Source organism: Copidosoma floridanum, unplaced genomic scaffold (genome assembly GCF_036245765.1).
Source record: "Copidosoma floridanum isolate Cflo_tuat_1 unplaced genomic scaffold, Cflo_Japanese_pri ptg000040l, whole genome shotgun sequence".
Taxonomy (NCBI): domain Eukaryota; kingdom Metazoa; phylum Arthropoda; class Insecta; order Hymenoptera; family Encyrtidae; genus Copidosoma; species Copidosoma floridanum.
The window spans coordinates 4,859,864-4,917,938 of NW_028321917.1; the positions used below are offsets into that span (position 1 = coordinate 4,859,864).

The following is a 58,075-nucleotide window of genomic DNA, read 5'->3' on the forward strand; positions in this document are numbered from 1 at the left end:
GATTGTGTTTCTAAGCCTACTCTAATATTTCAAAGGAAACACTAACAGCTGTACCATTGGGTCTAAAAATCATGATAACTTATCCAAGTATGTGTGCTTTGGAATATTAATTGGCTTATTTTTTCAAGAGCTACAAATGTCACAATTATTAGTCATTTCAGGTTTTGATACTATTATTGTGCTTCCTTTACTTGCCATTAATTTTTGCTTTAATTTTTTTTTCACCCAGGAAGGAAAGTTTTCATTTTTTTAATGATTATTTTTTTGTAATTGATTATAATTGTTTATATTTTTTACTATTAAATATTTTATTTTATTTTTTCAAATCTTCACGTGATTTTTAACCATTTTTTAATTCGAAGTTGACATTTTTTTTTAAATGGCAATAATGGTAGTATAAATGTATAACTGAATTGTTACTTTGAAATACTAAAGTAGAAGCAATAATATGACAATCTTGACCTTATAATTTTACACTATAAAAGGTATTTTTTCTGGCAATACCTTCACATTGAATGTTACAAAACCTAACAATCTACAATATGACTCAATGAACTTTTTAAATTTTCCATCCGAAAATATTAGCTGCGAATTTCGTTTTTTGTATTAATCTAAAAGTGGTAGCATCATTTTACTTTTGCTACAAAAATTACTCTTTATCTTTTCTTGATCATAATTAACTGCTGAACACTCAGAATTTTTGTACGTGATAATGTAGAGATAAAAGAATATTCAAAATTTACGTTACTGAAATAATTAAATACATATTAATTAGAAAGATTCTTTTATTGATTTTATAGTTTCTATATTATATTTATATATTATATTATTTGCATTGAAAAACCTTCTATATTATTCCAAGCGACTTATACTGATATTAATTCATACTTTTGTAAGCAAACCTGTGAGAAAAGCGATGGGGCTATATGATAATGACAATAGCAATAGTGAAGATCTTTGTAATAATAATAATAATAATAATAGTAATAATAATAAACGATAATACGTGGGCGACTATTTAAATTTCAATTTTTATGTCGCAATGAGAGTAAGACCTTAGGGGTAAGCGTCGCTCTCAATATTATTATTGTTTATTGGTTATTTTATGAGTTATTAGTAGTGATGTAAATAAAAGATATTCATTACAGGAAAAAACCTTTCGGTAAAAAACCTGTTTTATTGTTCGTGTTAATATACAAGAATGTGATACAGTCATTAATAATAACCGATACAGCTATCGTTCTTGTGAGTATGTATGTGAATATGTGTATGTTGCATGAGGTGAAAATGTACCTTAAAGTCGTGAGCTTCGAAAGCTTCCCAAGGGGGAGAGTCTGGTTATGCGAGCTGGCGCTCGGCTTTCTCGGGTCTGCTGGCCAGGCAGGACCGCATTTTCGTCGCCACGAAATAATTTGAGTCTCGCGGGGAGACGATGTTGAAGTGTAGTGAACACCCTCGTTTGATCTCGTTGGGAAACGGTAGAAACTTTTTCGTCGATGACGATGAGACGTCGAAGGAAAAAATATAACGATCCAAAGCTCTAGGTTAGATTGCTAATATCGTGACACGTCCGTTCTGTTCCAAAGCCCCAAGGAAAGTGAAGTTTAACGCGCAAAAAACAAAAAGTCTCGCAAGCCACCGATAGTTACTTTTTAATTAGCAATATATGATGATGAAGAAAATAAGACGCGCGTTTTGTTAAACATTTGCCGATCTTCAAAATTCGAACATTTATACTGACCTATGAAACAAAAAATAAAAATAATGTGTAACGATGATCTACATGTTCGATTATCACTGAGATAGAGGGCTCTTCGGTGTTTATCGTGCCGTCGCAGTCAGTAATAGAAAAAACGGTACCAAAAATTAAATACTCAAAAACAAGTATGAAATGTGGCATAACGGAGTCCAATTAGGTACCCAAAAGCCAAATAAATAATAAGACTAAATAAGAAGAGAGGGGTACGGAAGTGACATTTCGAACTTTGGAGTACTATTGCAGCTCGTAAACTTAACTTAAATGGTTTTCCGCTTACAAAATATCTGTCGTCAATAAATAGTACAAGAAAATTTTTTTTCTTGCTTGTATGAGTAACAAAGTAGTGGGTTTGGGGAAGGCGGAAGTGACTAACATTTTTGTACACACGAAAATTGAAAATTAAAATATGTGTCGATCAAAGAGATTGGAATTGTTGACAGCTTTGGCTTGTGCGTTTATCTTGTTGACAGACTAGAAAAGTAACCGTTAAAACGAAATGCAACAGTGTGGTTTTCAAAGTGATTTCTGCTACGTGGAACATTTGGTATTTAGTTAAAACTCTTGCTTATAGATTAAAAATTAATGTTATTTTGGCATAAATGTAATATACGACATCCATACTTGACAATGTATGTGCAATGATTTGGCAGAAAAGCTTCTTTTTTTCTAGTAGGAGCTTTTAGGTGCCAAATTGAGATAAGGACAGGGTACGGAAGTGACATATCAGCTATATTTTGTGAATTATATCATTGAGAAGTCAACATAATATATCAGCTTGAAAGTTTTTTTCATGAAAATTGAACGCTTTTAACATAACTTTATGAGATGAGAATATTCAGTTTGTTTCATGTAGTAGTACGAGTCCTGGACACGAATTTGACCACTTACAGCAGAATCACTCATTATTATATTCCTTGTTTTAATCAATTAAAGAATATGATTTTAAAAATTCTGCTGAGTTTTCAATAAATCTAAAGTATTATCTTCGGAGATGATAGAGATGGATTTAGGGAAAGATTAATCAAATAAGGGGTGGTGGAGGGGGATCTGGGGAGAACGGGGGCATCTTACTGAAATATTGCTAAATTATAAATTACATGAAAATATAAAGTAAATAACAGTCATTTGAAAGAGACCTGTGGGGGGGTGATGGGAGCTGAGACTCACTTGTGTCTACTATATATATATATATGCGCGCGCGCGTGTGTGTGTGTGTGTAAGTATACGTATAATAGTTGTATAGATATGTATAGATATGTGTATATATATATATATATATATATATATATATATATATATATATATATATATATATATATATATATATATATATATATATATATATATATTAATAATAGTGCTTTACGTCCGGCTCCTATATAAAGGGCACTACTGAGGGAACTTAGCACTTTGGAAACGGAAGGGAAGAGGGATGTGGGAGGCCTCCCGCTACTGGGAGGGGGTAGGGGAAATTAGGCAATTATGCTGCGAGAAGGTCGCCTAAACCCTCCTCGAGGAGCATTGCGTGGTGAAAAAGCACATGTGAAAAATCACAGAGGTACTTGCCCGAAAAGTCGCACTGGCCGGGAATCGAACCACGGTATCCCGCGTGCCAATCCATGACATAGTCGACTAAGTCACCGTGCGTTCGTATGTATCAATAAACCTCAAAATTAATAATTATTTTACAAATTGCATTGCAGCACGAGTATCCCGCCGCGCTGGACGGTTCGTTCGATACCGGAAGCGAGTAGCAGCAAAAAAAATGGAACAATATGTCGCTTTTCTGGCATGGACGTGTAGCAATGGTATGTCATAATTATAACTATTAAAATGTAAGACTTAAGGTGGGTTATTTACTAAATTAATGAGTACAACATCTTTAATAATTTATCAATTAAAGATTGTTCAAATTTAAGTACATAGAAGTTCATCCTATACAAAAAATTGAAAAAAAATTTTTGTGATCTTTTTTTTTATTAAAATTAATAATCTACCTTATCAATTGCTTAAAATGTAGTACTTATCAGTGAAGAGTTTCCTTAATTCTAGCACAACTAGTTAAAAATTTAAAGCTACAGTATGACAACATTTTTTGTACATAAATGAAACTGATGCCAATCGGTATTTGTACAAAAAATTTCTCGCATTGTATTCTTAAAAAAGTTATTCCTAATCGCAGATTTTTTTAAAATCGTGGCAGTTTAGTTGTACTTTTTTCGTTTTTGTAACTAGCCAGAAATAACATATTCCGAAAGATAAAATAAAAATTTAATTAATTACATCGTAAACTGATCATCAGTAATCATAAAGTAAATCATGATTAGATGATCTGTGAAGCATGTAATAATAATAAAGCATAAAATTAACTGTAAATAAATGGAAAAAGTTGAGGCAAAACTTAATTCAACTCGGTACTCGGTAATAAAATCTAATAATTTACAAAAAAAATCTGGTGCGTCAACACGTTATGTTGGTTGTCATTTTTAAAGTAATAAAAATGTAAGAAATAACATGAAACAATTTTTCAGATCAACCAAGCACTAGAGAATCGGCGTTCCATCGAGGATTTCTGTATGCACCAAGAGGTGGAGGTAAAAACAATCTTATAAATAATAATCATAACTTAATTTTTTTTAAATATAACAATACAATATAATGTATACTGATTAAGGAGACTCACACTGTACTCTCTAGTCTATTGAGCATCTTACTTATGAATTCGTGTTCAAACTGCTATTACTGTACCAAACATTGCTGGTAGAATGATCTTAATAAACTAAAAAATACTCCTCACCACGTTTTGCTTCTCGAACATTATATTAAAAGTCAGGGATTTTACTGTTTATTCAGTAAATATTGTAACCTTTTCTGAGATACTTGAAATGATGTAATCAATTATAAAATTGTTTATTCATTACCCTTGATTTTTGTAATATTAAAATATTACATTCCAATCTATGGATACTTCAACAAATTTTTAGATGGATGCGTTAAGTAAAAATTCATTTTAATTAATCTTGCGACAATTTGTCGTTCCGTACATGCTTGACGTGCTGAAAACAGATGATGATTTTAGCAGTACATAAGTGCATTGCCTTACTTATTTTATCACGTTTTGATTAATATTTTTTAATACAGTTCATTGCTAAACAGATTATCTTTTTTAAATAGCTAATCTTTTAAAAAGTACATCAACTTTCTTACATGCGATTTTTGTATTTGTGGTAGCACATGTTTACACGTATTTTTGTTTGAAAATAAACAAATCAATAACTCTTCCTGATAGTGTTATTAATAATGTACCTGAATTTCTTGTAGTTGGTAGATAGTTTGTGAGATGTGTGAGTCCCCTTACAAAGGGATTTAATGGTTTTAAGTGAACTACAAATGCCTAGCAATGTAAAAAAAAAAAAAAAAAAAAAAAAAAAAGATACACATATGTATAAATTATAAATTCCTATTGAGGGCAATAAAACCCAAAAAATGAAAAGTGACAGGTTTTATCAGCATTGATAATTTCAGGTTTTCCAAATCAAAGAGGAAGAGGTCTACTGATTGCAGGGCAAAGAGGTAGAGGAGATCTTCAAAGATGGCGTGGAGGAGGACGCAGAGGAGGACGGGGTCAGATAAGTAACCAAGGTCAGAGAGGTGCTCAAGGAGGAAGGCCGGGAGGTTACAAAAGAGGACAAAGAAGGGGGCATGGAGGGCAAAGAGATGGCCAAGGATATATTCTACAAAACTAACGAAACAGTATAAACTTTGCGAGACTAACTGTAATAAAGCGAGAAACCATATTAATATATATGTATGTAAAACACAGAATTAACAGTTAACATAGTGCACTGCAACTGATCAAAACTTTCAATTATTTGTTAAGTGAAATTTTACTATTCTAGACCTCCCAAACCCAGAGTACTTTTCCGCTCTAGGATGCAAAGTGAGCCCACGAGCACAAAGTACGATTTTGCGCCCTCAGGTAGAAAAACATTATTTGCTGCACCTTGGGCACAAACATGGTAACATACAAAGACCCCGCCCTTCGGGTGACATTTTTTTATTTTCCACCCTAACGAGAACTGTCATACTTAATTTAGTGATACCAATTTTAAATTACAGCGGTTGAAAGAAGAGCAGTGAAAATTTCTAGAAATGAGATATTGTAGGTATTCACTAAAAATATGTTGTTACTCTTCAAAACGCTATAACTTTCGGTTGGTGAAACTAAATGGTGCAAAACTGTTTTTTAATCAATAAAGAGCTTATTGATACAAGCTTTGATTTAAGACAAATTAAAACCTTCTAAAATAATACACCTCCTCACTAACACTAATGTTGAAAGTAGTATTATTGTTCAAAAGATCTATGTCGCGAAATAGTAGTTTTCGTACCTGGTGGCGTATGTTGCCAGGGCAAGCACCAGGCCCGAGGGACTCCTTGTACTTGCCCTGGTTAATTGGATGCGTATCAGGTGCGAACCCTATTTTTTCTACCGAGGGCACACCCAACCCTCAAAGTAGCCCAAGGTAGGAAATTTTTTTTTTTTTATAAAGACCGAGGAACGTGTTGAGTATCTTACATAGCCCAAAAGTACTGGAAAAACGCTTGGCAATCATATAATGTATAATATATTGCCCTAAAGTGTGAAAAAGACAGTTTTGTTATTGAGGTGATGGACGGAAAGGACATTTTAAGCTTCAGCAGGCCAAGCTCGTATCTAGGCACGATATAGAGAGAGGGCTGTTTTTCTACGCATTTGACTTTCTTCAAGAAAATGCACGAGTGATATACTTGAAAATAATATAAGTCGCGGAATAAAGGTGGAAGAAATAGACGGGAACTTATCCAACCATCAAATTTAACTCCCCATTTTTACTTTAAGCTCAAGAACTTATCAACACTTTCTTCTTTCACGTAAAAGTAGTAGTAGTTTAAGTAGTTCATAATTTGTAATGTGATTTTATTCCTTTCTGCTCTCATTTTGTTATCTCAGTACTAAGCCTGATCACTATTATACATAGCACTGAACGCACTTGACAAATGCTTCACAAATTAAGCTTAGAAATATAAATATCTACCTTTTAACAGGGACATTAAACAAAACTCACATCATGTTTAGGACCTAAAATTTTCTAGTTTGAATGGGTCATGCATATTAATTATAGCTAACTTAAAAGTGTGAAAAAATTCTACACTAAATTTTCAGGAGTCTTCAATATCGAAGTTGTCATTTTTTGTAACCCCAAGCAATCTCAAGTTGGTATATGAATAAACAGTAGATTGGTATCTTTAAACAAGAACTGGTATGAAGCAAGTGATCTTGAGGTAATATTAAATTTTTTAGTTATATTCAACTGTTAAATACTTGCTAATTGCTAGTCAATTAAACTCATTTTCTTTATGAGTTAGGTAAAAAAAAAAAAAAAAAAAATAAAAAAAATAAAAACTTGTGATTAGAAGTAGCCTTTGAATGTTTGCATTTCCATCGCTGTACAAAATAAAATCAAATGAAGTTTTCAACAAATTTTTTATTAAATTTTACGCACATTATAATATAAACACTCAATGCATCAAACAAATCATTACACATTATAAATATATAAAAAGTTATTGATTTTTTCTTCTAAAAAATTTATTAATTCAACATTTATGTTTTAAAAGCTATAAACTAAATAGCATCGGTTTCAAACTTATCTAATAAATTCTTTTTTTTACTTATGACACGACATGTATCTAAATATTTCCTTAAGATTTCGTCGTACTCCGTGCCATTTAATGCATCATAGGCTTTTTTCAGTTCAGTCTTCTCAGCTATTTCATCACTGACATTAGCAATCCTTTCATCCAAAGTGCTGCTAAGAGCTCGAAAAGCATCAATCGTTACTGGCGTTTCTTTGTACATGCGTATGGTACAGGATAATTTTGTAATCATGGCTTTTAGTTCTGCTATCTTAGACTGAAGAAGTAAGCTCTCTGTATCTTTTAGACTTTTTTCTTGGATTTCGCATTTTAACTCATGCCATCTTTTTAACGATTTTAAACAATAAACCAAGTCTCTTTTATGTTCCAGACAAACTTCGTTGATTTTGTCTCCCCAACTTAAGTTATCTAACTCACCATTTTGTTGGAATCTTGACCGAATCAGCGACTCATTACTCTTTATTGCTTCCTTTGTTGATCCTGCCGCATTTTCATACCTAAACCAAACAAAGATTTCATGAAAAGATATTTATTGAGCAAATCAATGGTATTTTCATGACAACAAATTACGTAGCCAAAAAGCTGTGTATCCTTTCCCTCAACTCAGCTTCCAAGCTGCTTTTTATCGACAACTGTTCCTCATAATTAAATTCATGTTGTGGGAGGTCGATGATTCCTAGGAGAGTCAGTTCATCCTTTACATCTTTTGAATGATTAGGTAAGTAGAGGCACTTTTTCACTTTGTTAATTATTATAAAATCCATCAACTTTTTCATGGTATCAGCTTCAAGGATGTTACTCTTGTTATCAACAATATTCACAAGACAATCATAAATGAGCTTCTGTTTGGCATATTCACAGGTACTCTCTTCACAGGCAGCAAGCACTTTGCTGACTTTAGCTGATTCTGACAGTCTTTTTAATTCTCCCTTTTGGCTGTCTGTGGTGAAACTTCGGGTAATATCACGACAACTTCGCCATTCCGAGACATTACTCGTCACATCCCATTTGTACAGAGTTGAATTGTTTGCCTTGGATATCCGAGATATATTTGAAATACCTAAAAAAAAAGTTTACATGAAATTTTATAGTTTTAATTAAAGTGCAAATATTTGATAAACCTTAAATCACAAACTTAACCCTTGATTCAAGTACAACGGGATATAAGTAGATACTTTTAAATAGGGGACAAGTCAAAATTTAATTATAATTTGTGTGGATTTTTAATTGTTCTCTAAGCGGAGGTATATTTCAAAGATAAAATATTAGAAGGTAGGTAACGTAAAAAAAAAGTGCCAAAATACCTATTTGACATAAAAATAATTACCAGATATCCTGCTCAGGTCGTCCATGCTCGTACTCCGTATCCCGTGTTCAGTCATAATTTAGAAGTCGAGAAAACACGATACCATTTGTTTTTTAATGTAGGATTTAACACATCAAATAGGTAAACATTTGTACGTAACGGTAAGTGACGGTTCTGCTTTTCATTCTGCTGGTTGCCGCAATTGCTATATATAGGGGCCTCATCGAGGCATTCGATATCTCGCAAAAGTAAGCATTTTTATTTTTGTCGATATCCCTAAACTGAGCATGCGCATTATAGTTATTTTTGATACTTAAAAGGTTTGTTCATTTTCATTTATCCACCTTGGAGCACTCGGAGGCCTCCGCATTGTCCGAAATATCTTTATACTATATAGGTATACTCACCGCTTATAACTGATGTTTGTAAACACTGAGCAGTTAAAGTGAGTATACCTATATAGTATAAAGATGTTTTGGAGGCCCGACAAAGAACTTCATTTATAGATTGCTCGGAGGCCTCGGAGCAGCGCTCGGAGACAAAATATTTTTTCCGAGGATGCAAGGTTTAAGTTGGTAGCACCTTGCATCTCCGATTCCAGTTCCCAAGTCCAAACCGCTCCCATTCTAAAGCGCGAGAATTTGAATTACAATTTATAGACACTTGAAAAAAAAAAAAATGTATAATCATAGGGAAGCCAGTGCAAATTGCATTAGAGAGCAGTAATGTATAATTTATAAATATATTTGTATTATTACTAATACATAACCTAATATTTGATTTCAATGAGGCTCTTTTACCGTCAAGCTTGAATCAGATGAAATCAGATATATTTATATTGTTACCTACGAGGTTGTATCAAAGTTATTGTTGATTCTGTTAATTTCAAGTAATATTTTTATACTTTGGTGTAAAATATTTTGCCTTTACTCAAAAAAACCCAACTTGTAGCGATTAATTTAAAACTTATGTGTGTTTTATAACCACACTTGTTTTCTTGGATGACAAATGGATTGATTGTACGTTTGTATATTAAAGCATATATATTTTTGTTATCAGTACAACAGTCACTGTACCAAATTATACAAAAAATTAAATAGCACAGCATGAAATTTTTATCAGATGTGAAACAAAAACCAAAATCATAAGTAAAGTGGTGTAAAATTTATTTTAAAAAAATATATACATATATAAATATTAGACTGTTACAGGATACGTATTCATGACAAACTGTATCGATTGTAGAACTTAATTGGTTTTAAAATTTTGCAAAGACTACTTGTGTTACTAAAGATGTACATCATTTTGGAGCAAAAAAACAAATTGCACCAAATCTTACATGTAACGACATACTTTTCAAAGAGTCTAAGAATACAATTCAATTATATGACATAGAAAATCACATATTCTGTGTTACAAAAAAAAATATATACATATATTAAGTACATCGATCTGTACCGATTTAGTTCTCTTATATTTACATACTATACAAGTCACGCACAACGGGTAAAACATAAAATGTCCATTTTTGGCAACGTGGTCAACAACATTGGGAGACCACTGCCTTGAAAATATCAAAAAAAATCGGATGCTGGGTCGACATTAAATCTACAAAATCCGGCTTATTGATGATATTCTTCGCATTAGTCGCGATAAACCGAATAGCCCTGTGCCTCAACCTGTCGACGTTGTGTCTATCCGCGAGGATCATGTACTCGACAACGTTGTCGGCGCTCACTTTTTTCACGAGTTTGTCCACACACATCTTTTTCAGCTGCTCGATCTGGTACTTGTCCGCCGCGTACAAAAGGTCAACGGCCACGTCACCCAAACCCTTGACCTCCCCGGTGTACATGAACCGCAGCATTTCCCGCAGAGTTTTGTACTCAATGTCATCGACGTGGATGGTGCTCGTCTTCTGCTCCACCATCAAAGTGCGGAACATGCTGGCGAACACCGGACTCTTCACCGCCAGAACGCACCGGTGGGCGTACATCATTTTACCACCAGCCACGACAACCACGTCGCTGAACTGCTCGTTGTCCAGGAGCATCTTGTAGTCGTCGAACGCCTTGGCTTTTTGCCGCAACAGAGCGTACTTCTTCGGGTGTTCGTCCAACTCCTCCCAGTCGCTTCCCGAATCGTCGTCCTCCTCGACATCCGTCGTCAGATAAACGTCGACCTTGTGGAACCAAAACTCCACCATGAACACCTGTGGCCCGGCCCTCGTGTCGAAGCAATCGCACTCCAGCATCGTGGACTCGCTCGACCATTCGGTCCGTGAGAATTGGAAGCTCCGCGTGCCCGTGTTGTTGAGGAACCGCACTTCCACGTCGCCCTCGATTTTTTCCTCGTTTTTCAAATTACAATGCAATATCTGTTCGTATTCCGTTTTTTCGGAAGACTGTGCAAACGGGAACGATTGGGTGGTCAGTTGAAGCTGCCACTTGTAGCCCAGACAAGGGTCCTTGAACACTGGCGACACTACTCTCCCGTTTTGGCTGATGTCGCTCAGGAATACCGTCCACCGGTAGTGCTTCAGTTTCTGACCGATCACGCCGGACGTGCAATCGGTGTCCAAGTTGAATGATGCCATTTTTTTTCTTGTATTGAAGTCGCACTGCACAACCAGTCCTTGGTCAACTGTTTGTTTTGGTATTCTTTGACTGATGCCTTTGCGATGATTTTCAAAAAGTGAATATTCGAGGTGATACTCGTGGAACAGAAAACTATTCTTTGACACTAACTTATTGTGGAGAACGTAAGCTACGACTGATGCCTTTGCAATGATTTTCAACGTACAAATGTAACGAAGTGAAAATGGATATTTATCATCGTTCATTTAGTTGGTCGTTAATAGCCAAGTCGGTCTTGGGATTGGTCAGCTACCTGATAAGCGCTTAATGAATTTGGCCCCGGGGCCTTTCTTTTAGACCTCCGCGTGCGCTTTCGCTATGAGGTGGCGTACAAACTTCATGCCATAAATTACGTCAACTGTTAGTCCGAATTCGCTTCTCGACTTTCTAAGCGTTCATCGACAACTTTCTTCATGGCTATACTGATAAATGCACATACTATGCAAACAGCCCAATGCGCCTATCTTCGAATATCTTGTATTTACCAATATTTGAAACTTTTCGCAAGAATATTGAATCTGACGGCCTTTATTTGTCAATTGTTTTAGCAAAACTTGGTACAACTGATGGAGTAGTCGACAAAAGATTGGTCTGGTTACTTGTAGGAAACACTACAAAGTTTTTATGGAAAAAGATATTAATATAAACTAGAGTTTTACCAATGTGCAAGCTTATAAGGACCATAAAGGCTTTAGGCAGTTTAGCCCTAGAGCCATTTACTGAATGAAGTTTATAGAGCGGCTAGTATATGTTTTACATCGTGTTATTGAATTGCAATTTAAAAACTACTTCTTAAAGATAAAATATTAATTAATAATTCTTAATTACTCTGTTTATGTGCTTTCTTGACTGGTTAGGATGCATTTTTCGTTCTTCCAAATAAAATGAAGGAAAAAGTAATTGTTTTACTTTTCTGTCGTAAATTTTATAAATTTAGTTTTTTTTTTTTTTTTCTTTTTTTATGTCATGGGGGAACTATTCAGAAAAAAATTAATAAATCAAAAAAAAAAAAAAAAAATTGTCAATTTATTGTTTGCAATGGTTAAATGAAATTTAAATACTTTTCTTATGAAATGCAAGTGCCATCCTGTTAAATGTTTAGTGATGATTGTTGTTTTATCTTGCAGAGTATGAATTTTCAAGGTTCCATATGTAATACAGAGTGGATAAATCTAAGCACTTCTTCACGTAAAAGTGTTGTATTAGTTATGATGCGTGCTGCCAAACCCATTGTAATAAAATGCGGTCCCCTAATACATTTGACACTCGTTTCTTATATTTCCGTAATTAAATCATCCGTAGTATTTACCAATATTGTTCGATTTATAAAATTCATGATTACATTTTTGTTTGCAGATTTTGAAAGTATCATATTCCATTTATAACTTACTGAGAAAATCAAATCAGTGAGTCGATAATTTTCATTGAATTTTTAACAAGCCACAACATCACAAACCAAATTGTGCGTGTGTTTAAAAAAATAGGTTGTACTTATTTAAAATAAATGTATTACAATTATAAAATTGATGCTGTCAACAATTAATAAAAACCCCTCTAACGGCTTGTCATAAATATTTTTAAGAAATTTTTTTTTCTTGAAATACGTTTTACATGTAACCACAGTTAAACACAATTAAAATTAAAAATCGATTTCTTCTCCTACGTGTTAACAACGTCAGTGGTCTATAACAAGCCATGAGTCATTTCATTTTACGTCACTACGTTGCTGCCTAATATTAAATACTAAGTAATCTCGGATCGAAAGTAGCGATGAGTAACGACTTGTACTGCTCCTCTTTATTTAGACATTTAAACACCGAAAAATATGTTTATGTAATTTATTAAAATTGTGTCGTTAATTTATTACCAATATTTATTTTAAATATTAACTTAAAAACTTCTTTTCACTATTTTAAGTATTAATGGATGCCTTTTATACCTGCCAGCAACTGCATTAAGTAGTGACAAATATTGGGCTATATTTGGGTTATATTTATATAACGATTGGGCTGATTGCATAGTATGTGCATTTATCAGTATAGCCATGAAGAAAGTTGTCGATGAACGCTTAGAAAGTCGAGAAGCGAATTCGGACTAACAGTTGACGTAATTTATGGCATGAAGTTTGTACGCCACCTCATAGCGAAAGCGCACGCGGAGGTCTAAAAGAAAGGCCCCGGGGCCAAATTCATTAAGCGCTTATCAGGTAGCTGACCAATCCCAAGACCGACTTGGCTATTAACGACCAACTAAATGAACGATGATAAATATCCATTTTCACTTCGTTACATTTGTACGTTGAAAATCATTGCAAAGGCATCAGTCGTAGCTTACGTTCTCCACAATAAGTTGGTGTCAAAGAATAGTTTTCTGTTCCACGAGTATCACCTCGAATATTCACTTTTTGAAAATCATCGCAAAGGCATCAGTCAAAGAACACCAAAACAAACAGTTGACCAAGGACTGGTTGTGCAGTGCGATTTCAATACAAGAAAGAAAATGGCATCATTCAACTTGGACACCGATTGCACGTCCGGCGTGATCGGTCAGAAACTGAAGCACTACCGGTGGACGGTATTCCTGAGCGACATCAGCCAAAACGGGAGAGTAGTGTCGCCAGTGTTCAAGGACCCTTGTCTGGGCTACAAGTGGCAGCTTCAACTGACCACCCAATCGTTCCCGTTTGCACAGTCTTCCGAAAAAACGGAATACGAACAGATATTGCATTGTAATTTGAAAAACGAGGAAAAAATCGAGGGCGACGTGGAAGTGCGGTTCCTCAACAACACGGGCACGCGGAGCTTCCAATTCTCACGGACCGAATGGTCGAGCGAGTCCACGATGCTGGAGTGCGATTGCTTCGACACGAGGGCCGGGCCACAGGTGTTCATGGTGGAGTTTTGGTTCCACAAGGTCGACGTTTATCTGACGACGGATGTCGAGGAGGACGACGATTCGGGAAGCGACTGGGAGGAGTTGGACGAACACCCGAAGAAGTACGCTCTGTTGCGGCAAAAAGCCAAGGCGTTCGACGACTACAAGATGCTCCTGGACAACGAGCAGTTCAGCGACGTGGTTGTCGTGGCTGGTGGTAAAATGATGTACGCCCACCGGTGCGTTCTGGCGGTGAAGAGTCCGGTGTTCGCCAGCATGTTCCGCACTTTGATGGTGGAGCAGAAGACGAGCACCATCCACGTCGATGACATTGAGTACAAAACTCTGCGGGAAATGCTGCGGTTCATGTACACCGGGGAGGTCAAGGGTTTGGGTGACGTGGCCGTTGACCTTTTGTACGCGGCGGACAAGTACCAGATCGAGCAGCTGAAAAAGATGTGTGTGGACAAACTCGTGAAAAAAGTGAGCGCCGACAACGTTGTCGAGTACATGATCCTCGCGGATAGACACAACGTCGACAGGTTGAGGCACAGGGCTATTCGGTTTATCGCGACTAATGCGAAGAATATCATCAATAAGCCGGATTTTGTAGATTTAATGTCGACCCAGCATCCGATTTTTTTTGATATTTTCAAGGCAGTGGTCTCCCAATGTTGTTGACCACGTTGCCAAAAATGGACATTTTATGTTTTACCCGTTGTGCGTGACTTGTATAGTATGTAAATATAAGAGAACTAAATCGGTACAGATCGATGTACTTAATATATGTATATATTTTTTTTTGTAAAACAGAATATGTGATTTTCTATGTCATATAATTGAATTGTATTGTAAGACTCTTTGAAAAGTATATCGTTACATGTAAGATTTGGTGCAATTTGTTTTTTGCTCCAAAATGATGTACATCTTTAGTAACACAAGTAGTCTTTGCAAAATTTTAAAACCATCTAAGTTCTACAATCGATACAGTTTGTCATGAATACGTATCCTGTAACAGTCTAATATTTATATATGTATATATTTTTTTAAAATAAATTTTACACCACTTTACTTATGATTTTGGTTTTTGTTTCACATCTGATAAAAATTTCATGCTGTGCTATTTAATTTTTCGTATAATTTGGTACAGTGACTGTTGTACTGATAACAAAAATATATATGCTTTAATATACAAACGTACAATCAATCCATTTGTCATCCAAGAAAACAAGTGTGGTTATAAAACACACATAAGTTTTAAATTAATCGCTACAAGTTGGGTTTTTTTGAGTAAAGGCAAAATATTTTACACCAAAGTATAAAAATATTACTTGAAATTAACAGAATCAACAATAACTTTGATACAACCTCGTAGGTAACAATATAAATATATCTGATTTCATCTGATTCAAGCTTGACGGTAAAAGAGCCTCATTGAAATCAAATATTAGGTTATGTATTAGTAATAATACAAATATATTTATAAATTATACATTACTGCTCTCTAATGCAATTTGCACTGGCTTCCCTATGATTATACATTTTTTTTTTTTTTCAAGTGTCTATAAATTGTAATTCAAATTCTCGCGCTTTAGAATGGGAGCGGTTTGGACTTGGGAACTGGAATCGGAGATGCAAGGTGCTACCAACTTAAACCTTGCATCCTCGGAAAAAATATTTTGTCTCCGAGCGCTGCCTCGGAGTAGTCGGAGCGCTCCAAGGTGGATAAATGAACAAACCTAAGATTAACTGCTGGAGCTTACTAGACCAAGAGCTGAAGCCCGAGGGTGGTCAAAATTTTAACCAGCCGCCAGCCGCTCCAGAATTAAGATAGGAACCTTATGATTCGTGGAGATCCGAAATATTTCGGTCATATGGTGGTGAAGAATCATGTGTAATTATCATAGACATTTAAAAAATATAGACTGCTCGTTCTTATGAACGTCGCTGAAGCACAAGTAGAAAAAGACATAACATCGAGCGTGGGTATCTGTGTCTCTCGCACATTGCCAACGGCACGGGTTGACATTCAGAATTATTCTGGTTTATTATGCTGAAAAAGTTGTGCCCTAGTGTTATGAAAATCTGAAACTATAAATATAGTTGAAGGTTAAGTTCACTCATTTTGCGAAAGTTTGTTCGTTCTTTTTCCGTAAGTATAGTGTTTAAATAACGTTATTTGAAACTAACCATCGTACGATGAAACGTAATTGTAAATAGTACGGGATTATTGTGTTTTTCAGTACAAAATTACGAATATACATTAACGTCTGATTTTTTTCCGTCACACAGTAATAATGCACTTGAAAAAGGTTTGTTTACAAGCAGATGTGTACATGGTTTGCTTACAGCATGCACTGTCCACTGAAAATTTTGAAGTGATGGGCCTTCTTATTGGTGATGTACGTTGGTAATATTATGTTGTTTTTTTCTCTTCAACATTAGTTTAAACTGCTGTTACGTTGTCCAACTTTTGCAGAATGCAGAGGGTGTTACTACCATATCTGCTGCGATAATTTTAAGACGATCAGACAAAAAAAAAGACAGAGTAGAAATATCTCCAGATCAGCTGCTGAAAGCTACAAATGAAGCTGAACGATTGACAGAGGAGCTCCACAAAAGAGTGAGGGTTGTTGGATGGTACCACTCGCATCCACACATCACAGTTTGTCCATCCCACGTTGGTAATGCATAGCTTTTCTTATTTAATATCTGTATGCAAGTGTACATCCATCCATCTGCATCAAATATTGAATTGTAACTTTAGATGTCGGGACGCAAGCAATTTATCAGATTATGGACTCGAGTTTTGTTGGCCTGATATTTTCAGTATTCTCAGAAGACAAAGGCTCAAAGGTGAATTGAGATAAATTACATATTTTAATTCATTTACACGTGAATTTTTCGTAATGTTTTTTTTACATTGCAGGAACAAGAAGTATCGTTAACTTGTTTTCAATCAGACGATGGGAAATCTAAAGAAATACCTTTAGTTATTAAACCTACAAAAGATATATCGGCCAATTGTTTAAAGGTTGTTGATTTTTTTTTTGTCTTGAAAAAAATAATGTAATTTTATCCTGAGATAGTACAAAAAACTGACATCAGAACAGTTACTACAGCATTCAGAAGTAAAAGCGCATTGAATGAAATTGAGTTTTCTTGAAACTGATTTTTGTGCAACACATGTGTGCGCTTTTCTTCAGGTCTTATTAGTAGGCTATCTTAAAAGTAAACTAGACCATCAGTAGACGCGTAATCACACACGTGCACACTTTGATAACATTTTGACTAGACCTTCACCTCACACTACTTCCAACAAAGAAACGTTTGTCACCCTAATTAGTTAATACTCAGCAAATAATGAGTACCTGCAAACCACTGGAATATTAAATTTTGAAACTTACGTGGTTGGGTTACTCATAATCTGATAGAAATATAGTTTTTTAATTGTTTGTCCCATTTTTCTAAGAGCAATGCAACAATATAACATCCATACTTCTTTAAGCTCAACTAACCGAAATTTCGTTACAGTTCAAATGTTTATTTTTCAGACTATGACTGAGTTACCTAAAATTTTGGCACAAGAGGAAGAAGAGATGGCTGAAGGCACTAGAAACCATCCCGACCTTCTTGTTTCTATACACAATAATGCAGGTAATCGTTAGTTGATACTATTTACTAATTTGTTATTGAAAAAAAATCAATAAATTATGTGTTTTAGTGCAAACTCGAGCACTCGGCCATGTTACCGATATTATCACCAGGCCATTAGTACAAACGTTTTACGGAAGGTATGAGTCTAATTTAACAAAAATAGATTATCTTCGTGAGCAAATTCAGCATTTGGAAAGAGAATTGCAAAATCAGTAAAAGTTAAAATTAAACGCGAGTTCGAAGTTAATTACTTAATGCTGCACATGTTTGTAAGCAGTATCTGTAAATTTGGGAATACAAACATAAATTTATAATTTTAGACGTAAGAAATAAATACTTATTATTTTTTAAAGGAACAAAAAGTATTTTATAATAAAAGTTATGACAAACGTTGATGAATGATAAACGAAGTGTTGAATTATTTAATTTCATGTTTTCAACTTTTTTTATGAACAAAGATCAGGTGGCGATAACTCACAATTGCTACATATATACACTACGAGAACAGCATCGTATTTAAATATTAAAGTGTATTTAAAACATTGACTCCGCAGAACGAGAAATATGAATCGGATGTGAAGGACTACGTGCTAGCCTTTTACGAGGTAGCTTTTCGAGTGACGCCTGGAGGCTTATAAATTCTGGTCGATTATCAGCGCGATACGACCAACAATGCATTAAAATGTCCTAAAAAAATGTTGTTAAAATGAGTGTAATTTGAGTTATTATGTTGTAATGTACATATGTTTTCATTGCCATTACCTTGACATCGCGAGAGGCCTGTAAATTTGCCAAACTTTGTTTCATTCCTTTGCCCACTTGCCAAATTATCGCTTCTGGCGGTTGTCCTTTCAAAGGCCATTCGCCACATAACAGTTCATACCAAACAGTGCTATAAAAAGTAGATGAGGATTGCTTTTATTTTCTCTCAATCTTGTTATTAATAATTAATCATACAATTAATCATAAAATGTAAAAACCCACCCAAACGAGTAGACGTCGGACATAGTGGTAAATGGTAATTCCTCCTGATCCCTATTTTGCTGGGGCCGCAATCGTCTAACGATTTCAGGAGCCAAGTAACATAGCCAACCAGGTGGTATGCTCAGTCCATCACCCATCCTAAAAAAATGTATGTTTCAAGTATTTTCAAGTCTATAATTCCTAGATAAATAATTAATTTTTCGTTGGCGCACCTGTTTCCATAACAAAGTTTAGTAACGCTAAATAAACCAAAATCAGTTATCACAATTTTTCCATTTTCTAGGAATAAGTTCTTGCTTTTGAGATCTTTGTGAACTATTCCACGACGATGAAGATACCCCATTCCCTGAAAACATATGACAGAAATTATAATAATTATATGTATAATAATAAAAATTCCTATCGCACTATCTGATAAATATACCTGACAAATTTGTTGGGCTATATTTGCAGTTTTGTTCATACTAAATTTATCCTTACGCAAATGAATATGTGTATAAAGAGTCATGCCCTTGCTCATACTAGTTACTATTGCCAAGCGCGGAGGCTTCATACAAGCTCCCATAAATAATACTAAATTATCGTGTCTTGTTTTTCGGAATGTTGCTACCTGAAAAAAAAAGATGTACATCTTTCTAATAACTAGATGCTGAGTATATCTGTGAGACAATTTTATAATCTTAAGAATACGTGAGTGAGACACAAGGACTTGTTTTTTTTTTCTTTTGTTCTGTCGTAATTTCAAACGTTTTGATAAGATTATGAACTTGCCGTCCGAGCGCACTATCATTACATAAAATTACGCACCTCAAGCTTGAACGCTTCAAGTGTTTTATCATCATCAAGATAATAGTCCATGTTTAAAACCTTAATAGCTACATCACCGTGCCAGTTGCCTCTGTACACAGTACCGAACCTTCCTTTACCGATAGGTTCCCCGATTTTCAGTTCGTCATATGGAATGTCCCATTCGCGTATCGATAACTGAAATAAGAAACAGAACATGAATCAAAAATCGCAATGGTCTGACATTATCATTATCTAACAATGACGTGTCAATGCTTACGCTATTTTGCCTCGGCCATCGGCTATCTCCGGATTCTCCGTCCGACACTTGCGAATCCTGAGAATCAACCCGAACAGGAGTCCTTTCTGAATCTGCACTGACGCTCCCAGACCCTGAATTGCTCACCGTTCTGTCACTATCGCTGGACATCGTGTTCTCCAGTCTATGTGTTTCCAAAGTAACGCCTTTACCGTTAGGCGCGACTTCTGTATATGTATACCAATATTAAATAAGATAATAATTTATTTGACATACAGTAACAGAATTTACTGTGACCTAATACAATTAAAACTTTACCTGGAAAATGGAACTGCGCTTTGATGCTTGCCTGGGGAGTTTGGCTAGGATTCGTAGGTAACAACAAGGCAGGACTAGACGGTGTTGAGCTGTTGCAGCTCGAAGTATTTGAACTAGAATCTGCACCCTGAAACGCGTATGGTGTCATAATAATATGAAAAATACCGTATGCTAATTCGAGCAAATAAAAACCATTTTTGACTTTCATTTGACAAGCTACTTATGCATAACAAAAAAAAATTAACGTTTCGATTCACCATGCGTTGAAACAAATGACTGCACGATAAAGTTAATATTGAGTGTAAAATACTAAAGTCTACCTGAAATAATGGTACCAATGGAAATGGATGCGATGATTTTCGATCTTTTCTATGAGTAGGATGATAATTTAAGCTGTGATGATTCGGCGACATGGTTTCTGTTTTAGACATTACTGGAGAGACACTGGATGCATCTAATAACAAAAAAATTTACATTAAGAGTCAAAAACATATTAATACATTTTTATTTCTAAAGTTAATTAAAATATATAGAAAAATAAAGCAACTCATTACACGCACTGTCCGAGAGGTAACGAATTTTGAACGCTTCTACCAATTCCGCAGGTAAGCAGCACGAAGCAGGTACGTGAGACTCGCACTCTTTGTGACACTTGAATTTACACTCTTTGCACTTCAAACTTCTACCCCAATACATTGGCTTATTACAAAAGTCACATGTAGTAGAAAGCACTGTGTAATTTTTTGTAAAACGATGCTTGATTGTGTGTGTCATTTGTCCCATCGTCGGCGTTCTTGGAGACTTTGGCACTTGAAGGCTCGTCCCTGGCGGCATAATTACAGTTTGTCATCAGTTGATTTGTTTGGTTTAAAAATGAAACCCAACTAGAAAAATATTCAACGATTATTTGTAATTACCGATTGGCCTAAAAGCATTGTCGTCGCCTTCCACGTTTGAATAAGGTGGAGACTTGATGGGACTGCTACTGTTGAGTAACGAGCCATCGATATCACTGCCTATACCATATGAACCGGGTGCTGTAGGTAAACGCGTTCTCCGCCCCGTAGTGGCCGATTGTTGATCGCTAACGAAACTGGGAATTAATTCAATGTAAAATCGAATTTTAAGTTTATAAATTGTATGAGTTAAATAAACTACCTTGAAGCTATTTCTCCGTTTTCAAGACGATTTGCTAATTGCGATTCATGAGACTTTGACTTTGTTAACGAAAACACATCTGATTGAGAGAGATTATCTGGTCCATTCTGATTTCGTTTAGATATGGGTGGTGTCGTAGAAAATTTAAACGTATCTATAGCTGGAATAATTCAATGCCAGATAATTTTTTAGTTTTCAAAGCTTGAAAAATCAACCATTTGAACTGAGCCAACCAACCTTGATCCTTATGCGAGAGAGGAGTAACGGGTGGACTGGTGGACGATAACGAGACAACAGAGGAGGACTGACCTAGCGCATGAGTGTAAAAATTATTATTCTTATTATTAGAGTATGGAATGCTGTCTTCCGAGGGCACGGAACTTCTTGGGACGCGAGTTCGGATGGGCCGAGGAGATGGACCACTTTTTACGTTAGGTATATTCCAGGAATCCCAGTATAAATTCATATCACTATCTATATCACCGCGAACGAGGGCATCTAAAGAAAATAAAACAAACGTTACATTCATGCAAGTTATATATTTCCAATATGCATAAGAATACTTACCCATATAGCACCGAAGATTACAAAGTGCCCTGCATAATCTGCGCAGCTCTTCTTTGTGTTGGGTACTGTTTTTACCCAGCAGTGACCCCAACTCATGTTCCGATTTTTCTTTCAAAGCTTCCAAAGTACTGGTTTTGGAACACACCAACTAAAAATATGAAATAAACATTTAAAAGATTTACACAAATGATACATTTATCATTCAAGAATTGTGTTATATACCTGTATGGATTCTGGAGTTAAACCTACAACTTGCAGCCATTGCTTGAGAGACGGAAACTGTTCCATCTCCGTGGATAAAGACTCATTGACAAGTTTTTCTTTGGTAACAAGTTGTTTTGAATATAATTTTATTAGTTTTCCCTGTAACATTAAAACGGTAATTCAGTTCCATTAGTCTTACAACGTAATTCTAAAATTAATTGTAATGAGTTCTAAATTTATAATTGAGAAATACTTGATTGTCATCTCATGTTATCGTTTTTTTAATTCACGTTTATAATTTTGCTAAAAATGCGTTTAACACAACACAAAAAACCTTTCTGATTAAAAAAGTTTCCAACTCCAATTATTTGTCTTGTTACTTAAATGATGAAAACGTAATTTTTTTGATAGTTAAACGTAGGTGTAGAAAAACATCGTTATACATTTATGAATAAAACGATTTTTTTTTCAGAAGATAGTGACAAAATCATTTTAGATTTTAGCTGATAACAACGTTTGGTGATAGTAATTAAGAAGTCATAAATATTCTTTGGAATTCAATTTAAAAAAAAAACTGTGTTAATAACAGAAGAAAAAAATTTTTACATAAATATCCGAATTATATTTCATGGGAAAATGGATAATGATTCATTTGTAAAAAAAAAAACAGATTTTTGGGAATCCAAAATTTGAGTTAAAACAACAGTAAAATTGATTCCTTTCGTAATTTACACTCATCACGCAAATAATTCAAGGGATAATATAAATATTGCAAGCTCTATTGCACTCGATGAGATCTTAGATGGTAATGATAAAAACATTTAAATTTTAAGGGCCGATCCATAAATCGATATCAAAATACCAATGAATGACAGTAGATGAAATCAGGTAATACTTTTAAAGTAATGTTAGATCAAAGTAGTGGCTATTATTTGAGAATCCTATGTAATGAATTTTAAGCATTGTGCTCATAGCATGAAAGGTAAAAAATCTGTATCGCTTACCATCTAATTAAAATGTAATTTTAGTTTTTATCTTTCTATACGGATTTAAATTCTTATCACAGGAATTGTAACGCTTACAGGTACGTAAGACCAGGCTTTGTTATATATACATATAAACAATCGTTATGAAGTATATTTTATCAATCTCTAACACACCATCAAACACTGATACTGTTTTTTGACACACATGAGCATGCAAAGATCAGCAGAGCACTAATTTTGGTGAAACAACAACAGAGTGATGACAATTGTAGATAAATAAATTATTAATGTACAATGATGAGTGTGGTTACACTTGTAATGGTATTGAGTGGTGGTGTTATCATTAACCTCAAGAGAACGGATCTCCTGCTGGGTGAGCTCGGTACTGGTGAAGCACCGCGTCCTGAGACCCTCAAGCCGGTCTGCCGAAATGTCTATCACCTTCTGCACGTCCTCAAGGGCCTTGCGCATCTCATGCTCCGATTCCGGTGCAGCTTTGCTGCTGCTGCCGCCGCTATCACTTCCACCACCGCCACCTCCTCCGGTGCTGCTGCCTCCTCCACCACCACCACCACCCCCGCCAGCGCCACCGCCGTCCGCTGCCATCCCTCGAGGCCGCGGAGACAGCCTGACCAGCGCCTCCTCCGCCTGCGCCTCCTCGTCCGCGTCGTGATCGTCGTCGTCGTCGTTGTTGTTGTTATTTCCCGAGCCCGTCCGAGGACAAACACGAATTAGCGTCACCGCCACGCTCTCAGCTGCTGCTCCTGTATTGTGATTACCAAATGGAGCCGAAGAAACCCTCTTCCGCGAATGATGGCACTGTCACTGGATCAACGCCAACGCCGCTGGGTCTGGGTCTCTGTGTAACAGCAATCTGTTTACACCAGCACCAGGACCACCTCCTCGTGAACATAACTGGTTTCTTCCTCCTGTACCTACTTATTTTTGTTTCTCTTTGGCACACGCGTGAAGGCTACACAGCACGTATATACAGTATAGTATATCTCTCACAACATACCACATACGATGTAGATGTATAGGTATACCTTTGATTATGCCTTATGCCTTATGATGAGAGATTGGAGATTGGAGGGTTGATGGAAATTAATGATAGGTTCACATTTATGTACAGACGAGAGTGTAGAGAAAACACACGCGTGTTAAATTCTTCTGATTAAGTATCTGGTGCTTATGTCGCGGACGCGGAGTCGCAGAGTGCGTGTTTATACGTTATGTACCTACTATATGACAATTGTTTGCAACTTTGCCAAACTTTGCACGCACGACGGTATGGTAAATGGTACTTAAGTAGTATGGTACGCGACAGTGTCGCGGCGACACTGCAGTACTTTTACTGCATGACGAGTCACACCGTCACACGACGCACCCCCGCGCCCCACAACCCACAATCTGACACAAGTGTCCAAGTCACAGTCACTGTATCATGGTCACATCATGGTCACTGTTACAACACTACACGACTACACTACGCACTACGCTACAATCTACAATCTACAATTGCAGTACTACACTTACACAGTAAAGTAAACAGTGTTTACTTTAAACAGTTATTACATTACGCTACTTGGCATCTTGCATATATATAAGTACATAACTTACCTACTTCTACGCAGCGCGGCAGTCGATAGAATCGCGACGCTTGCTATAATGCTATTCAACAAACCGCGCAGCTCTACTTACTTACCAGTAGTTTTACTTTTTACTTCAATCTTTACACTCAACTGACAATTTTTTCTAGGTATTTTGACCTCCTGAACACAATTTTTTTTTGTTTTTTGTGAATTGCTGTCAAATTTGCACATCAACAGTTATTAACAAATTTAAAAATCGGTAAATTTCAACTTTAGACTTGTCTTTTAATTATAAACTTTGAATTGTGAGCTTCCTGCAATTGAACAAATTTTATGTGCATCTTTGACTTGAATTAGCCCACCCACTTCTTCTCAACTATTTTCAAAAGTTGTACTAATAATATTACTGACTGCGCATTGCTGTACGACTTTTAAATCAATATTTATAAACGAATTTTTCAGCAAATGAAATAAAATAAATTCTTTTTTTTTTTTTTAGCAAAAAAATTGCGAGATAATTTTTACTTTAAACTTATCAAAGAATATGGAAAAAATTTTAATTTACTGAAAAAATTTTTTATTGTTTAAGTTGAAAAATTTACTTATAACTATATTAATTTGCAAGTCGTGCGAGAATATCTACTATTAATAATTTAGTACAACTTTTGAAAATAATTGCAAAGAATTGGGTTGGCTAATTCAAGTCAAAAGGTGCACATCAAATTTTTTCACGTATGCAGACAATGGGTGGCAGGTTGTTTTACCAGCCTACTTACGTCGACGTATTCTTAATTAAAGTGCAACGTTTGACAGTAAGATCGATATATGATATATTAACGGTTAAAAATCGCGGAATTCCAATTTTTCAACAGTTTGTAAATTTTTTACAAATTATTGCAAGAGACCTTTTTTGTGATTAAAATGTACCAAATAAAACGAATAGATTTTTTTACCGAAATTTTACAATTTTTAAATTCATACAAAATTTGATCATACTTAAAAAATTGTGTTCAGCAGGTCAAAGAATACATGAAAAAATCCCAGATAGGACCATTTTAATGGCTACAAGAACCCACCTAGCTCCCGCACATATACAATGAGGGTGCGCCCATCAGAATATGAGACAAACTTTGTGGTATCTGTAAAATTATTAGGTTGACATGTGCTTGCTCGCTTATTTATATTTCAACAATCAACATTGACAATTATCTTTTCTGTACCTACATAAAATACTTATGCTTGTACCCATGTGATATTTCCAATAGGTATCTCAAATCTCAATAGTAGTATAGGTACAGATGCCGGAACTTTAAATCTATCGCACCATCATCTTCTTCACTTATTTTGTTTATTTATTATGTTACGATGAGAAATCGAAAGCTCTGCTGCATCTTGCCAGTTTGCTCAGTCTAAGAGCCTGTAGGTACAACTTACATATACGTATGCATACAACATACAACTTTTGGATCAGTTGTGACTTTGCATGGTCTCTCCCATGCCTATTCGGATACATATTCCCACACCCATCTTATGCATACTTTACAGAATACTGCATAAGCTCTCTCTTGCTACTTCTCAATCGGTAGCTCTCCTGACACATGTACAGATATGGCACTCTGTTATCTCTGGCCCTCCAAACTGACGACAAATCATGCTTATAATATTATATTGACGTGTTGGAGATTTATTTATATAGGTACACCAGTACACCACGAATACATGACGATGAGCTTTGCCACTGCTGCTTGACCAGGGACAATGGGCTGAGCTCTGATCTTCACGCATCCCCGCAACAGACTAACATTACTTACATTAAATACATTACCGATTATATCTACGTACTGTATTTTGACTGACTGAAAATAATTAATTGCAGTGTTAAGTTGTAGTCCAAAGTCTGTTTGGGATTCGAAAATTCTTCTTTTTCATATTGAAAAAAATATGATTTGTTACCAAAGAAATTACAGTTTATAATTAAATAAAATTGCTCAAAAAGTGTAATTATTATTGTTGAGGGTACATATGGTATTCGTTGCGTTAAAAATTATGTTGAGCATTTTGTGCTTACTTTTTAAAAAACACTTATTCGGCTGCAAAAATTAGATTGTTCGAGAGCAACATTTACATTGCACTTGAATAATTTCCAATTCTGTTTGTTTATTATAAACAAGTACATTTTCATTTTCATGCATAAAAAAATTACTCCATTAGAAATTTAAATAAAAGACTAAAAAATATGTGTTTATAAAATTGTTATAAAATATTTTCGTTTTATTTACTGTACGTCAACTTTTTAATGAATTTCATTAATGTGAATATTTTAAGGACAATCCTGTATGCACTTAACTATCGTAAATTTGATCAATGAACTTTTGAAGCGATAAAATTACCAAGCACCTCAATCACACCTATTAACGAGACACTCATGAATTTACAACGAAAGTTCCAATCTTAATTTATCCATCAAACTGATGCATGGGACAGTATGATTACATTTATATAAAAAATTATCATTAATATACAATTAACTATGAGTCTGGTACTCTGTACAACTTCAGCGTACGATCCATACTTGTGGACGCGAGATAATGAGCATTTTTACCGAATCTCACACCAGTTGCAAGTGCTGTGTGCTCATTCATCACTTTCAGTTCGTTCCACATTTTACACAGGTAAATCCTAAAACAATTTGAAAATCGTAAAAAAATTGTTTTGTTAATAAATTTAAGCTAATCAGTCTCGAATTAATTAAATTTATGTTAATCTCACCTAACATCAGTTCCCGCTACTGCAAGATAGGTACCACTTTGATCAAAGCAGATATCTTTTACTTCATAGTTCTCGTCCAACTGTAAGGTCTTGAAGTTTCTCAGTTTACGTAAATCCCAAAGCTTGACGCACGAATCTTCAGCAGCTGTTGCCAAGTAGTAACCGTTTTCTGAGAAACTAATAGTAGTGATGTGCCCTGAGTGGCCAGGGAAATTCGCTACATTGGATTGTTCTTTTAGATCCCAAATTTTAACTTGAGAATCTGCTGTTCCTGTTCCAAAGATAAGTCCATCGGGATGAAACTGCGCCGTAGTTAGAGGCTGGCTGTTAGGCCCAGCAATCTAGTAAAATTTTATAAATTAAAAAAAATAACAATAACGTATGATAAATGACAATCTTTTTAATTTAAATTTTACTTTTGTCAATAATCTTCCGGTACGTATGTCTGAGAATGCCCAATAATGATCGAGAGATGAACTCAACAAATAATCCCCTGTAGGATGTAATGATAATCCAGTAACATTTGCGTCGTGAGCTCTCAAGTAAAGAGTTGTTTGACCTTTTTGAACATTCCAAATGCGTATCGATGTGTCGGGTGATGCAGTCATTACTACATCTTCATTTGGATGATACACAACTTTAGTAACCTGTATAATTAAAATGTTATAAAAGAGTTGTTAATAATTAAGTTAATATTAATGACATGTTTTTCAATTTACGTGTACCTTCTTTGTGTGACCTTTCAGCACAGCAATCACTTGCTCAGTATCTTTATTGAATACCGTTGCATTTTTGTCTGCTCCTCCGGTTAATAATTTACTAGTATCGGATGCTTGAATATCAAGTGCCAAAATGCCAGGCACACTAGCAGAATGAAGACCCTATAAATTTTAAAGAGCAAAGAATAAAAATATCTCAGTAATCTTCAAGAAATTACTTTCTAGTATAAGTTCAATTTTCATACTGAATGCGATGCACATGTATGGAATTGCCTTATGTTATCCTGGGTCTGTAAATCTTCTGGAACAGATCTTCCACGGCGCTTTCTTTCTTGTGTAAGAACCGTTGCTTTTTCCTGCAGCTGCTGAATGATATCATCTGTCATTCCAGCCTGTTCGTTAGGTTGCATAGCAACACCTGCTGCTTCTGCAGCTATTGCCTGTAAACAATTAACACCACATGAAATCTGAAGCATTTTGCATCGTAAATAATTTTATCCATTGTTTACATTTGTTATGCTGTTCAAATGTATTGTGGTACAATTTTAAATATGACTGCAAATCATTTGTACTCACAGGTTGAGGAACAGCAGGCTGAGCAATACCAGCCTGTGGTTTCAATGTAGCTAAAGCCTCTCGTGCAGCCGTCACTTCCTTTGTTAATCTGGCAATAACTCTGCATGCAGCATCATACTGGTACAGAGCATGTGAAAGTTCTTGCCTGGCAGTTTGTAGTTGCTGCCTCAAAGTAAACGAATGCAACATCACGGCATCCCACTCGTCTTGAAGGATTTTTAAAATAGCTGGTATAGAGGTGGCACTTGGTGGTTTTGGCCTTGTAACCGGCTGTACTTTGAGCTCAATGAGCTTGTCAATGCTCAACTCTTTTCCATTGACTGGATCAGTGCCAAACTCTTCGACGTATTTCTCGATCAGCCGTTTCTCGAAAACAGCCCCCGACACTGGCGATATCACTGGATTTTCCGGCGTTTCATTGGAAACTGCAAAAAAACATAAAATGTATTGTTATTTATCCCATGACAGTACTGTATGGGATACTTTGTATCTGTCAGCGATTTGTCACGCAGCGGAAAATGACATCGTGAAACTGGAGTTAACCACGTTAGAGTACAAAATTGCTGTCAGGGAACTCATCACATTTGAAACCGGTCTGACAAATACAAACTTCTTTCGGCAAAAGTGTTTTTAAGGTTATGCAAAGCTGGAAGAAAATGTTCGTTGCAGCGACAATGTCTTTGAAAGTGGAATGCATTTGTTACTGAAGCACGAGTTTGGTTACTGTTAAAAACGGCTATCTCATTAGCGTAGAAATAATAACTGAGAAATCGACTTACTTGCACAGGTGAGCGACATTTTTGCCCACGCGTATAAGCCTAGCGCTCATCAAATCAAAGTGATCAGAGTGTGCCTCTATACTGCGAGCATATACAATAATATACAACATAGGCAAATATAATCCAGAATCCAGAATCCAGAATCCAGACCAGGGGATAGCTCTGCGAACTCCGCGAGCAACTTGCTAATTTCGACTTAAAAAAAATACCCAAAACTGTGGAATCGTTAGCAACGTTTGCAACCGCTTTGTAAAAAACTGTCGGATCAAGCAGTTTTGCAAAAAAAAATAAATTTGATACCGTCGTGCGAGAGACATAAAAAGTATCTCATCCACCCTTTGTAGTGTGTCTATACTATCAAAATTGATATCGATCGTTTGCAATTTAATTGTCGTTTATGTTGAACAGTTGCAAATTGTCATATTTTTATGTATAGCAGGTAAAATAATTATTTTTGTCGAATGTGGAATGTGCGATTTTTTCTCAATACAATAATACATAATACGTATTGCTGCGCATGCGCCGTGTATACAGTTCCACACAGCAGCTGGGATTTGGGATATAGTTCCGGCCAGATTTGGGAATTCTCTAGGACCCAACCTCTCTGACGTGGGAAATCACTAGATCAAAAAAAAAATAGTACCGAAGGTGACGCGCAAGATTCAAATAAGGTCCAATAACACAAGCATCCATCACCTGATGACCCGGGGCGCTTACTGGCCACTCTTTTAAATAAATAATTATTAACAAATAACACAAGCGCCTATCACCTATTGACCCGGGGCGCCTACTGGCCACTCTTTTAAATAAATAATTATTAATAAATAACACAAGCGCCTATCACCTATTGACCCGGGGCGCCTACTGGCCACTCTTTTAAATAAATAATTATTAATAACACAAGCGCCTATCACCCAATGACCCGGGGCGCTTACTGGCCACTCTGTTAAATAAATAATTAATAATAACACAAGCGCCTATCACCTATTGACCCGGGGCGCTTACTGGCAACTCTGTTAAATAAATTATTATTAATAACACAAGCGCCTATCACCTAATGACCCAGGGTACTTACTGGCTACTATTGAATAATAAATTATTAAGTAATTACAAGAGCGCCAATTAAAAAGATCTTTGTCGTACTAGATAGGCAATCAAAATTGTGATATGTTTAATATGTTATCGATCAACTTTTTATCATTTAATAGTGTTGCAAACAAGTGTCCTGGATCCTCAGGAAGAAGGTGCTTGACATACTTATGAATAATTATTTATTTACTAGATTTGCAATTAGCGCCCCAGGTAATACGGTGATAGGCGCTCGTGTTATTTATTAATAATTATTTATTTAACAGTGTTGCCAGTAAGCGCCGTGGGTCATCAGGTGATAGGCGCTTGTGTTATTATTAATTATTTATTTAACAGAGTTGCCAGTAAGCGCCCTGGGTCATCAGGTGATGGATGCTTGTGTTATTAATAATTATTTATTTAAAAGAGTGGCCAGTAGGCGCCCCGGGTCAATAGGTGATAGGCGCTTGTGTTATTTATTAATAATTATTTATTTAAAAGAGTGGCCAGTAGGCGCCCCGGGTCAATAGGTGATAGGCGCTTGTGTTATTTGTTAATAATTATTTATTTAAAAGAGTGGCCAGTAAGCGCCCCGGGTCATCAGGTGATGGATGCTTGTGTTATTGGACCTTATTTGAATCTTGCGCGTCACCTTCGGTACTATTTTTTTTTTGATCTAGTGATTTCCCACGTCAGAGAGGTTGGGTCCTAGAGAATTCCCAAATCTGGCCGGAACTATATCCCATATTGAGAAAAAATCGCACATTCCACATTCGACAAAAATAATTATTTTACCTGCTATACATAAAAATATGACAATTTGCAACTGTTCAACATAAACGACAATTAAATTGCAAACGATCGATATCAATTTTGATAGTATAGACACACTACAAAGGGTGGATGAGATACTTTTTATGTCTCTCGCACGACGGTATCAAATTTATTTTTTTTTGCAAAACTGCTTGATCCGACAGTTTTTTACAAAGCGGTTGCAAACGTTGCTAACGATTCCACAGTTTTGGGTATTTTTTTTAAGTCGAAATTAGCAAGTTGCTCGTGGAGTTCGCAGAGCTCCAGGGGATGGATGGGTTTACGACAGTAGTAAGAAATTTTCTACTGTATGATTGTATGAGACTGTATAAAACGTATGAAACGTAATATTTACTGTAGAAAATGATGACGTAACGATACCCTAAAACCAGCGCAAAATTTTAAAATAAAAATATCAAACACATTAAACTTGAACAATTAAGATCTAATAATCTAATGAGCTAAAAGTTTAGGAACGTAAATTTGTTCTTGATAAAATGTTTCTTAGCCGAGCAAGTAAGTATCGGCGATTAACAATCCAACGATTTTTTAGTAGTCAAGAAAATATGTCCTTGGGTGATCAAGCAATGGTGATAAGCAACCCAATAGTTAATTTTTATAGAGAACCAATACTGAGCAAAAGTTTAGTTACTTGTCGTCGATACTTGCCTTCCTAACAGTCAGTTTATACATGACTGAACACATATAACTTATGTTGCTATTTGCTAAAGTTTGCTTGCCTGAGGTAACATTTTGTTACCTAACTGAACTAAAAAACAGTTGCTTTGCTAATCACCGATGCTTTTTGCCTAATGGTACATTTTATTAATAAAGAATACTAAAAACAATTGGGCTGCTAATCACCGATGCTTGCTAGCTCAAGGATATATTTTGCTGACTAACTATATACTACAAAACAGTTGGATTCCTGGTTGCCGATACTCGCTTGCTCGAAGATGTATTTTGTCGATTTACAATACTAAAAACAGTAGGGTTGCTGATCGCCAGATGCTTGCACGTCCGAGGATACATTGTTTCAATTATTTACACGAAATATAAAATTTAGTATCATTATTATTATTATTATTATTAATATTATTATTATTATTATTATTATTATTGTTATTATTATTTTTACTATTATTATTTATAAGTTTAAGAAGAGATGTCAATGAGTTACAATTTAACAGTAAACGTTTCGTATGTTTAACAAAAATTAAGATTTATGTATTAATGTTTATCTTAAAAATATTAATTTCATTTTTATGTAAACTAACGGTTAACAATCTTTACTAATAAATTATAAATTTATACATCATTACGAGATGAGACGTTTCGTAGTGTTACTAGCGCCCCAAACACGGCTTCGCCCGACACAGACCCGAGATTTACTGAATGAAACACCGCAGTGTGTTGCCACGTAATATAAAACGTTATCAGTTAAAAATATTACATCTTTTTCTGACACTTCTCGAAACAAGAAAACTTCTTATTAAAAAAAAATTCTGCTCGGAATCCATGCAGTTTATTTGGTCAAATACTTAATAAGCTGTAAAAAAAAAAAAAAAAAATTAACTATGATTAAAAGTACTGCACGTTCCTTACGCCATACAATGGTTTTTGGCCCTAAAAGATCGTTGATTTGCACTTTCTCACGTTATAATAAATGAAAAGGGCTATTTGTTAAAACTTTGAAGATTTAAAACAAACATATATAATTTTTTTTTTTTTATATTATAGTGCTCTACGTCCGGCTCCTTTAATAAGGGCACTACTATGGGCACTTAGCACTTTGGAGAAGGAAGGGAAGAGGGATGGGAGGCCTGCCATTACTGGGAGGGGGTAGGGGGAAATTAGGCAATGATGCTGCGAGGAGGTCGCCTAAACCCTCCTCGAGGAGCATCGCGTGGTGAAAAAGCACATGTGAAAAATCACAGAGGTACTTGCCCGAAAAAGATGCACTAGCTGTGAATCGATTCACGACCTAGCCGACTGAATGAGCCACCGCGCGCTCTCAAATATGTATAATTGAAAAATTGTTTTTTCCAATCTTAAATCTTTTTTACTAAAGCTAGAAAGTTCTGGAGCTTAATCTCTCTACTCTATTTTTTATCGACACAATGAATACAAACACACATTATTCTACCTATTTTTAAATCGGGAAGATTTAAATGATTACTGTCAGGGTTGTTGTCAATTTTAACGCTGCTGCTTTGATCTCGATAAATGTTCTGCGTCAGTTTCTTGACATCTAAAATTGATAAAAACTATACTCAAACCATCTAGGAAGTGTCAAGAATCAGTATGCAAAATTTTAGCAAGATAGGTTGAACAGTTTTTGCGACTTTGCTTTATATATTAACTAGCGACTCCCCCCCCCCCCGACTAGGCTTCGCCTGAGACTCACTAAATGGAACACCGTAATGTGTTAACATGTAATGTGAAATGTTTTCAGTTAAAAATTTTACATATATTTCTGACACTTATCAGAACAAAAATCTTCTTATTAAAAACATATTTGTTCGCAACCCATAGAGTTTATTTGGTCAAATAATAAGCTGTGAAAATTAGAAAAATTAGAATTATGCTGAAAAGTACCGTGCGTTCTTTATGCCATTAATTATTCGTTGGCCATAAGGAGCCGTTGATTTGCAGTTTCTCTCGTATGATTTACGAAAAGGGCTATTTTTTGAAGCTGTAAAAATTCAAAGCTCACAAAAAATAAATAATTGAAAATTTTTTTTCTCTTATCTCACAACTTTAAACCAGAGCAACAAAGTCCTGGAGCTTAATCTCTACGTTTTTTATCGCAACAAAAATACAAATTTAATCCATTTAAAAATATGGAAGATTCATGAGATTATAATGAGGGTTATAGTGAAAAAATGATCTCTCGCTTAATAAATTCTTTAGTCATTTTCTTGACGCCTAAAATTTTATTCATACGATGCATTTGAAGTTTTCCTTCCAATTCGACTTCTTGTGACTTTTGGCATAGTTGAGACTCTTGTGAGTCCTAAAAGCTATTTTTTCTAATTTTATAAGGTTATAATATATTTGTTGGCAAGGTAGTTCGACGTCCGATGACCCTGAAAAGGACCGGTGAGCTTCTTAAGTAAACTCTTTCTTGACTTCAGTTAACAGCAATTGTGACTGCCTGGATACCTCAGAGTGATCTTCTCTGACCTGCTATTGAAGCCTTAGACTGATCAGGAAGAAAACTACAATGTTTGGAGCTTTGGAGGTAGTTTTAGAGCTCTTTCCCAACGTCTCCTAGTATAACGTCGAAGACGTTGGTATCTAAAGCACCTTCTTTTTTTGCAGAATCAGTTGTTTTGGTGATCTAAGGTGGAGAGGTTGGTTCGTGACGCTTGCCCATTGGAGACTGTCCCGTTTGCTCACGTTTATTATTTTCGAGTCGAGAGGATAATATAGGGTCATCGGTCACCGGGGTTCCCAGCATTGCGACGAACAACTCCGCTCGTCTCCGAATATCGTAGTAAAAATATATTTGTTGGCAAAGTAATTTAAATTTAGGTGGCCCTTAAAAGAACTGATGACATTAATGGTTAAGTAGGGAACGTAAATACTTATAACGACCCTGAAAAGGGCCAGTGGTGAAACTTGCAGCTATTCTTTATAATTATTTTTGATGATGGAGAGCCAGCTGCGGGTAGCTTGATTCTTATCCTTTGAGTCTCTGTGTACGGAGACCGTACATGAAGGAGGTACGTCGCTGACCAAAGAATATCTCTTCTTTAAGTCGTACCCCGGTTAACCAACCGTTCATCGTTAGTCAGGAAAGTGGGCCTAGAGAATACCTTCTCTGTAGGTATGCCGTTGGGACGACCCCTAAGAAGGACGTCGTTGTGGCTGCCGGTACTCTGCAGGGCTGTCTTCCCTGGCTTGTATTTGAAGTATAGAAAATTCTCTGACAGCACCAGGTCAAATGGTTGAACAGCCACATAACGGCCAAAGTGTTGGAGCAGGTTGTGCTCTGGCTATACAGGTTACTCTACATCTGGCTACTCTGGTTATTTAGGCGATCCGGGGTTCAACCCGATTTATTTTGCTTGCCCATGAAAGAAGAGTGTCATCGGTAGCCGGAATGCTCAGCTGTACGACGGAACATTCTGTTCTAGGTGTAGTGCCAATGATCGACTCTTGATGGGGCATGTTATAACTACTCTTTACTATCTTTGGTTGCGGGTGGCTTCAATTTTATCTCGACGCCACCTACTGAACAGCGGATCCTACTGAACTAAAGCGTAAAGCTAGCTTATTTTAGCAAAACTTTGAGCTTATTTATTACTATTGTTATTAACTTTTTTAAGAAAAAAACTATGCGAAAACCATCTCGCAATCATCAAGAATCAGTATGCAAAATTTCAGCAAAATCGGTTCAGTAGTTTTCGCGGTTAGCGATTACAACGATTTTAGCGACTTTGCTTTATAAAATAGTAACCCAGATAATTAAGATAAGATAAGATAACTGAGGAAGATTAAAGGTTCATTCCACACCATACATCCTTAGGAATTCATGTAATCACTCAACAAAGACGATATGCTACTGTGCGTGTCATGCGTCCCTGAAGCCTTTTTTTTATTTGTCTTTTTTTTTATAGTGGTGTAAGAAACCTTCTATAGGCACCTTCCTGATAGAAAGGTAGTGCCAGATTCTTACTGGTTAAAAACTACCACCACATGGAGGACCAGCCTGATTGGCTATACACTCCTATAAAGAGAAGGAATTTAGAGAAGCGGAGAAAAAGATTAGAAGAAAACAAAATTGGACTGCGGAGAGTTGAGGCCAAAACAGCTTAGTAGCTTCATAAAGGTGCCTTGAAGGCGCCTGAGACCGCTTGACTCGCCCCAAATTAGTATTGCGTAGGTGCTGATGCTGCGGATAATTGCCGAGAAGGCACGTAGTTTTGTCTGGCGTGAAATCTTTTGGTTGCTGAAGAAAGATCGTAGCGACAAAAAGTAGCCCTTGCCTTGTGCTGGGTAGATTGAATGTGATTGTTCCAGGTGAGCCTTCTGTCGAAGGTGACACCGAGATATTTAAAGGAATTGCTCCACTTTATTGGACAAGAGTTTGATTATGTTTGGAAACAAATACAGCTTCGGTTTTTCCCCTCGTTGATGGGAAAACGCCAGGACTTGTACCATCCAGTTAAACGAATTATGTGCTCGTTGAGCTGGTTGGTGCAGTTTATAATCGCCTTAGTTGAGCGGATTACGGCGATGTCGTCTGAGTATAGGGCTGTTAAAATGCGACCATCATCTGGGATGTCGTGGCAGAAGATGTTGAAGAGAAGTGGAGATAGCTTGGCCTCTTGGGGAATTCCTGCTGTCACAACTCGTGATGTAGAGAGTAAACTGCCGATCCTGGCTTGAAACGACCTTTTAGATAGGTAGGAGCGTATTATACCGATGAGGTAGTGTGGGTACCCTAGCTGGATAAGCTTGTAGATGAGACCGTCGTGCCAGACTCGGTCAAAGGCCTGGTGGATGTCCAGAAAGGTCATGGAAATGTGATGACGTTTGTTGAGTTTGTCGGCGACAAACTCGGCCACACGTAGTAGCTGGTGACCTGTTTCGTGTTTCTTTCGGAAACCGAACTGTGTGTCAAGAATGACGTTGTTTGGATAGGTGAAGTTATCGAATCTGGTTAACAGAACTGCCTCAGTGACTTTGCCAAGTGCTGGGAGAAGGCTGATTGGCCTGTAGCTTTCGGTTGCTATTAGCAACTTGCCTTGCTTCGGTATGAAGACGACCACAACTTCTTTCCAAGCTCCAGGGAAGTAATTGATCTGCATGACGTCGCTTATGATGTTGGTGAGCGCGACAAGGTGCTTCCTGGGAAGGATTTTTATCATCTTGTTCTGTATGCCGTCTTTGCTAGGGGCTTTTTGATTCTTGAGGTTGCAGATGACCGAGGTGACTGCAGTAATGAAATTCGGCCGACATAGGGTGAAGCTGTGCGCTTCGTTGGATACGTCTTGGTGTGTACCAGGTCCTCCAGGCTAGAGAATGGTGAGCACTGGTTTGGAGAGAGTTGCAGCAAAGGCCTCGGCTTTGCCGGAGTCAAGCGTCAGGGTAGCATTTCCAGTTTTAATGGAAGGGATTGCTGTTTTCCTGTTTCGGAGCTTTTTTATTACCTTCTAGGCACTGTTCGGGTGAGCCTTAGCCTCCTCAATGAAGAGGTTGAATTTTCTGCTACGGAATTAGATTAGCCGAGATTGAACCTCGCGCTGTAGTGAGTTGAGGAAAGCCTTGAGCTGGATGGTACGGACGCGCTGCTAAAGTCTTCAAATCTTATTTCGCTTAGAGATGAGATCTTGAATCTCAGTGGGAAGTTTGAGACGAGTCTTTTCTTGTAGGTGGGAAGAGGTGGTGATGTTCACCGCAGTTTGTATCTCCGAGGTTAGGGCGTCGACTGCTGAGTCCAGTTCGATGAAGTTGGATATCTTGCTGCATTTAAACGAAGATTCCTCCAGATAGTATCTCAAGTGAAGCCAGTCCAACCTAATAAGTGTTAGGATTGGAGAGACTAGAGGAGTCAGAAGAACCTCGAACAGAACTGGGAGATGATTTGAGGAGAGTTCGTTCAAAACACTAGGGTCTTTGGCCAAGGAGATCCTGCAGGATATTCCGATGTCTATAGTATGTCTGGTTCGTAGTCAGAGTTGTCTGGGTAGTGTGAAGGTTCCGATGGCACTTCTGGAGTCAGTTGATGTTTGACAAGAATTTTTAGGAGATCCCTCAAGCCTACTACGAAATTTCACGTATTAAAGTAACTCCATAAAATTGATTGCGGGAGCAACTCAGTTAACTTAAAGTAACACTGAAAACACAACCACTCACCCTCTAGTGGTCAAAAGTTAAAACTCCCCTTTCAGAACTGTTTAGTAGTTAGTTTTTGTAAGTAGCATAAAAACGTTTCTATTGAAGTTATCGTTAATTTTAATAGCCTATGAAATATTAGAAGTTGTAATTGAACTTCTGTCAAAACTTGGGATCGATTGGTTCTGTAGTTTTTGAGATTTTTGCGAACATACAAACAAACGATGCCTCTTTATATGATAGTAAATTTTAGGATAGGACGTTTTTTTAAAAGTAAATTTGAGATAGGACGTTATTTCATATTATTTTAAGGTAAGATGGTTTTTTTACATTAATTTGAGGTAGGATGTTTTTTGATATCTTTTGATATTATTTTTGAGGCAGGTCGTTCTTATATACAAAACTGACGAAAGTCACCCTGAGGTCCCTGAGTAATAAGTACACCTACTAGTAAATAAGTACACCTGTCAGTGACAGGCTGTCACCTGTGATGTAGGCACAATTTTTGTGAAATATTTGTGCTGTTTTTTTTTAGTTCGAGATGATGTCGCATGGGAGTCGACGACCGTATATATACATGTAGTTATATTAGCAACAGTAATAGTATCATTTACTTTCAAAAAATTTATGTACATCAAAAATTGTATGCTGTATAATAAAATTATTTAATTGAAATGTACATATAAATAGTAGCTAGTAAACTAAGTTTTTGATCATCTTGATAATTCCTTGTGTTCTATGTTTTGCTTTAAAATTTCGTTATATAATAATGTTCCCATTGCCTTAATATTATGAAAACGTAATAATGTAAAATTTTCGCAATTATTTGCTTTATATGTTCATAACAAGGGAACTTGAAATTTTTATTTTTCTGTATTTTTTTAGTAAATCATATGAATTGCTATTGATATACACAAGTCCTCCACGGTTTTTTATGTTTACTTATAGGGGGCTTCGCCCCCTGCCCGCTCCGCGCCCCAACCCCCCAAACTTTTTTGATTAAATATATTTCTAATAATTATTTAATCTAAATCGAATGATTAAATTTTAACAATAAATCTAAGCTCAAACGAATAAAACGACCTCGATTGGCCTGTAGGGCGCTAGATGTAACCAGCGCTTGTCTACTTAAATCTCATATGTACATTTAAATGTACCGCCTTTCGTCCCTCACAACCAATCAGATCACGGCGTATTTTGTCGACAGTCACGTGACAGTCATTCTTTTAGAATAGATCAGTCCAGTCCTGCGGCACTCCTGCCATCAGTAGCAATTCACAATTTTGTAAATTTTCACAATTTTATAAATTTAGTCGTTAGAATGTGCTTTTAATAAACAAAATATTATATACAAGTTGAAGTAAAATAAATAGTTAAATGGAAAATAATTTTGCCATTGAACATGTCATCACAGACAGATCTGCAGATACGTCTTTAATGACATGTTCATCATAGATTTGTTTGACTAACGTGATCGGAGATCGGAGCGCTCGGTACTTAGTAGCTCTCATGTATTGGGTTTGGGGTCCAGTGTCCAGTAGTTCGGTTATGATCGTTCTGTTTCGTTTGGTAATTCGTTGTGACAGAGAGCACTTTATAAGGACTTGAGCTTTTTAGGTTTCAAGCATTTAAGAATTTAAACTTCGCGGTTTGCGAATCAAAGTACGGCGAGAGCCAAGGTAGGCTCACTTATATCCAGACAATTTTTGTTTTGTCTTTGTCCGAGTTCGCGCAGGAGCCTATATGACGTTATAATTGGGTACCAAATTTGAATTTGTATTTTGTGCTAAATATTAAATCATGTTAAAAGAATATCCTAAACTTGTCTTACTCGTGTCTTACGTCAAGTTTAGACATGAATTTGACAAGTGTAGGATATTCTTTTTGTCCATGTAATCTCACCCTAGTAACAGCGAATTGAATGGAGTATCATGATAAAAACTTGTACACAAACTGACTAGACTGAACTAACATAAAGTAAATGTATTTTACAAAGTAAAAAAATGCAGTTAACTTGTAATAATTAGTTCATGAGCAATAATAAAATTTTAAAAATATAAGCAAAATTTTGTATATCTTAACAAAAAATCAGATAACTTAGTGTTTTCAATAAGTTTTGAAATTTTTTTGAAGAGTTAATACATTTCTCTTTCGTAACTTATAACTTATAGTTTAAAAAAAATTTTGAACAGGTCAGTCGTTTTTACAAGTCCGACGTTGTACTTCATATTTTTAAGTAACAGTGACCATCAACACTCACCTTCTCAATAAATAACGAAAACACTTTGTTGCTTGCTGCTCATTTATACACATACAATTTGAATTTAGCGCTGATTATGACGTCACACAGGCTCCTTCTCCGATTGGTTTGGTCATGTAAACATGCGCGTGGGCCTACCTTGTTTTATTTTACCATGGTTTTAAGCATATGTTACTGGGGTCTGGGGTATATTTTATTACAGTGTCAGCGTAAGCGACCTCGTCGCCAGGCGCTAGCGAAAAGACACGTGAGTACTTATAACATATTACCTACTTAAATCACTTTCTCTCAGGAGTGGTATTCCGTAACTACTTAGGTAGTTTGCTGTGCATCAGCCTATGCTACAATATAAGCTAACACAGTGAAAAAAAGTTACGGAATACCACCCCTGATGCTCTCTAACTCAACATATTTCTTGTACATAAATCTCCGCTGAGGTAGCATTCAAAAGTAAATTTATAGCTGTTATGACTGTAAAAGTTGAAATTAAGTCAAGGAAATTAATAACAGACTGTGGACCACAAAGAAAATAAAAAGAAAATCTGTATAAGACGACGTTGGCAGGTACAACTCTACAACTTCGTACTTTGGCCAAGATAGTGGTGCTGTGCGCGCGCGAAGAGATCCAGTTTGCACCGGATTGCGGCAGTAGAATCCGTAATACCTATAGGTCTTTTTTTTTTTTTTTATTATATTGCTCTATATTATAGTGCTATTCACATACTTTTTTTTATCAAGGTAGGTTAAATATAACAGTTTTTGTATGTCCCATAAACCGGGACTAACTGAGTGGGACAACTGGGCCATGCTATTTTTTGATGTGCCATTAATCGGTACCTCATATTTTTCTCCATTATTTCAAATTAAATTATTATTGCGATCTTATTTATACATTAAAATAAATTTTTTATTGCTAGAGCACGTCATTTTACATTATAATACAAAAAAATTTCCACTTTTGTGTATTTTTTGGTTTTGAATAGCTTAATTTACTTTTTAGTACGCTTAACCCTGTCTCACAATAGGGACATTTACCTTAACAACATATTTTTCATACATAAAGAGTTGCTCTTCAAGCCTCATTCCTCTCTGACTCCAAAAAGTTCGAAACACTGATTTTAGTGTAAGTACTGTAAGTAGATGCGGAATTGCGGATACTGCATAGAGTGCATAGGTGCATAGTGCACACATATGATCACGTATACACCTATATTCATGCAAGGAGCAGCCGACGATCGTCGGTGTAGGTCGGAGCACTCAGCTGCTTGTCCACGCGCTCTCATGGCATATTGGACGAATATACATTAGATATTTTTTATCTTAAAATTTTGTGTTGGTCCGAACTAAACTAAAAAACATTATTAATAGGAAATTTTCCGCTTTACACGCTGGTATTTTTATTTTCGTTCGATCTGTTATCGTTAATGAGATATAAGCGAAATAAGTTTTAAACGCTATTTTTACGCTATTCAAGAGAGCTTTCGAGTTTTTAACTATTTTTTTCGTAATCTACGCATTGAATTACGTACTATATCAAAAACGACCCCTTGGATATCAATTGTTAGGTTCAGCGGATTTTCTACTCGTCTATCAGCTTTCGTTCGCAGATTTTTCGAGTGGCAACATACGGATAAGATATTTTTTTGTTAAGTAGCAAAAAAAATAAAAAGTAATTAGCGTTATTAACATAGTGATGTTGCGCATCTTACAATTTATTAGATTTTTGGTTTTTCATAAGTATTTTTTTTTATTGCACAAAATTTGACAGCTTTTTGTAAGCTTTCAAACGTGTCGATAACAATATTTTATATGATTACCACTCTTTAGTTTTGCAAGTTCGACGATACTTATTGTGGGGAAAAAAATTCCGATCAGTTGTTAAATGTTGCATTTATGTATAGATTTCGAGTAGCATAATGTTGGTTCATCATTCAAATAAGGCAGATGCGCGCATAATTGCCCACGTTGCGTACATGTGTATGTACACTTGTAATATTTACATGAATATAGTCTACAGCACGCGTTATATGATTTTATTTTACTATGTTTTTAGCGTTATAAGTATTTTTTTTTTTTTTTTTTTTAATTTTCACGTAAATTGGTTGAGTCGGGGTAATTGTTCAAAATCATTTCATTTTGTTTTATTCAAATGTACATGATAAAAAAAATATATTTCGATAAGGAAATATTAAATCAGTCGAAAAAAAACAGACACTAAGCTGAAAAACTCTTCATAGGTTCGAGTTGATATTACTTAGTAACATTTTTCTTAAAAGATTGTTGAGAAATTTTTAATTTTTCCGTAGAAAGATCTTTGGGCAAAAGCGTTTGGTAAAATTTTCCATCCTGTATTCGATTACACACTAACAGTTATTCACATTTTCGTGGTCCTTTATCTGGCGAAAAATCAAAGGAGAAGAAACGTAATAAAAATTGCATTTCTTTACACGCACTGGTAATATCTCACGTTTTGAATGAAAATAAGAACACTCAATAAAAACGTGACTATTGAACAGGATAAATTTTTCTTGATAAAATGTATTCATTTTGCCAAAAAATTTTTTTGTTTATCACCATTTAAAATACAATATTTTTTAAATAATTATTTTACTTCATCATAGGGTGAGAGTCTACTTTCACCGTTACATCACCATTAATCGTTAATGACGTTTCGTTTTTGCTCATTTTTTTTGTTCTCACCTTTTTTACAATAAGCACATGTATTGGAACATTTACTACTTAGTACCTTAGTAGTGTAGTGTGACATGATGTGTGGATGTGTATATATATATATATATATATATATATATATATATATATATATATATATATGTATGTACATATATATGTATATTTGTACATTTAAATGACATTACTGTTGAATACTCGAACAGACCTTATGTGTACACGATAATCGGGCTCGTGTAAAAAGTCGTCACATTAATAAATTGTTGTAGGTATACCTAAATGAAAAAAAAAAAACATTTTTATGTCGATGGCCTTTTCTTTACACAAGTATATAAATAATACAAGTACTTAATTGATCTAAATTTGCAGGTTTGGATCTTAGTTGAGCTCGTTCGTTCCCAGTTGAGACTCGCTTTGCGCACACGAAAACAGGAGAGAGAAAAGGCGGAAGGAAAGTCAGCGAGAGCGCGGTGGCACACAAGTGTACACCTTATATTATTGGTGGTGTTTGGTGTACTGCAGGAAAACGAACGAGAGAAGACGGAGACTGTGCTAAGGAGGGTGGAAGACTGGAGGTGTGGTCCATATTTTCAAAAGTGAGTTCGGAGTCCCGAGACGACGTACCTAACTATACACACGCACCCCCGCTGTCCCAAGCAGCTTCCAAATAGCAGAGTGTAGAGCGAGAGGAGACTACAGAGGGAGAGAGAGAGAGCCGTCATATCAGCGAAACAAAATCTGAAAAGGCGGAGGAGGTGGGATTCAAAGCAGAGGGGCAGGCAGTAGCACCAGCAGTCCAGCAGAGCAGTAGAGCGGGACTTCTTGCTTTAACGGGACTGTACACATACGCCAAGTACTCTTCGCGCGTGGGTGGTAAAAGTTAGAGGTGCGTGTGCGTGTTGCGGAGCAGCAGCAACAACCAGCAGCCAGGATGTCGGACAACAATCCGGAGACCTCCGCCGACCGCAACGTCGAGATCTGGAAGATCAAGAAGCTCATCAAGAGCTTGGAGATGGCCAGGGGGTGAGTCAAAAGCGTTCTCTGTTTCGATTTATCAGGGGACATTGGTGCATATGGCTGGATCTTTTTTATCGCATTGGAGAAGTGAAATTTGCCAGTGCCATATGTTTAAGGAGTTCGGTCGAGAATTCTGGCAAATACTCGTCTGGGTGGAAGCACGTGGAGTCAACGCGATGTGGGGTTAGGGACTAGGTTGTGGATCGCTGCTGTCTGGCTGTTTTGGCAGCATTGATCAAGCTCGTGTGCAAGGTGTATTTGTGTGTGAGGAATTCCGATCATTCTGTGTGGCTACTTCCAAGGTAGTAGTCTACCGCGTTGTAATCGATACTTTTTTTCTGTGATTTTTTTTTCTTGTATATTTTTCAGACAATCGGCTAGCTTTTTAATTATTATATTACTATTTCAAGTAGAATTTGCCTATAAAAAGAGGGAAAACATTTTTTTAAAGATTAAAGTCATTCAAGAACACTTGATACATCATAGCCTGATTTTTTGATGAAAATGATGATTGCTCCATGCTCACACTCATTGAAATACTCACATTTTGCCAAACTTCATTGCGTCAAAAAACTTAAGTGGTTTAATTGTCCATTTGAGTCCGCGTTGTAGAGATATCGAGTTAGTAGACTATCAATCTTCAGTTTTTATTAGTACAGATTTTTTCTAGTCTTTAAATTTGAAATCTCATGCATTGAACAAACTTACTCAATGTAGAATTCACCAATTTAGTTTAGGTACAAGTGTATAAGGTTTTTGTTTCTAAACACATTGCATTATTTTCTAGGAATGGTACAAGTATGATTTCACTAATCATTCCGCCAAAAGATCAAATCTCCAGAGTCAGTAAAATGTTGGCTGATGAATTTGGTACAGCATCAAATATCAAGTCTCGAGTGAACAGACTATCCGTCCTTGGTGCCATCACATCAGTACAACACAGACTAAAATTATATACCAAAGGTATAATTTTAATTTAGTATTATAACTTGAAATTGCATTTATTATTTTTAATATAACTGTTTTGAGTTTTGATAATGAAAATTAACCTTGACTATCGCATTCTTTTCATGAAATTTTTGTCTGCATTGCAGTACCTCCAAATGGCCTGGTTATTTACTGTGGTACAATTGTTACTGAAGAAGGGAAAGAAAAGAAAGTTAACATTGATTTTGAGCCATTTAAACCTATTAACACTTCACTTTATCTCTGTGACAATAAGGTACACACATCATTTTGTAATCAATTGATTATTTTCATTATTATTATTTTTTTTTTTTCATTCACTACATTATTTTTTTTAGTTTCACACTGAAGCGTTGACGGCGTTGCTGGCAGACGACAACAAATTTGGTTTTATTGTTATGGATGGTAATGGTGCGCTTTTTGGTACTCTACAAGGAAACACACGAGAAGTTCTGCACAAATTCACAGTTGATTTACCGAAAAAACATGGTGAGGCCTCCAACTTTCTTCTTATAAGAATACAATACTATCTCCATATGAAAGACTCTCAACATCAAAGATGCTTTAAATTGTTTAACTTGACCCCTAATTGGGTAGTCCTTCTCTTGGCTCTAATTTTGCACGATTGTTTTTTTTTTGAATCAGTATATTTATTTTTTCCAGTTTAAAATAATTTTTACTCGCAATCAATGTTTTCTCAAAGCTTTAATCAACGGACTTGCTACTACACAGATAATTATTGTTACTATTAGTTTAAAGTTATTTTGATTTCTTTATAAAAATGATTTATTTTTTATTCTCAATAAGTATCATTACTCATCCGAACAGTAAGACTGCGGAATACAGTAACATTAAATTTTATTTATCAAATTACATAATTTTTCAATTTTGTTCATCGATTGACTATTTATAGGTAGAGGAGGTCAGTCCGCTCTTCGTTTTGCTCGATTGCGAATGGAAAAACGTCACAATTACGTACGGAAAGTAGCTGAAGTGGCGACGCAGCTCTTTATATCCAATGACAAACCTAACATTGCTGGTTTGATACTTGCTGGTAGTGCCGATTTCAAAACGGAGCTTAGTCAATCGGACATGTTTGATCCCGTAAGTTGACACACATTTTGTGCTCATTTAACTACTTGACTAGCTATTGTGGATTACTTTTTAATGTTAACAAAAGCATAACCTACTGAAGAGATTTTATTACACAGAGATTGCAAACTAAAATTATAAAACTAGTCGATGTTTCGTACGGTGGTGAAAATGGATTCAATCAAGCAATCGAATTAGCTGCAGAATCGCTGCAAAATGTCAAGTTCATCCAAGAAAAGAAACTCATTGGTATGTTGAATAACTATTTTCTTGATTTTCAAACCAAAGTTGTGAGTGCGCCCAATTGATGCACGAACTTTTATAATCAGGTCGTTACTTTGATGAGATTTCTCAAGACACGGGAAAGTACTGTTTTGGCGTTGAAGATACCCTGAGAGCTCTTGAATTAGGTAGTGTAGAAACCTTAATTTGTTGGGAGAATCTCGACATCCAGAGATACGTGTTAAAGAATCATACGAGTAGTGAAGAAAAAGTCTTACATCTAACGCCGGAACAGGAAAAAGACAAGTCACACTTCACAGACAAAGAGGTGAATATCTACTGGATTTTATCCAAAAACGTACAAGATTTGTTTACTTATCTCAAACATTTTGTTTCAGAGCGGGGTTGAGTTAGAATTGGTGGAGTGTCAACCACTACTTGAGTGGCTTGCAAATAACTACAAGAGTTTCGGTGCGACATTAGAAATTATTACGGACAAGTCTCAAGAAGGATCGCAATTCGTTAGAGGCTTTGGGGGTATTGGAGGTGAGTTAGTATTACTTAAGCAAAACATATCTTTACCACATATAGCTTATAATATAATATAATTACATTTACTTTGCATAATCTTAATTATGGCTAGTTGAATAGTACATATTTTTCCTGGAATCTTAAGGTGAATACTTATTTAAATTATTCTTCTGATGTATCAAAAATTAACAAAAAATTTTACTAGTTAAAATTTGTAAATAAATTGGATGATCCTAAAATATATATTGAGACCAAAAAAAGTGTCACCTTAAGACAACGAAAAATTAAAACGACCAAATGTTTAATATAAGAGTGTTTCGGCGTATAGGAATCCTCCGCTACAAAGTCGACTTCCAGTCATTACAGGCTGATGAGCCTCTCGATGACGTCGACCTCGATGATTATTAAAAAACTCACGTCTCTGTCGCTTGGTCAGAGCCGTGTTCAGGTAGTCCTGTTAATGATTATTCAAGCGTGCTACTTCGCTCTTTCGTTGTACACAATTGTTACTGTTTTTTATTTTTTTTATTTTTATTTTTTTCTTCATTTCTCACGTTTCATTTCACTATAGTGTAATACCTGGCTTTTTCGTTTTTTTCGTTTAAAAAAGTAAAAACACTTTCAAAAAAGTGTCTACATTATAAATAATTTTTTTACATCGATTTTTTAAACATTCAATTTGCCTAATTTTTACTGATTTCAAAAATGCGATAATGTCGCCAACTTCTTCATTTAATTATTTGTTTTGTTAGTGTTTCTTATCATACAGCAGTAGTTTAGTTGTTTGACTTGTATGTATATTTTATAAAATTTTATTTCTTTTTTTTTTTTTTTAATAACGCGGAAATAGATACAAATGTACTGTATATTTTTTAGTCTTTATTTTTCGTGTATCGATATTATTTTTACAATTTTCTGCATGTCTCCACATCAATGTCTTCATTTTCCGCATTTGTAGGCCGTCTTCATTAACAAGATGAATATGACCATTTGTCTTCTCTAATAATTGCGACGCACGCTTATAATCATATCGTATTTTTCAGTTATTTCCGTATTGTAATTATTTTTCAAGTCTGCCTTCGATTCGTTTAGATTTTGCATGTTAGATATTTGTTTAGACATCTGTCAAGAGCTGTTGCATTAATACACTTATAAAAAATCATTGGCAGCCATTGTCATGTTTTATGCGAATATCATTTTATAATTTTACGTGTCGTTGTGGTTCGGAAATTTGACTTTCCATCCGCAAAGATGCGTCAAATTGTACGCACTTCAAGGGAGAACGTAAAGAAAATCTAAGACCTAAATCCCCTTTTTTACTAAAATGGGTGATACAACGATCTGAAACTTTTTTACTTGCGCTCTTTAGATGTGTTATGTACAATTTTGACATCTTACTACGAAAAATAGTTACTTAATTATTTTGCATTAACTCTGCCATAGTCATTATAAAAAAAAACGATCAATTAATAAAATATATTATGTTACTTAACTTGTCGATGTCATGTGTTATTTTTAATTGCTCAGAATGCTAAAAAAACTCTAGTTGTATGAACGATAAAGAGGAAGATTCCGTAGTCTGATTAATTATTGTTATTCCTTTTTGTCAGCTTGCTAACTGGAAAAGGTAACTAAAAATGTAAGACTGCAAAGCGAAATTCTTCCTCTAGTAGTTGAGAATAGTTCAGTAAAATACATGGCAGTTTATTAATGGGAATGTAATATCTTTCATTTTTTCTTACAGGTATTTTACGGTACAAGGTGGACTTTCAGAGCATGCAGTTGGAAGAGGCTGAGTTCGACAGCTTTGACTACGATGATTATTAAATTTATTAGACTCCTGTTTGGATATTTTCTGGAATAAGTAAACGCAGAAACGATGACTATCATACAAGAGGAAACGGAATAAAGAAGCAGCAACGCATCAACATACACACACGCCCTTTAATAGTGGAAACCAAGAAACGCCGAATAAATATATTGAAACAAATGCGCCAAACTCGTCTCTTTCTCTCCTTCTTTCTTCTATCAAAGGAAAAAAGTGAAGAGATAAACGTAAAAAAAATACTTATATTTTTTTCTATAGCAAAAATTTTGAAAAGTACTCAACTAGAAAGGGAGAGGAAGAGAAAAATGTGGTGCTGTAGGAACTTAAAACTCTGATATATCGAAAGAAAAGACTCTGGTGCTGTATGTTGTTTTTAACGAAGCAAATGTTTAATGAAATGAATCCAGTCTGTGTACTTGTGAGTCAGAGACTCGACACGAAAAAGACTGTGACAACATAAATTATAGAAACAAAATGAATTTATTAAAAAAACAAAAAAAAGCCAGCTTGCTGCCTGCCTATGACGTTGATGAACCAACTATGACGACTCGCTGCGTCGCATTTTTCTATCTCGCACCGTTAAACTTCGTTGTCGAGGCTGCTCTAAGACTCGTTACACACGGAAAATCATAAACAAGATGCCGTTACAAATTTATATTTAATTAGATAAATTGCCGCTGACGACTGGCGGATAACTTTAAAAGAAAGTTTTTAATTCATATTTGCACGAAAGCTCTGTGTCCTGTATTGTACATGTATACTTCTTTGTCGTCAAAATTCAGCAATAGCTTGTTTCGGGTAGCAAATAATTTTTTCTCGATTTCTGTGCTTTTTAATTGAATAAAAAACAAAAAACAAAAAAATGCCAAAATTAAAATTTGTTCAAAACTAAGAAAAACGAAAATAAGAAAAATAATTCAACTTTTGTATAATTTTTTCCAACGGAGCAGTAGCGCTGAAAAAGCAGTCTTGACAAAGCTAGTCGATTTGTCTATGGCGCTATTTCTCGTTGTATAGAGAATCACGGACGAAATGTAATGAACTAATCGCTATTGAACATGTGTACAACATTAAAAGTACTTTACATAAAAGAAGGATCTTACGTAACTTAAAAAAAATGGAAAATATTTAAAGTAAAACTATTCTTGGAATTTTAAATAATTGTAGTTTGTAGTAACATTTCTATATTATAATTTATCTTCTTAGATTATTGTTACTTTTTTATTTTTATTTTTACTTTTTTTTTTAACACATGTAAAATTGTAAGTAATACTTGTTAAATTTGTTTTATTTTACTACAATACATCAAAATGTTTCATTGTTGAATAAAAATTGAACGTTTTTGTAAATTCTGCGCTTAAGTTTCTTCGAAAAATCAATTACATTTCATAGTGATTCATACGAAACATTTTATAGAAAAATGATATAATTTTTTTTTTCTATTGAATATTTAAATAATTCTTGGAAACAATTATACATTATCATACTATCACAGCAGTATGTTACAATCACGTTATTAGACGTCGTGAAAGAGTGTACAACATTCGATCGTGGGGGAAAAAAAAATTTACAAACAACTTAATCAGTCGTTCTCCGGCACCAGCAAATCAAGACTATCTCCCGAAACAGTTGCTCCAATGTATTTTTCCTCAGCACCACGTATACTCAACTTCGAACCTGGAAGCTGGGTCTTCTTGTCGTCCATCATCGCAGCTCTCAACCACTTTGAACTAGAGCACCTTTTGCAAGTCTCCATTGGTATTCGGTCCAAGCTTACCGTCCTGTTGCCGCATTCGCCGCACTTGAAGAATCTCTTGACAGCGTCGAAGACCTTAAGGGGATGCTGCAGCTTCTTGCACAGATCAGAGCCAGAAAACGCAGTGTACTTACAAATTTTGCACTGCACGGCCTTACACGCTATCTTGAAAGTCGTCAGCATCTTTTCCTCCATACGTTCCTTGGCCAACTGCTTTCTAAAGTACAGTTCAGTCTCCTCATCCTCGTGTTTCTCGACGAGATCCATGTGCGCCGACTTCTTCTCCAACATTTCCTGAAACCTGTTTTTCACGGCCAGTTCCTTCTTCGCCACCTTCTCTGCCATCGTCTCTCCTTCGCCAGCTTCCTCTTCCCTTCTACGCTTTATTCCTCTTTCTCTAAGAATTTCTTTGCTCTTCTGACTCTGGTTTGGATCCAGTTTTTGGATCATGCCGTTCTTCCTTACGTACTCGAGGGCATTGAGCTTGGCTCTATGTATGTAACTCTTAGGGGTTGACTCGGAAAAGTCGATGAAGCCTCCCTTTGCTCCGTTGCCCAATTTTGGGGTCGACAGCATCATTTTGGCCTCTGTACTCTTTTTCTCTAGCTGCGACCCCGGAGAAAGATATTCGGAACCCCAGCCACGCAGTTTATTCAATTTTTCTAGATCTTTTTTTGTTTGATGAGCAGTTAATTCAACGCTGATCGATTTTACCTGTCTTTTGTTTGCCATGGATTCCATTTTTGCTTGTGTTCTGCACTGCTCCAGCGCTTTGGCGTCGCCTTTAAGCATGGCCAAGCGCTCGCGATCTTTCTTAGCTTGGACCTCGTTCCTCTTTGCCAGGACTGCCACGAAAGGTTGAGCCTCTGGATGTCGTTGCTGGTATAAGCTAGTAGGCGGCTTTTTTGCCTGTCCCAAAGAACCTAGCTGGCCGATCGTCCTTCCCAGTCCATGAGACTGGATATCGGTTCTCTTACTGAACTTGCCATACTCCTGCTTGACGTGGTAGACGCAGTACTCACCGAATCGCAGGTTCACAGGAGCCGTGCAGGGCTCGCCGTTTTTCTTCATCGACCTGCACTTGCTCAAGTCTTTGGATGAGCCCAAAACCATGACCTTGCGCTCGTTGTCGACGGATAGTGTGGCCAAATCCTTGCCATCTTTGTTTTCCAGGACGGTTGGATTGAGTATGATGACGGCGGTTCCGGTTGGCAATTTCCAGAGATTCTTGTATGCACCACTGAACAGGAACACCGAGACGGTGTTCATTTCCGTCGAAAGGTCGGATATCTTCCAAATGCAGTATTGGCTGCCCTTTACGGACGTTCTCGTCGCGCTTTTGCTCAATATGACGCCACCAATCACCCAGTCTTCTTGAACTCTGATTGAGGATACATTCAACAGGTGTTGCTTCACCGCTGAGACTGTAACGGGCTTTCGTCCTTGCATCTTCTCAACTAGGTCTGCCGACGAAACTAGGGGTTTTACGATTCTTAAGCCAAATATCGGATCGCTGTACACGTCTTTCGTAACCGGGGTAGAAGCTTCAGCCTGCAAACTGTACTTGTCGCTTTTTTCGGATAAACCACTGAAACTGTTGGATAGAGAACTACTGCTGGCTTTTGTCTTGAAACTTTTACTCAAGGGTGGATTGTATGTTTTAGCAGCTGGGCTGCTGTAGCTGTTTTCTTTCGTAAAACTCGAACCAAGGCCTTCTTTTTCAGATTCCTTAGTCTTTATCAAGCGTTTTATGTCCTTACCGTATTCGGAGTAACGCTGCTGTTCAAAGTACTTTGAGTCTTCCTCGTCGGATGAGTCTGCATTGTCATTAGCAAGTGTGGATTTTTTCTGCTTCTTAGGAGTCTGCGTTTTGTTTGCCAGCTCTGTAACATCATCAGATGTGTCATCAAGGAAATTATACTCTCTCAGAAAATTTGTTTTCGAGAGTGTCGAGGCGTCTGTATCTGTCGATTTTTGCGATGCTTCGGCAACACCATTGTCGTCGTCTGTTCCCAAGAGGGTAGCCAGCAACTCGTCATCGGAATCTGGTTCTGAATCAAGTTTTGATTGCTCCAAAACAGTAACAGTACTAGGTTTTACTGGCTTGCTATCTTCCTCTGCTGCTGATGACAGGAGACTAGCCAGCAATTCACTGTCAGAGTCACTGTCACTCATTGTTTGTTCAGTTATTTTCAACTAAAACTAATTACTTTCTCTACAATAGAAAAAACAAAGCAATGTAAGTACCTGCTCATAAAATACTTTTATTTTAGTATATTCAACACACTGCATTTCTTAACGATACATATTTTCCAAATAATAACAATAGTATAAAATAAATTACATGTACATTTGTTTACCTGGCTGTTAAATATAACTAACACACGTTGAAGGAAGTTATAGAAGACACATGATTACAAAAATTTATATATTCTATATCCATGCATAAACTTCATTTAGGGCAAACTTAATATACATGTCACCAAATTTTTATTTTTTTTAGTAATATTATTATTAAATTAAAAAATTTAAGCCAACAGTATGTTGTACAGCTGATGTTGTATGGCACTGACAATGAGGGAATTATAGTTATAGTGGTCTTAAATTTTCTGAAGCAGACGACAAGAAACAATGAAATCCCGCCAATTGAACCATTAAAGATGGCGCGCGACTCGATAGCACAAAAACGCGAAATTCAAGAGCTCAAGTTTACTTAATTTAGAGTAATTCTACTTTATACTTACAGACTAAGAGCTGGGGTCGTGTGGGTGGGTAAATTGCGAAATCAAAGCCAATTTGTCAAATATTGGAAAAACTCATGATTCGTGGAGATCCGAAGTATTTTTGCTATAGATATCTATTATTGATAACGAGTTAAGTTGTTTTGAAACAAGTCCCAGGGTGTCAAACGGCAAAATAGCCGCCACCTAGTTCAACGGGTACCACCTAGTTCAACCACCTAGTGAGAGTAAAAAGTTGACTGAGGATGCATTCCGTAAGAACTAGCCGTTTAATCTAAGTATTTGGATAATGTATAGACAACTTACTAGTGTGAGAGAGATAATATGCCATACTTTTTCCCTTGCACTTAAATGTCATCTAGGATACCGAGATACTTGAAGATAAACTGCTGGAGCTTACGAAACGCACCCAAAAAATTACCACTGGACGGTTGTAGCCATAATGTAAGAATATAAGGTGTGGCGTTCCTAGGTCTGATTCTCATTTTCATTTTCGTGCCGTTCTGCGCCTTCCATCACGACGCCATATTTGAGGGAGATGTAACTACTACAGCGCCGAAGAGCCTGTACAATGAAACGAAGTGGCCAAAGTTGAAACTAAAATCTATCCCCCGCATAGATCCACCCATCCACCTCGAAGTGAGAGTTATATATAGATGTAGACATACGTATGAATATACATGTACGTTAATTGATGAATGATTACCTATTTAGTCAGTTTTTCTGTGTGAATATTCACGAATTGTACGTTTGGTCACTGAAACAACTGGAATAAAAATATTGAAATAAAAAATATATATTGTTTCACGAGTTTCTTGATGTTTTTATGCTTTATATTTTAAAAGCTTTTGAAATTCGCAGACACACATGGTGGCGCGATAGAAGCGTTCCTGATTGGTCAATGGTCAATCAAAATGGATGCGCAACGCCACACCTTGTCATAAATATGAGGCTCTTTTACCGTCAAGCTTGAATCAGATGGCGCCAGGGCACGTCGCGGCTGTCATACTTACACACCGTCAAATTTACAGTTGTGTATTGTGTTCGTGAGCCTATCTGTGTAATGAGCAAAGCATAAGACATAACCTTTATAAATGATTGCTGTTGTTTGCAGACAATTTTTGTTTGCATTTACGTTTAAAGATAGTAGGAAAAATGAAGTGCAGTGTAATATCCTGCGATAAAAAAGTGAAATTTAAATTTCCTTCTGATAGTGTGATAAAAAAAAAAAAGTGGCTCGAAGCAATTGGGAGACCAACATTTTTGCCGCTCCCAAGTCATGGCTTACCTGTCCACGAGTTCTGCTTTTCTTTCACTGACTCTTGCTCCTTTCCCTTTTAAAAGCTTTTTCAATTCTGAAACTTTTAAGCTCCCATAATATTCTTTCTTGTCTTCCTTATTCATTTCAAAATTTCAAATATTGCGCTTTACCACTACACTTTAATTTCCTATGTACATACAATACTGAAAAGTAATGTTGTGTGAGTGAGACGGCCATGACAGCCGCGACGTGCCCTGGCGCCATCTGATTCAAGCTTGACGGTAAAAGAGCCTCATAGGTAACCCCTTAAATAGTATATTACGCACCACGTTCGGAGGTTAAGAATATCGCAAATTTCACGTGAATAAACGCCCGAGGCGACGCCGAAGGTGGACAGCGTGAAATCTAGGACATTTCTTAACCTCCGAACATGGTGCGTATACTATTTTTCTGCATACCCTCGTCGAAAAAGCTGATTATCTGTTTTGGAGCAGGTCAGATATGAAGCACTTTCGGCGGGGGTATGCAGAAAAATAGCTTTTAACAAAACTAAAATGTTAGGTAAGATTGATGTATTCAGTTCATTTTTTGTAAGGAATTTCTGAACTTTTGTTAAGGAAAACTGATTTTGCTAAACAGTATTATATTACAAATGTCATACAAAATGTATGCTGCATCAAAAAAAAAAATTTTTTTTATATTTTGATTTCAGAACTTTTCAAGGCTACAGATTCATTACGAAGAATACTATTCATTGCCAGAGTGTAAAGAGGTTCAGAAATTCCTTACAAAATATGAACTCAATACATCAAACTTACCTAACATTTTAGTTTTGTTAAAAGCTATTTTAAAGGGATATCATAACTTTTCAGGAAAATATCATTTTCCGCCCTCGGGTGGTTTTGGGAGGCTAGTTCTTGATATACTCAGAAATATTCGTAAAATAGATTTATGATCTCAAAATTTGATAAAATTAAAAAAAATAGGAAAAAATTTTGGAGGATTTGTTTTTTGCAAATGGCTCTGTAAGGTCGATAACTTGAGTTTCTAGAGTTACTTTTTCCTTTTTTGTCTCTATTAGAGAGATAGAGCGAAAATTTTTATATTCAGTAAAAACATGTTAAAATTTTGTAACTGTACTTAAGTGTTAGTGTTGAATATTACTATCATTTGTTAAATCAATGTCATTTAAAGTCTATTTTTTTTTTTTTTTTTTTTTTTCAGTACAAAAACATAAATTTATAAAAAAAATTTATAAATAAAGTCGAAATTTCATTGTAAAGTATTAGCAAAATATCCTGAGTAGTGATCATTTCAACGTCGTTGCTGTCACTTAAAAAACTCGTACTCTACTTGAGTGGAAGTGTTTGCATATACAGTATAGAAAAGTACACATTTTTAGATATATTTATGATAAATTGTTGATTTACATGGCGTCTCAATTTGTTACAGCATAGCGAAACACTAATAAATTTTATTAGAATGAAGCAGCGTACTTATTCAATACTATTAATACTCATAGCACGTTGGGTGATTACACTGATTTAATTATCAATAGAACATTTAAAAATGCTTGGAGTAGCTGCAGTTTTATTAGGACTCGATCATGAAAGGTAAAAAAGGAGAGGAGCCAGATAACAGTTAAAATTGAGATACACTTTTGTAAGAGATACGTCAGATCTGTTTTACATTGGTAATGAAATATTTTTAAAAAATGTACGGGTACTCATTCATCGCTATACATATTTATAACCTTTGTAAAAATAAGTATACGTAAATAGAACTTGTTACAGGATGCATTCGAGAGTGGCTTTAGTATTGATTCGAATGATCGAAAACTTTCTACCAGTGCACGAAATAGGAATTCATCCTCGATCATAAGTCTTATCTGTTATAAGATTTTTAACTGAAGGCTCTTATTGAAAAGGAGATGGGAATAATTTTCAGCATCCAATGAGTAGTAACAGCCATCAATAGATTTAGAAGTCGCTACGTTCGTTTTCCTGTGATTCACGAGTATCATAAAAATATACAAATTTTAATTAAAAATACTAAATTTAATTTCCTAATTCTTTGTTTTAATTTTGAACAGTGGTTAGATTTTCCTGAAGTTATAGGAGCCATCGATTGTACGCGTATAAAAATTTTAACCCTAAGCAACCACGATAAAAAATTTTTTTTAAAGGAAAAGTTATGGAACAAAGTTTTTCGTATTCCTCATACCCTCTGAAAAATCGTATGCTTAAAAAATATTTAAGGTCATGTTTTTATAGATGTTTTTTTTTTTTTTTAAATTAATGGTCTGACGAGAAACCCTTACAAGGTGCCCGCCTCCAATTTTCATGAAACTGTAAAATCTTTTGGACTCTGAGAGATTTTTTTCTTCACAAAAAGTATGTACTAATTTGGATTAGGGGATTTTTAAAATTTAATGTTTGAAAAATTCTAAAAAGAAAAACTTATACTTAAAAAAATAATGGGTTGCAACTTTTGAGGGTTGAAATATATTACAGAACTGCCATTTGATAATAATTTGGCATTGGAATTGTATAAATTTTAAATTTTTTTAGCGATATTAAGAAAAATTCATTTTTAGGAGTGATTTTTAAGAGTTGTTGTCACCCCTTTAAAACCCTTTCTTACTGATACAAAAAATTCCGTCTTTTATTTTTTTTATGTTCTACAACATATTACAGTTTCATGAAAATTAGAGGCAGGCATCACGTAAAATTTTTTTGTCAGACGATTCAATAAGCAATGACCTTTAATTTTTCCGTGGCTGTGCCTTTGAAAAAAAATTTTTTTATGTCATTTTAGCGATTTTTTTAAAGAATTACTCCTGTGTACGTATTTTAACAAAATCAGATCTACATAGTATTTACATGGAACACAGTAATGCGTTGACACGTAATGTACTTAAAATGTTTTCAGCTAAAAATTTAAAAATTTTCTATCTATTTCTCGGAACAAAAAACTACTTTTTAAAAACATTTTTGTTTGGAGTTCAAGCAGTTTATTTAGTCAAATAATAAGCTGTAGAAAGTAAAAAAAAAAAAAAAAAATGCTGAAAGGTACCGTGCGTTATCTTACTAATCTTATCTTACTAATATATAAAGCAGAAGCGCTAAAACCGTTGTAATCGCTAACCGCGAAAACTACTGAACCGATTTTGTTGAAATTTTGCACACTGATTCATGATACTTCCTAGATGGTTTTAGTATAGTTTTTATCTTAAAAAATTTAATAACAATAGCAATAAATGAGATCAAAGTTTTGCAAAATTACACCAGCTTTTCACTTTAGTTCAGTAAAATCCGCTAGGTGGCGTCGATATAAAATCGAAGCTACCTGCAACAT

The 58,075-nt window shown here is 35.7% G+C and overlaps 7 protein-coding genes across 12 annotated transcripts; 3 read left to right on the forward strand and 4 right to left on the reverse strand.

The window, feature by feature from the left end:
* Nucleotides 1–3,220: 3,220 nt before the first annotated feature.
* Nucleotides 3,221–5,735, forward strand: LOC106641526 (uncharacterized). The gene is made up of 4 exons (XM_014355976.2): nt 3,221–3,317; nt 3,463–3,567; nt 4,291–4,353; nt 5,285–5,735. The coding sequence occupies exons 1-4, from the start codon at nt 3,242–3,244 to the stop codon at nt 5,503–5,505; spliced, it is 465 nt and encodes a 154-aa protein (XP_014211462.2). The 5' UTR covers nt 3,221–3,241; the 3' UTR covers nt 5,506–5,735.
* Nucleotides 5,736–7,328: 1,593 nt separating this feature from the next.
* LOC106641527 (uncharacterized) lies at nt 7,329–8,941 on the reverse strand. Its single transcript, XM_014355978.3, has 3 exons — nt 8,787–8,941; nt 8,030–8,519; nt 7,329–7,956 (listed from the first exon to the last, which is right to left on the reverse strand). The coding sequence occupies exons 1-3, from the start codon at nt 8,839–8,841 to the stop codon at nt 7,428–7,430; spliced, it is 1,074 nt and encodes a 357-aa protein (XP_014211464.2). The 5' UTR covers nt 8,842–8,941; the 3' UTR covers nt 7,329–7,427.
* A 7,095-nt stretch (nt 8,942–16,036) lies between these two features.
* Nucleotides 16,037–18,316, forward strand: LOC106641543 (lys-63-specific deubiquitinase BRCC36). 3 transcript variants are annotated; one of them, XM_014356001.2, is made up of 7 exons: nt 16,037–16,427; nt 16,519–16,677; nt 16,755–16,959; nt 17,043–17,131; nt 17,205–17,309; nt 17,830–17,932; nt 18,000–18,316. In XM_014356001.2, exons 2-7 carry the CDS (start codon nt 16,573–16,575, stop codon nt 18,146–18,148), a joined length of 756 nt encoding a protein of 251 aa, XP_014211487.2. In that variant the 5' UTR covers nt 16,037–16,427; nt 16,519–16,572; the 3' UTR covers nt 18,149–18,316. The 3 variants fall into 3 exon arrangements, with proteins under 3 accessions (XP_014211487.2, XP_014211488.2, XP_089453984.1); XM_014356002.2 differs by having other exon boundaries at nt 16,568–16,677; XM_089597858.1 differs by lacking the exon at nt 16,037–16,427 and adding an exon at nt 16,473–16,494 and having other exon boundaries at nt 16,568–16,677.
* An 8-nt stretch (nt 18,317–18,324) lies between these two features.
* ksr (kinase suppressor of ras) lies at nt 18,325–25,127 on the reverse strand. Its single transcript, XM_014355997.2, has 18 exons — nt 25,065–25,127; nt 24,900–24,966; nt 23,543–23,958; nt 22,227–22,367; nt 22,005–22,152; nt 21,675–21,935; nt 21,438–21,597; nt 21,197–21,372; nt 20,834–21,103; nt 20,600–20,733; nt 20,280–20,406; nt 19,983–20,188; nt 19,724–19,900; nt 19,341–19,526; nt 19,129–19,262; nt 18,917–19,054; nt 18,695–18,824; nt 18,325–18,619 (listed from the first exon to the last, which is right to left on the reverse strand). Exons 1-18 carry the CDS (start codon nt 25,125–25,127, stop codon nt 18,467–18,469), a joined length of 3,087 nt encoding a protein of 1,028 aa, XP_014211483.2. The 3' UTR covers nt 18,325–18,466.
* Nucleotides 25,128–26,906: 1,779 nt separating this feature from the next.
* Nucleotides 26,907–29,715, reverse strand: LOC106641545 (pre-mRNA processing factor 19). The gene is made up of 7 exons (XM_014356006.2): nt 29,630–29,715; nt 28,851–29,275; nt 28,520–28,714; nt 28,281–28,436; nt 27,972–28,202; nt 27,556–27,896; nt 26,907–27,465 (listed from the first exon to the last, which is right to left on the reverse strand). Exons 1-7 carry the CDS (start codon nt 29,646–29,648, stop codon nt 27,315–27,317), a joined length of 1,518 nt encoding a protein of 505 aa, XP_014211492.1. The 5' UTR covers nt 29,649–29,715; the 3' UTR covers nt 26,907–27,314.
* Nucleotides 29,716–40,823: 11,108 nt separating this feature from the next.
* eRF1 (eukaryotic release factor 1) lies at nt 40,824–50,116 on the forward strand. 4 transcript variants are annotated; one of them, XR_001339043.2, is made up of 12 exons: nt 40,824–40,863; nt 43,674–44,327; nt 45,109–45,284; nt 45,416–45,543; nt 45,626–45,776; nt 46,201–46,391; nt 46,499–46,628; nt 46,709–46,929; nt 47,000–47,147; nt 47,461–47,580; nt 48,743–48,771; nt 48,877–48,964. XR_001339043.2 is itself a non-coding variant. In XM_014355994.2 (11 exons), exons 2-10 carry the CDS (start codon nt 44,236–44,238, stop codon nt 47,538–47,540), a joined length of 1,317 nt encoding a protein of 438 aa, XP_014211480.2. In that variant the 5' UTR covers nt 40,824–40,863; nt 43,674–44,235; the 3' UTR covers nt 47,541–47,580; nt 48,877–48,966. The 4 variants fall into 4 exon arrangements, 3 of the variants coding, with proteins under 3 accessions (XP_014211480.2, XP_014211478.2, XP_089454081.1); XM_014355994.2 differs by lacking the exon at nt 48,743–48,771 and having other exon boundaries at nt 48,877–48,966; XM_014355992.2 differs by lacking the exons at nt 47,461–47,580; nt 48,743–48,771 and having other exon boundaries at nt 48,877–50,116.
* A 114-nt stretch (nt 50,117–50,230) lies between these two features.
* Nucleotides 50,231–53,193, reverse strand: Mcm10 (minichromosome maintenance 10 homolog). Its single transcript, XM_014356024.2, has 2 exons — nt 53,077–53,193; nt 50,231–52,931 (listed from the first exon to the last, which is right to left on the reverse strand). The coding sequence occupies exon 2, from the start codon at nt 52,889–52,891 to the stop codon at nt 50,543–50,545; it is 2,349 nt and encodes a 782-aa protein (XP_014211510.2). The 5' UTR covers nt 52,892–52,931; nt 53,077–53,193; the 3' UTR covers nt 50,231–50,542.
* Between the last annotated feature and the right edge of the window lie 4,882 nt (nt 53,194–58,075).

Excerpts from the sequence above, each read along its gene's own strand:
- LOC106641526 (XM_014355976.2), top strand. The coding sequence starts at position 3,242 with ATGCTGCGAGAAGGTCGCCTAAACCCTCCTCGAGGAGCATTGCGTGGT. Across the intron at positions 3,318-3,462 it reads ACATGTGAAAAATCACAGAG|CACGAGTATCCCGCCGCGCT; the intron begins GTACTTGCCCGA and ends ATTGCATTGCAG. Across the intron at positions 3,568-4,290 it reads GGCATGGACGTGTAGCAATG|ATCAACCAAGCACTAGAGAA; the intron begins GTATGTCATAAT and ends ACAATTTTTCAG.
- LOC106641527 (XM_014355978.3), bottom strand. The coding sequence starts at position 8,841 with ATGACTGAACACGGGATACGGAGTACGAGCATGGACGACCTGAGCAGG. Across the intron at positions 8,520-8,786 it reads CGACCTGAGCAGGATATCTG|GTATTTCAAATATATCTCGG; the intron begins GTAATTATTTTT and ends CTTTTTTTTTAG. Across the intron at positions 7,957-8,029 it reads ATACACAGCTTTTTGGCTAC|GTATGAAAATGCGGCAGGAT; the intron begins GTAATTTGTTGT and ends TGTTTGGTTTAG.
- LOC106641543 (XM_014356001.2), top strand. The coding sequence starts at position 16,573 with ATGCACTTGAAAAAGGTTTGTTTACAAGCAGATGTGTACATGGTTTGC. Across the intron at positions 17,310-17,829 it reads TATCGGCCAATTGTTTAAAG|ACTATGACTGAGTTACCTAA; the intron begins GTTGTTGATTTT and ends TTTATTTTTCAG. Across the intron at positions 17,933-17,999 it reads TTCTATACACAATAATGCAG|TGCAAACTCGAGCACTCGGC; the intron begins GTAATCGTTAGT and ends TATGTGTTTTAG.
- ksr (XM_014355997.2), bottom strand. The coding sequence starts at position 25,127 with ATGCACATAAAATTTGTTCAATTGCAGGAAGCTCACAATTCAAAGTTT. Across the intron at positions 23,959-24,899 it reads AGTAAAAAGTAAAACTACTG|GAGCAGCAGCTGAGAGCGTG; the intron begins GTAAGTAAGTAG and ends ATCACAATACAG. Across the intron at positions 19,901-19,982 it reads GATGGCCGAGGCAAAATAGC|TTATCGATACGCGAATGGGA; the intron begins GTAAGCATTGAC and ends TTCTTATTTCAG.
- LOC106641545 (XM_014356006.2), bottom strand. Across the intron at positions 28,715-28,850 it reads AGCCTGCTGTTCCTCAACCT|GCAATAGCTGCAGAAGCAGC; the intron begins GTGAGTACAAAT and ends AATTGTTTACAG. Across the intron at positions 27,897-27,971 it reads CCGGAAGATTATTGACAAAA|ATTGCTGGGCCTAACAGCCA; the intron begins GTAAAATTTAAA and ends AAATTTTACTAG.
- eRF1 (XM_014355992.2), top strand. The coding sequence starts at position 44,236 with ATGTCGGACAACAATCCGGAGACCTCCGCCGACCGCAACGTCGAGATC. Across the intron at positions 44,328-45,108 it reads AGCTTGGAGATGGCCAGGGG|GAATGGTACAAGTATGATTT; the intron begins GTGAGTCAAAAG and ends ATTATTTTCTAG. Across the intron at positions 46,392-46,498 it reads AATCGGACATGTTTGATCCC|AGATTGCAAACTAAAATTAT; the intron begins GTAAGTTGACAC and ends TTTATTACACAG.
- Mcm10 (XM_014356024.2), bottom strand. The coding sequence starts at position 52,891 with ATGAGTGACAGTGACTCTGACAGTGAATTGCTGGCTAGTCTCCTGTCA.